Genomic DNA, 72,089 nt, shown 5'->3' on the forward strand with positions numbered 1-72,089 from the left:
CGGCATGCTCACCATTGTCACCGGCATGACACCATGATCTCCATCATTGTGTCTTCATGAAGTCGTCTCGCCAACTATTACTTCTATTACTATGGCTAACGGAACCAGTCTCACATACGAGTACATGTAAAGTCGGTCCGGGACGCTTCATTCCACAATGCCACCGAATCAAGATAAGACTAGTACAGTAAGCAAATTGACCAAATCATCGCCCACAACTACTTGTGTTCTACTCGTGCATAGAATCTATGCATAGACCTAGCTCATGATGCCACTTTTGGGGGACATAGTAATAATTAAAAAAAATCCTACGTGTCACCAAGATCAATCTAGGAGATGCGAGCAACGAGAGAGGGAGATCACCTTCATACCATTGAAGATCGCAAAGCGGAAGCGTTACTATGAACGCGGTCGATGGAGTCGTACTCACGGCGATCCGATCCAAGCACGCACCAAATGGTGCCTCCGCATTCAACACATCTACAACCCGGGGATGTCTCCTCCTTCTTGATACAACAAGGGTGAAGGAGAAATTGAGGGAGAGCTCCGGCAGCACGACGGCATGGTGGCGATGGAGCTTGTGGTTCTCGGCAGGGCTTCGCCAAGCACCGCGGAGGAGGAGACGTAGAGTTGCGCCAAGGAGAGGTTCAGGGTGTGTACGCAGCCCTCCCAAACCCCCACTATTTATAGGAGGGAGGGGGAGAGGAGCCGGCCACCCTAGGGAAACCCTAGGAGGGGCGGCGGCAACCCTAGGAGGAGGGGGCAGTGGCGCCCTAGGGGTGGCTTGCCTCCCAAGTCTGAGGGAGGCAGCCCCACGCGCTAGGGTTTTGCCCTAGACGCCTTGGGCCTCCTCTGTTGGCTCGCACCATCCCACCAGGGGCTCGTTCCCTTCCACTTTCAGCCCATGTGTCCCTCCGGGACAGGTGGGCCCTCCCGGTACCCTTTCGGTGGTCCCGGTACAATATCGATAAACCCCGAAACCTTTCCGTGACCGAAACTGGACTTCCCATATATAAATCTCTACCTCCGAACTATTCTGGAACTCCTTGTGATGTCCGAGATGTCATCCGGGACTCCAAATGACCTTCGGCAACCACATATACAATTCCCATTACAACTCTAGCATCACCGAACCTTAAGTGTGTAGACCCTTCGGGTTCGGGAATCATGCAGACATGACCGAGACACCTCTCCGACGAATAACCAACAACGGAATCTGGATACCCATGTTGGCTCCCATACATTCCATGATGATCTCATCGGATGAACCACGATGTCAAGGTTCTCTTAATCCCGTATACAATTCCCTTTGTCTACCGGTACAATACTTGCCCGACATTCGATCGTCGGTATCCCTATACCTTGTTCAATCTCGTTACTGGCAAGTCTCTTTACTCATTCCGTAACACATGATCCCGTGGCTAACTCCTTAGTCACATTGAGCTCATTATGATGATGTATTATCGAGTGGGCCCAGAGATACCTCTCCGTCACACGGAGTGACAAATCCTAGTATCGATTCGTACCAACCCAACATACACTTTCGGAGATACCTGTAGTGCACCTTTATAATCACCCAGTTGCGTTGTGACATTTGATACACCCAAAGCATTCCTATGGTATCCGGGAGTTGCACAATATCATGGTCTAAGGAAATGATACTTGACATTATAAAAGCTCTAGCAGACGAACTACACGATCTTGTGCTATGCTTAGGATTGGGTCTTGTCCATCACATCATTCTCCTAATGATGTGATCTCGTTATCAATGACATCCAATGTCCATGGTTAGGAAACCATGACCATCTATAGATCAACGAGCTAGTCAACTAGAGGCTCATAGGGACATGTTGTGGTCTATGTATTCACACATGTATTACGGTTTCCGATTAATACAATTATAGGATGAACAATAGTCAATTATCATGAATAAGGGAATATAATAATAACCATTTTATTATTGCCTCTAGGGCATATTTCCAACACCCCCGAGCATTTTAGGTCACCTCGAAGCCATATTTCAATTGTGGTGAAGCTTCGTGGTGTTGTTGGGAGCCTCCAACTAAGTTGTGGAGATTGCACCAACCTTGTTTGTACGGGTTCGGTGACCACCCTCAAGGGTCGTGGAGTCACGACATCTTGCATTGTGCGAGGGCGTGAGGAGATTACGGTGGCCTTAGTGGCATCTTGGGGTGCATTGTGCCTCCACACAGCTCCAAATGAAGATTAACATCCGCAAGGGTGTGAACTTCGCGATACATCATCATCTCCGCATGCCTCGGTTATCTCTTACCCAAGCCCTTTACTTATGCACTTTACTTTGTGATAGCCATATTGTTTCTTGTTATATATCTTGCTGTCACTTAGTTGTTTATCTTGCTTAGCATAAGTTGTTGGTGCACATAGGTGAGCCTAGTTGTTTTAGGTTTTGTGCTTGACAAATTAAACGTTAGTTTTATTTCACGTTTGTTCAAGCCTAAACCATAATTATTTTAAAGCGCCCATTCACCCCCTCTAGGCGACGTCCACGTCCTTTCACTATGGTTAGGTTTATCTTAATTCTTCTTTCGTACTTATGGATGCTTGCGAGAGGGGGTAATCATAAGTGGGTTCCTTGTTTAAGTAAGAACAACATGTTAGCATTGGTCCACCCACATATCAAATTATCAAAGTAATGAACGTGAATCAACTTAACATGATGAACATGACTAGTCAGTAATTCGCATGTGTCATCGGGAGCGCTTGCCTCATATAAGAGTACTTTTCAGCCTGTCCTTTGTTATAAAAAGGATTGGGGGCTACCTGCTGCATACTTGCTACTTTTGTTACTTGTCACTTGTTACGAATTATCTTGCCACAAAACTATCTATCACTGTTACTTACAACACTTGCGGAGAATACCTTGCTCGAAGATGCTTGTCATTTCCTTCTGCTCCTCATTGGGTTTGAAACTCTTACTTATTGAAAGGACTACGATTGATCCCCTATACTTGTGGGTCATCATCCTTAGGGAGGCATAAGTCATCTATAATTAGCTTTACCATTGTAATCACCAAGGATGCTTTTCTACTGAAGGTTCTTAGGGTTCGCTCTTTCGAGGGTGGCCAGGCAGCATATCACTCTACCGATAGTATTTTCTCTTGGCTTTGGGTATCAACCACCACATTTTTCTCCACCACTCCTCGATGGTCATGGTCGAGGCTCCAATTGTTGCCATCTTAGGGTAAGACCTTTGGAATGAAATCCAAACATGTCGGGCTAACAAGCAAAGGAGCAACAGATGGACTATTAACTTGGGATTTTGAACGCAGAATTTGCCTATGGGTATAGTAGGCCATCCCTTCGCAAGCAGGTTATGCGTCATCCAATTCTGATTCTTAAGGAGTATACACAAACAGAAGTGGACTCCATCTTCCACACCCGTTTCCACATTTTTGCAAGCTCTGGCTGCTTGATACGACCACTAAATTGTGCTTGGTATGTAGAATTGGTAGAGTAGCATCCCTTCAACAAAAGCTTCCAAGAAATACTATCAAGATCATTGGGAAGGTTCGCCTACATGAGATGCTCCCAAAGAATCATAAATTAGATGCAACTCGTCCTCTAAAGCGAGCGATGGAGGCCCCCCTATCCACAAGCCATTGTCCATATCAGCCTTGACACAAAAATGGATTTCTTCCTTGGTAGCATGAAAAGCAAGGGTGCTATCTTCGTCAGAGGGAGGCCATTGATACGTCCCAAACGTATCTATAATTTCTGTTTGTTCTATGCTCTTTTGGGTGACACTGTTATATGTTTTGTTACACTTCATACCTTTTTACACATATTTGGACTAACCTACTAACTCAGTGCACCCAGTGCCAGTTTCTGTCTACTCATGTCTTTTAATTGCAGGGACTTAACACCAATTTTCAGAGCCCCAAAAATCACGAGAAAATATATAAAAATCAGCGTGACGGAAGCTTCACGAAGCACAAAGATGGGCCAGAGGGGAGCGAGGCCCTGCACAGGCGGCCACCCTGCGCGGCCCCCTCCTGGCCGCGTCACCAGGCCGCCTGGGTGGAGGGTCCACCCCCTGGCGCCCTCCTTTGGCCTATATTGACCCCTCGGACGGAAAACCCTTGGGACAGATCCAGAATCGTGAATTTCTCCATCGTTCCGCGGTCGCAGCGCTTCCGAGATCGGGAGCGCCAGAAGACCTCTTCCCGGCACCTTGCCGGAGGGAGGATTGACCTCCGAGAACTTCTCCACCACCATGGACGCTTCCCGGGCGTGCCGTGAGTAGTCCTCCTTGGACCATGAGTCCATGACCAGTAGTTATGTGATGTCTTCTCTCCAATCTTGTGCTTCAATGCTTAGCCCTTGTGAGCTGCCCTACATGATCAAGGCATCTATAAAATTTACCTGCTGTTGCTATGCTGTGTTTGCTGGGATAAGATGGATTATGAGATTATGTTCAGATTGTGATGAGTTATATATTTGGTTCTCCATTTATATTATGTTCTTGAGTAATTCATGCATGTTCTCCGTTGCTTTTTATTGCTTTGGTCGAGTAGTAGATTGTAACTCCAAGAGGGAGCGTTATGCATGATTATGGGTTCATGCCCCCTGATGTCTAGCTTGAGTGACAGAAACATGAGACTAGGGGATGTGTTGTTGCCACCAGGGAGAAAACAATGGTGCTTGTGACCACGGTTGCAAGGATTGTTTACCTTACGCAAAGTTCGTTAACGCAGTTGTCCGTTGCTTTGTGTTTACACTTTGGGTGGGGCTCGCAACTAAATACCAGCGAGATGTTCTGGATAGATATATCAAGGTCGATGATTAGATAGTAGATGCTGATGGAGTAGGCGGTCTACTTGTCTTGGCGTATTGCCCATTACTTTTGAGCCTCTAACTTTCTAGTAGCATGATTAGCATTGCGGTGTGTTTATAATTCTATCAATTGCCTAGCTGTAATTTGTTTACCCAACATAGTTGTTTATCGTCTTTTGGGAGAGAGACATCACTAGTGAGCATCATGTGACTCTCGTCCATATTACCACCATTGTTTACACCTCCACCATTTACTGTTTTTATTTACTTTTCCGTTGCAATCACTGTCGCTATTCCCGCTTGTGTTTTGATCCTTTGCAAACAACAAGGCCGGAGAGATTGACAACCTCTTTGAACTCGTTGGGAGCAAAGTTATTTGTTGTGTGTGCAGGTCCACATCTTCTGCTAGCGTCAGAGAAACAGACACCTACTTGTTGATCCTTGGAGTCCTCCTGGTTCGATATGTTGGGGAACGTCGCATGGGAAACAAAAATTTTCCTACGCGCACGAAGACCTATCATGGTGATGTCCATCTACGAGAGGGGATGAGTGATCTACGTACCCTTGTAGATCGTACAGCAGAAGCGTTAGTGAACGCGGTTGATGTAGTGGAACGTCCTCACGTCCCTCGATCCGCCCCGCGAACAATCCCGCGATCAGTCCCACGATCTAGTACCGAACGGACGGCACCTCCGCGTTCAGCACACGTACAGCTCGACGATGATCTCGGCCTTCTTGATCCAGCAAGAGAGACGGAGAGGTAGAAGAGTTCTCCGGCAGCGTGACGGAGCTCCGGAGGTTGGTGATGACCTTGTCTCAGCAGGGCTCCGCCCGAGCTCCGCAGAAACGCGATCTAGAGGAAAAACCGTGGAGGTATGTGGTCGGGCTGCCGTGGAAAAGTCGTCTCAAATCAGCCCTAAAACCTCCGTATATATAGGTGGGAGGGAGGGGAGGAGGCAGCCTCAAAACCTAAAGGTTTGACCGAAATTGGAGGTGGAGGAGTCCTACTCCAATCCTACTTGGAGTAGGATTCCACCTTCCCACTTGGAAACTCTTTCCACCTTGTGTTTTTTCCTTCTCAAACCTTATGGGCCTTAGTGGGAACTTATTCCAGCCCACTAGGGGCTGGTTTATCTCTTCCCATAGCCCATGAGACCCCTTGGGGCGTGACACCCCTCCCGATGGTCCCCGGCACCCCTCCCGGCACTCCCGGTACACTACCGATGAGCCCGAAACTTTTCCGGTAATGCACGAAAACCTTCCGGTAACCAAATGAGGTCATCCTATATATCAATCTTCATTTCCGGACCATTCCGGAAACCCTCGTGACGTCCGTGATCCCATACGGGACTCTGAACAACATTCGGTAACCAACCATATAACTCAAATACGCATAAAACAACGTCGAGCCTTAAGTGTGCAGACCCTGCGGGTTCGAGAACTATGTAGACATGACCCGAGAGACTCCTCGGTCAATATCCAATAGCGGGACCTAGATGCCCATATTGGATCCTACATATTCTACGAAGATCTTATCGTTTGAACCTCAGTGCCAAGGATTCATATAATCTCGTATGTCATTCCCTTTGTCCTTCGGTATGTTACTTGCCCGAGATTCGATCGTTAGTATCCGCATACCTATTTCAATCTCGTTTGCCGGCAAGTCTCTTTACTCGTTCCGTAATACAAGATCCCGCAACTTACACTAAGTCACATTGCTTGCAAGGCTTGTGTGTGATGTTGTATTACCGAGTGGGCCCCGAGATACCTCTCCGTCACACGGAGTGACAAATCCCAGTCTCGATCCATACTAACTCAACTAACACCTTCGGAGATACCTGTAGAGCATCTTTGTAGTCACCCAGTTACGTTGCGACGTTTGATACACACAAAGCATTCCTCCGGTGTCAGTGAGTTATATGATCTCATGGTCATAGGAACAAATACTTGACACGCAGAAAACAGTAGCAACAAAATGACACGATCAACATGCTACGTCTATTAGTTTGGGTCTAGTCCATCACATGATTCTCCTAATGATGTGATCCCATTATCAAGTAACAACACTTGCCTATGGCCAGGAAACCTTGGCCATCTTTGATCAACGAGCTAGTCAACTAGAGGCTTACTAGGGACAGTGTTTTGTCTATGTATCCACACAAGTATTGTGTTTCCAATCAATACAATTATAGCATGGATAATAAACGATTATCATGAACTAAGAAATATAATAATAACTAATTTATTATTGCCTCTAGGTCATATTTCCAACAGTCTCCCACTTGCACTAGAGTCAATAATCTAGTTCACATCACCATGTGATTCCAACGAATCCAACACCCATATAGTTATGGGGTCTGATCACGTCTTGCTCGTGAGAGAGGTTTTAGTCAACGGTTCTGAAACTTTCAGATTCGTGCGTTCTTTACAAATCTTTATGTCATCTTATAGATGCTGCTACTACGTGCTATTCGGAAATGCTCCAAATATCTACTCTACTATACGAATCCGTTTCACTACTCATAGTTATCCGGATTAGTGTCAAAGCTTGCATTGACGTAACCCTTTACGACAAACTCTTTAACCACCTCCATAATCGAGAAAAATTCCTTAGTCCATTAGTTACTAAGGATAAATTTCGACCGCTGCTAGTGATTCAATCATGGATCACTCTCTGTACCTCTCAACATACTTTGAGTCAAGGCACACTTCAGGTGCGGTACACAACATGGCATACTTTAGATTCTACGGCTAAGGCATAGAAGACGACCTTCGTCTATTCTCTTTATTCTGCCGTGGTCGGGTTTTGAGTCTTACTCAAATTCACACCTCACAACGCAACCAAGAACTCCTTCTTTGCTGGTCTATTTTGAACTCTTTCAAAAACTTGTCAAGGCATGCATCTTGTTGAAACTTCTATTAAGCGCTTTCGATCTATCTCCATAGATCTTTGATGCTCAACGTTCAAGTAGAGTAATCCAGGTACTCCTTTGAAAACTTCTTTCAAACAACCTTGTATGCTTTACAGAAATTCTACATTACTTCTGATCCACAATATGTCAACCACATATACCTATCAGAAATTCTATAGTGCTCCCACTCACTTCTTTGGAAATACAAGTTTCTCATAAACCTTGTACAAACCCAAAATCTTTGATCATCTCATCAAAGTGTATATTCCAACTCCGAGATGCTTGCACCAGTCCATTGAAGGATCACTGGAGCTTGCATACTTGCTAGTATCTTTAGGATCGACAAAACCTTCTGGTTGTATCACATACAATGTTTGCTCAAGGAAACCGTCGAGAAAACAATGTTTGACATCCTACGTGCAATATTTCATAAATAATGCATCAACAACTAACATAATTCTAACAGACTTTTAGCATCGCTACAAGTGAGAAAGTCTCATCATAGTCAACTGTTTGATCTTATAGAAAACATCTTTGCGACAAGTCGAGCTTTTCTTAATAGTGACTTATCACCATCATCGTCTGTCTTCTTTTAAAGATCCATTTTTACTCAATAGTCCTATGACCATCAAGTAGTTCTACCAAAGTCTACACTTTGTTTTCACACATGGATCCTCTCTCGGATTTCATGGCTTCCAGCCATTTGTCAGAATCTGGGCCCACCATCGCTTTCTCCATAACTCGTAGGTTCACTGTTGCTCAACAACATGACCTCCAAGACAGGGTTACTGTACTACTCTACAGCAGTACGCGACCTTGTCGACCTATGAGGTTTGTAGTAACTTGATTCGAAGCTCAATGATCATCATCATCAGCTTCCACTTCAATTGGTGTAGGCGCCACATGAACAACTTCCTGCGCCCTGCTACACACTGGTTGAAGTGATGGTTCAATAACCTCATCAAGTTCTACTACCCTCCCACTCAATTCTTTCGAGAGAAACCTTTCCTCGAGAAAGGATCCGTTTCTAGAAACAAACACTTTGCTTTCGGATCTGAGATAGGAGATGTACCCAACTGTTTTGGATATCCTATGAAGATGCATTTATCCGCTTTGGGTTCGAGCTTATCAGACTGAAACTTTTTCACATAAGTGTCGAAACCCCAAACTTTCAAGAAACGACAGTTTAGATTTCTCTAAACCTCAGTCTATACTGTGTCATCTCAACAGAAATACGCGGTGCCCTATTTAAAGTGAGTGCGATTGTCTCTAATGCATAACCCATAAACGATAGTGGTAATTCGATAAGAGACATCATAGTATGCACCATACCAAATAGTGCGTGGCTATGACGTTCAGACACATCATCACACTATGATGTTCCAGGTGGCATGAACTGCAAAACAATTTCCACATTGTCTTAACTGTGTACCAAAACTCGTAACTCAGATATTCATTTCCATGATCATATCGTAGACAGTTTATCCTCTTGTTACGACGAACTTCACTCTGAAACAGAATTGAACTTTTCAACATTTTAGACTTGTGATTCATTAAGTAAATACTCCTGTATCTACTCAAATCGTCAGTGAAGTAAGAACATAATGATATCCACTGCGTGCCTCAGCACCCATTGGACTGCATACATCAAAATGTATCACTTCCAACAAGTTACTATCTTATTTCATCTCAATGAAAACAAGGCCTTGCTCATGTGGTATGATTCGCATGTCACTAGTGATTCGAAATCAGGTGAGTACAAAGATCCATCAGCATGGAGCCTCTTCATGCAATTTATACTAACATGACTCAAGCGGCAGTGCCACAAGTAAGTGGTACTATCATCATCAACTCGTATCTTTTGGCACCAATATCATGAACATGTGTAACACTATGATCGAGATTCAATAAACCATTGAAGGTGATTATTCAAGAAAATAGAGTAACCATTATTCTCTTTAAATGAATAATCGTATTGCAATAAACACGATCCAATCATGTTCATGCTTAACGCAAGCACCAAATAACAATTATTTAGGTTTAACACCAATCCCGATGGTAGAGGGAGCGTGCGACGTTTGATCATATCAATCTTGGAAACACTTCCAACACGTATCGTCACCTCGCCTTTAGCTAGTCTTCGTTTATGCCGTAGCTTTCATTTCGCGTCACTAATCACTTAGCAACCGAACCGGTATCCAATACCCTCGTGCTACTAGGAGTACTAGTAAAGTACACATCAACATCATGTATATCAAATACACTTCTTTCGACTTTTGCCAGCCTTCTTATCTACCAAGTATCTTGAGTTGCTCCGCCTCAGTGATTGTTCCCCTCATTACAGAAGCACTTAGTCTCGGGTTTGGGTTTAATCTTGGGTCTCTTCATTAGTGCAGCAATTGTTTTGTCGTTTCACGAAGTATCCCTTCTAGCCCTTGCCTTTCTTGAAACTTAGTGGTTTTACAAACCATCAACTATTGATGCTCCTTCTTGATTTCTACTTTCGCAATGTCAAACATCGCGAATCGCTCAAGGATCATTGTATGTATCCTTGATATGTTATAGTTCATCACGAAGCTCTCACAGCTTGGTGGCAGTGACTTTGGAGAACTATCACTATCTCATCTGGAAGATTAACTCCCACTTGATTCAAGCAATTGTCGTAGTCAGACAATCTGAGCACATGCTCAACGATTGAGCCTTTTCTCCTGTGCTTTGTGGACAAAGAATCTTGTCGGAGGTCTCGTACCTCTTAACAAGGGCACAAGCATGAAATAACAATTTCATCTCTTTAGAACATCACTTATGTTCCGTGACGTTTTACAACGTTTTCGGCGCCTTGCTTCTAAGCCATTAAGTATTTTTGTACTGAACTATCGTGTAGTCATCAAAAACGTGTATGTCGGATGTTCACAACATCCACAGACGACGCTCGAGGTGCAGCACAACGAGTGGTGCATTAAGGACATAAGCCTTCTGTGCAGCAACGAGGACAATCCTCGGTTTTACAGACTCAGTCTGCAAAGTTTGCTACTATCAACTTTCAACTAAATTTTCTCTAGGAACATATAAAACAGTAGAGCTATAGCGCAAGCTACATCGTAATTCGCAAAGACCATTAGACTATGTTCATGACAATTAGTTCAATTAATCATATTACTTAAGAACTCCCACTCAAAAAGTACATCTCTCTAGTCATTTGAGTGGTACATGATCCAAATCCACTATCTCAAGTCCGATCATCACGTGAGTCGAGAATAGTTTCAGTGGTAAGCATCTCTATGCTAATCATATCAACTATACGATTCATGCTCGACCTTTTGGTCTCATGTGATCCGATGCCATGTCTGCACATGCTAGGCTCGTCAAGCTTAACCCGAGTGTTCCGCGTGCGCAACTGTTTTGCACCCGTTGTATGTGAACGTTGAGTCTATCACACCCGATCATCACGTGGTGTCTCGAAACGACGAACTGTAGCAACGGTGCACAGTCGGGGAGAACACAATTTCGTCTTGAAATTTTAGTGAGAGATCACCTCATAATGCTACCCTCGTTCTAAGCAAAATAAGGTGCATAAAAGGATTAACATCACATGCAAGTTATAAGTGACATGATATGGCCATCATCACGTGCTTCTTGATCTCCATCACAAAAGCACCGGCACGATCTTCTTGTCACCGGCGTCACACCATGATCTCCATCATCATGATCTCCATCAACGTGTCGCCATCGGGGTTGTCGTGCTACTCATGCTATTACTACTAAATCTACGTCCTAGCAAAATAGTAAACGCATCTGCAAGCACAAACGTTAGTTATAAAGACAACCCTATGGCTCCTGCCGGTTGCCGTACCATCGACGTGCAAGTCGATATTATCTATTACAACATGATCATCTCATACATCCAATATATCACATCACATCGTTGGCCATATCACATCACAAGCATACCCTGCAAAAACAAGTTAGACGTCCTCTAATTTTGTTGTTGCATGTTTTACGTGGTGACCATGGGTATCTAGTAGGATCGCATCTTACTTACGCAAACACCACAACGGAGATATATGAGTTGCTATTTAACCTCATCCAAGGACCTCCTCGGTCAAATCCGATTTAACTAAAGTTGGAGAAACCGTCACTTGCCAGTCATCTTTGAGCAAAGGGGGTTACTCGTAACGATGAAACCAGTCTCTCGTAAGCGTACGAGTAATGTCGGTCCAAGCCGCTTCAATCCAACAATACCGCGAAATCAAGAAAAGACTAAGGAGGGCAGCAAAACGCACATCACCGCCCACAAAAACTTTTGTGTTCTACTCGAGAAGACATCTACGCATGAACCTAGCTCTGATACCACTGTTGGGGAACGTCGCATGGGAAACAAAAAATTTCCTACGCGCACGAAGACCTATCATGGTGATGTCCATCTACGAGAGGGGATGAGTGATCTACGTACCCTTGTAGATCGTACAGCAGAAGCGTTAGTGAACGCGGTTGATGTAGTGGAACGTCCTCACGTCCCTCGATCCGCCCCGCGAACAATCCCGCGATCAGTCCCACGATCTAGTACCGAACGGACGGCACCTCCGCGTTCAGCACACGTACAGCTCGACGATGATCTCGGCCTTCTTGATCCAGCAAGAGAGACGGAGAGGTAGAAGAGTTCTCCGGCAGCGTGACGGCGCTCCGGAGGTTGGTGATGACCTTGTCTCAGCAGGGCTCCGCCCGAGCTCCACAGAAACGCGATCTAGAGGAAAAACCGTGGAGGTATGTGGTCGGGCTGCCGTGGAAAAGTCGTCTCAAATCAGCCCTAAAACCTCCGTATATATAGGTGGGAGGGAGGGGAGGAGGCAGCCTCAAAACCTAAAGGTTTGGCCGAAATTGGAGGTGGAGGAGTCCTACTCCAATCCTACTTGGAGTAGGATTCCACCTTCCCACTTGGAAACTCTTTCCACCTTGTGTTTTTTCCTTCTCAAACCTTATGGGCCTTAGTGGGAACTTATTCCAGCCCACTAGGGGCTGGTTTATCTCTTCCCATAGCCCATGAGACCCCTTGGGGCGTGACACCCCTCCCGATGGTCCCCGGCACCCCTCCCGGCACTCCCGGTACACTACCGATGAGCCCGAAACTTTTCCGGTAATGCACGAAAACCTTCCGGTAACCAAATGAGGTCATCCTATATGTCAATCTTCGTTTCCGGACCATTCCGGAAACCCTCGTGACGTCCGTGATCCCATACGGGACTCCGAACAACATTCGGTAACCAACCATATAACTCAAATACGCATAAAACAACGTCGAGCCTTAAGTGTGCAGACCCTGCGGGTTCGAGAACTATGTAGACATGACCCGAGAGACTCCTCGGTCAATATCCAATAGCGGGACCTAGATGCCCATATTGGATCCTACATATTCTACGAAGATCTTATCGTTTGAACCTCAGTGCCAAGGATTCATATAATCTCGTATGTCATTCCCTTTGTCCTTCGGTATGTTACTTGCCCGAGATTCGATCGTTAGTATCCGCATACCTATTTCAATCTCGTTTACCGGCAAGTCTCTTTACTCGTTCCGTAATACAAGATCCCGCAACTTACACTAAGTCACATTGCTTGCAAGGCTTGTGTGTGATGTTGTATTACCGAGTGGGCCCCGAGATACCTCTCCGTCACACGAAGTGACAAATCCCAGTCTCGATCCATACTAACTCAACTAACACCTTCGGAGATACCTGTAGAGCATCTTTATAGTCACCCAATTACGTTGCGACGTTTGATACACACAAAGCATTCCTCCGGTGTCAGTGAGTTATATGATCTCATGGTCATAGGAACAAATACTTGACACGCAGAAAACAGTAGCAACAAAATGACACGATCAACATGCTACGTCTATTAGTTTGGGTCTAGTCCATCACATGATTCTCCTAATGATGTGATCCCATTATCAAGTAACAACACTTGCCTATGGCCAGGAAACCTTGGCCATCTTTGATCAACGAGCTAGTCAACTAGAGGCTTACTAGGGACAGTGTTTTGTCTATGTATCCACACACGTATTGTGTTTCCAATCAATACAATTATATCATGGATAATAAACGATTATAATGAACTAAGAAATATAATAATAACTAATTTATTATTGCCTCTAGGGCACATTTCCAACACGATAAACCTTACAATCCCCCTGTAAGGGAAATCCACTGCTGACTACATCTCCACCTTCCACTTGGGGTAACTAACGAGGGGCGAGAAGTATGTCCACCAACTCGTCATCAACCATCCACCCAATTAACTTGCGATAACCTAACATTGTTAATTACCACCATCGATCGTGATACTTATGTAGGCAGCAAACAAGGCTGTGTCTATGTGATCACAAGGAACCGGGGAACCCTTTCAAGGTATGGTTGAGTCGTCCCATTCAAACTAGAGCCACCTTAGCCTCAAGGCTATTCCAAAAGCACGATAGGCCTTTTTATTCCAAGTCCTCCCATAGTTTTCGGTGAATACATAAGCCTCTAGTTGACCACACATTTGCCACCGTGAACTTCTTCACCTTCAAACCCATGGAATCCTCTCATGAATTTATCAACCTTTTTGCCCGCCCATGCGTTGAGGACCGGACTAATTTGAAAGTAAGTTGACGATAAGGTTAGCACCATATCGACGAGCACTACTCTTCCAATTTTGTTCATAAGCTTTTCCTTCCACAACTTAATTTTGCTGACGATCTTTGGCATGAACTAAACCTCTTTTAATTTTTTGAAGCTCATAAGTAGCCCAAAGTATCACAAGGAAGAGTTTCAAATGTCTCTTGGAAGCTTGATAAAAACATAAAACCATGTGATGCGTGGTTCATTCAATATGTTAAGCGCCCACCTGCCCTTCAACACCCCTCCCCTCTCGAGGGTGTCGTTTGATGGCAGTTAGAAGCCCAAGCTCGAAGCCTCTTGCCTTGCTTGGTCAGACGAAGATGAAAGTCGATGTTCTGTGTCATGTTGGTTGGGCGGGAGAGATTAGTGATAGCAAGCTATGCTCATTCTATCCGTCCAGCTCTTGTTTTGTTCTCAGGGTGACATGCAATCATCTCTTCATTATATTCCCTTGTATTTACCCGTCTTCGCTGGTTTCTCTCTTAATAAATGTTTGTAAGTAAAAAATATATACTTGTGAACAGTGGCGGACCTAGCCCACTGGTCAGGACGGACCAAAAGTAATATTGTACATATACATTTATTTATTATTATTATTTTCTTAGCACTTCTTCTATGATATAAAAGCTATTTTAAAATCTCAGGACGGGCCTGCCCACTCTCTACCACCGTCACTTTTTTTTGAAAGAAAGGGGTTACCCCCATGCCACATTTCATTAAAATGAAGCAGACGAGCAACCAAGTTACAGATCAACGATCACCAACAACTAAACCGAAAAGCACCCAACCCAGGCACAACACTCAGGAAATGTCTCGAAGGAGGGGCTGAAACGACCGCCAAACGATAAGAAAAAAGAAAGAGAACCCAAGCAGTCTGGGCAAACACAACAACAATCTTAATTCTTATTATTACAGTGACTAAGGATGATAATCAGATGCTCAGATCTACGGTATCCGTGTGAGTTCCCCCCGGTGCTTGTCCAGCAGAAGGATGAATCGCCTCAGTGTGTCCACTTGTGCAGTGTCACAAAGAACCATCCATTGCTGTAAAATCCCTTTTATCTTGACAAGGCCGTAGCCCAGGTCTCTCCATGTGTGTCCCTGAAAACAGAATTCATTCCTCAATCTCCATATGCTCCATAAGGAGGCAACAGTTACCAAATTAAGCACAATTTTTTTGTTTAATCTCCACAGGGAGGAAACATTATCAAAACATTGAAATCTACGAATATGAAAAAACTCAGATATTACTAACCAAATACTGCCAGCATTAACACAGTTAAAGAACATGTGTTGAATAGATTCAACTTCATTACAAAACAAGCACGATAGATCATCCACTATTTTCCTTTTAGCCACATTATCCATAGTTAAAATTTTGTTGTACATACACAACTACAAGAAAACATGAATATTTTGAGGACACAAAGTTTTTCATAGAGTATCTCCAAAAGGAGAAATAACACCATGCAATTGTAAAAGGATTTCACTGAATATTAACCGTTAGGTTCTACTCCCTCCGTTCCAAAATATAAGACTTTTTAGGGGTTTCACTAGAAGACTACATACGGAGCAAAATGAGTGAATCTATAATCTAAAATATGTCTATATATATCCGTACGTAGTTTATAGTACAATCTCTAAAAGGTCTTATATTTAGGAACGGAGGGAGTAGAAGCCAAACATGCAAATCCTGGGATTCGCCCACCTCCGTCACTTCTTGTGAAGCAAGTCATTTATCCCTATTTTCCCCGCAAAAAGAAATCCCTATTTTATTTCCGATGGGAAAACAACTAAATGCAAGAGAGCAAATTCAAAGTCGTGGTTCGTGGACGAGGAGGGCTTTCTTTTGCCCCAAGAAAATATCACCCTGCTCCCTAGCATACAATCCGACGTCTTAATTAACAATCCGTTATTACGACTACCCCCCTCTCGCCTCGTGAACAATTTTACCTCGTGGCGCTACGAGGGAACGCGCAACTTTCGTTATTTACAATTCAAACCTTCTCCCTCTCTCTTCCGCCTCTCCCCCAGACCCTAGCAGCCGCGGCGGCCGGGGCCAGCAGCCAGCAGCGCCGCTCCTCCACCACCCCGGCGCGTCTCCCCCTCCGCGCATCTCCGCCTCCACCACGCTCCGGACCACCTCCTTCTGTCCCTGCCCCCCTACCCCCGGCGAGCCGCCGCCGCCGCCGCCGCCGCCGCCGCCGCCGCCGCCGCTCCAAGAAGGCCGCGGGGGATCCTACGACTCCGTCGCGGTGACCCGCTGACTGCTTCAGGGATGGCGACCTCGACGCTCCTCCGTGCTCTGAGGCGGCCCTCGTCGGTGTCCGCGCTGCGATTGGTGAGTTCGATTCTCCCAGGGGCATTGGGTTGACAGTTAGCGAGGGAAACGTAGATTGGAGTTATAGCGAATGTCTTTGGGACAATCTGTTCGGGTTTGGTCCGTTCTAATTGCTTGTCCGTGGTGGAGGCATGGGAGGGAGAGTACTAGGGCGGGGCAAAAATTGTAGCTTTATTGTGCTGGATAAATATTGGAGAGTATTTGGATGAGACCAAGGTTGTGGTTTTAGTGTACATGCGTTGCCTAAGGTTCTTTCTAACTGATTGTGATCTTTCAGTTAATATTGTGCACATCAGAAGATAGTGTTGAACTGTGTGCATTCTTTTTATGTAATCGCTGAATGGAGAATGCTGGGATGATCAACAAGAATGTCGCTTTTCGACGAAGCACATTTATTCCCAACCTCCACCCTACAATTCTTGGTATTGTTAGTTCAGAACCGACAGGAGTATAGCCTAATGGCTGCAACATTTGATCATTCGACTGTCTGTCTATAGGATCATCAAGAGAGAAAGTTACCACTATGGAATAAAGTTGTCAGGGAGACAAAATACTTATGATTATTTTATTTATGGTTTTAATAAAAAGCGAAAAGAAAAACAGAGGAACCTTTTTTGCTTGTTGTCTATGTCGCATTCATATGTGCTTAGTTAAATTCCTGTGTGTGAAATTGCATTTGGTTAGGACTTCATACCAGAGCATTTTCTATGGTGCTGTAGCAAAGGAATAAGTAATTAATCTGATGTAGAAGTCAGAAAAGAGTTACGTGTCCTTGTTCTCCTTCAATATGAAATGTAGTCAGGCCCCCTTTGTCTGGGCTACGGATTCCTGAGAATCACTTCACCTGTGGATTCCTGAAAATCAGCTGTAGCTGTGGATTCGGCAAAACCAGAAGCTGGTTGTTTGTTTACTCTACTATTGTACATATGTACGAACCGTAAATGTTGTTAAATGTCTATAACGCCTCTCCATGTTGAGTCCGCAAATGAACGAACTAACTGATAGATCTTCTTATGCTACTGGCCAAATCATGAATCTCTTCAGACGCATCCGCCGGTTGAGATTGGGGCAGTGTGGCTGGACCTCGATCCCTGCGCATGTGGAGGTTGGTGGCAGCCCAGCCGGACCTTCCGTGCAGCACAGCGAGTGCTCAGAGAGGGCGGCGCAGTCGAAGGTCGGGAGCAGCGGGTTACGAGCTAGAGTTAGGGAAGGACGGACAGTGATGGCCAGAGGCCAAGGGGGGGCGGAGGCGCTCAGATCCGGCCGCTTGGGCGGAGCTTGGGGGCGGCAGGCAACAGAGGTTGGGGATGGGCGGCCGGAGTTCGGGCAGGGGCGGAGGTGACAGGATCCGCCTGCCCAGATGCCAACAGGGGCGGCGCTGGTGTAGTTGACAGAAGTCTGGGCGAGCGCCGCGCCGTGCACCTCCCTCTGTTCGCTCGGGTGGAGAATTAACGAGAGTAGGAGAGCTGCTCGTGAGGATATATCTGTTGGGAGGGTGGCATTTGATTTGAGATAACGGGGACAAACCTGGGTAGACTGGAAATTGGATAAGTGGAAGCTCGGGAATCACCGAAACTGCAGCTTCCAGCTAGTGCTGCGTTGCAGTGCAATTTTCAGAATCCTTAGAATCGATTCCTATAAGAATCTAAGGCGGGTAGCTGGCTGTTTGTTTCCGATTCTGATTTTGAGAGGAGTAGAATACCATAATCTGTAGCGGAAGCTCAAACAAAGGCCACCTCAATATAGGATGCTTCTGGATTCTATTTCCTGCATACTCCCTTTTCCTACCATATTCATTGCTGTATATTATTGCATGCAATTAACTGACTGCCATCTATTCTTTAATGTGGTATATAGGCAACGAATGCCAATGGATATATGCATTTGAATAATCGGAATCTAAGTGTTTTCAACGAGTTCTCAAAGCAGCTGAAGGGTGAGGCTAAGAGGTATGCTTTACTCTCTATGGTCTTCATCGCCACCAAAATTTGAAGGAAAATTTAATTATTTTAGCAGCGTGCATAACACTTACTGTACTTGTGGCTAACATGGTATGTACTTACTACTTGCGTTTTTGGTTATGTACAACCGTGATGACCCATTATACTTTTCAGCACCGTGTTCTTTTCTTTGCATTTTGCTTAATTACTTCAATGTTTCAACTGCAGCAATCCTGAATTCCAGAAATCCATGAAGGAATTCAGTGAGAAACTTGGTGTGGTAAAGGAAGATCTCAAAGTAAGGTATAAGTTGATAAAAAGACTGCACTTCTTTCATTTTGAGACGTATATATATAGCAGTTCATTGAGATTTACCCCTGTATGTAATAAGTTCCAGATGTTTTAGCGGCTTTGAACATATTGTAAAATACCCTATGCAGAACTAAGAAAACAACCGAGACAATTTCCAAGAGTGTTGAAGATGTTATGGCTGAAGCTGAGGCAACATCTAAAAAGGTAAGTCAGCCACAACTGTCTTCAAAGATGATAATTTGCTCTAGCCACATGTTTTCATTTGAAGAACTGGACTATCACCAAAGAACTAGCCATGGACAGGGGTGCGTGGAAGTTAGCTATCATGTGCCAGAACCATAACTAGTTTCGAGATCTTATGGGTTTCAACTCTAGCCTACCCCAACTTATTTGGGATTGAAAGGCTTTCAACATCCATATTGTTGTTGTTGTTCAGAATTTTGTTTTGTTTCCTTGCAGGTTACTGCAAATGTTAAAGAAAAAATGTCTGCTGCTACAGAAGAGGTAGTGTTAAATGAATATTAGTAATACAATATGGATGGTGCTTTTCACCAGAGATGGTTTTTTGATTTAGTGGAAATCATTACAGGTGAAGGAAAGCTTTGGACTAGGAAAGGAAGAAACTTCAAGCTTCAGAGATGGTTCACATGGAACTTCAAATCACGGGAAAACTGAGGCGTCCTCACATTCAGATGACAAGTCCCAAAATGCCACAAGTGCCTATATATTGTTTGATAAATTAAGGTCAACATTTTCATCAGCTTCACCCGTTGTGTCTGGTGCATTTGCCAAATTGAAGGACACAAAAGTCTCAACTTTAGCTAAGCAGGGATATGAAATTGTCAAAGATGAGCTAAGCTCTAGCTCTAGCAGAAAAAAGAAAAACCATATTAGGCAAGCTTCTTCTGCAGCTGTAGAGAAGAGTACAAGAACTGATATAGTTATTGTACCAACAAAGAAATCAGTGGTGGGTGAAAGATGGGAAGCAATCAAGAATAAGGTATCATAACTGAGGACTTCACCTCCTGTTTTTTCCACACTGGTCTACCATCTGAAACATTTTCTGTGTAAAGATGCGAGGTCATCCAGTCTATAAGAGGGTGAACGAGTACACCAAACCTGTCGTAACAAAGGTGAACGAGTACACCAAACCTGTCGTAACCAAGGGACAAGAGGTACCATCAGAAGACTGCACAGTTCTTTTTTGTTAAAAACTGTGGGTCATGTGTATTGACTTTTATTTTCTGTACTTACAAATCCAGGTAGCTGAGGATGTCCGAGAACGATGGGAGACAAGTGACCATCCAGTAGTTCAGAAAATTCAAGAGTATGATTGCACTCCATTATGAACTTTTATTTGTCCAACCTCGACTGTATGCTATTTATTTCTGCACTTAGCCCATTGCTTTTTTTAAACCCCGTGCTTCCACTTGTAACACAAATAGGCTTGAAACCTGATGTGATTATCTATTCCTGTTATTGCAATGCACTTGGTATCTTTTCTCTTCATTTGTACTTCCTCTGCAAAGAAATATAAGAGCGTTTAGATCACTACTTTAGTGATCTAAACGCTCTTATATTTCTTTACGGAGGGAGTAATATTTAACGCATCTATTTATTCTCTTATTAATTTGTCTTTGCTACTTCCATGCAGTATTAATGAAACTATTTTTGAAGAGACCGCTACTGCAGCGTCTTTCAGGGAAATTCGGCGACGTGACCCGTAAGACATGCAACTCTACTTTGAGAAGTTTCAGAATGTTGCTGAACTGTATTCCACCTTTTTGTCCACAGGTCCTTTTCGTTATCCGATTTTATTGGTGACGTTCAAGAAATGATCAAGCCTGTTCTTACCGCATATTCAAAGGTAACCTTCATCTAGCTAAGGGAAAATAATCTCTCATCATTTTCTTGAGAAAAGAATCAGGTGCCCTTTCATTCATATAGCTTGGATAGAAAGTCTCAAACATTTACAAGAACAAGTTACCTCATGGCAATAATCTCTCAAATGTTTGAACAAATGAATGATTTATGCCCCCATTTGAGGATGGTTCTGACCATAGCTGCCCAGTTTTCTCTTGGATGAGCATGGCAACCCCCTTGGCGCTCTTTGCCTCGCTCTGGGAAATCTTTTGATTTATATCTTTCCACACAGCCCACATCACATAATGAGTTGATGAGAATGCCGCGGAAGCCTCTTTTTTGCTGCTTGCGATCTTGTTTAGATTTTGATTCCACTAACAATTGATGGAGCATGTTAGCTGTTTGTTTATTTGTTATTATTATTATTATTATTATGTGTATAAGCATGGAAGGAAGTGGTGCCAAACTATTCATCACATGCCGTCTAATTTACATACGAAAATAATACGCGAATTGGTAAATGTAGCGATTTTATTATCTCAAAGTTAAGCGAGACTTACTATATCCATCTAAATTATGTCTCCTATTTCTATGAAGGGATTATTCTACTATTGATCAATAATCATAGTGGAATCAAGGGTACAGAGTCAAAAAGGGATTCTTCCCTAAGGCCATGCATCAATCAGTTCCAAGGGATTTACTCCTAACAAATTCTTATAGGAATTCGGTGTTATAATTTCAGGGTGATCTGAAGACTTTAAAGAAGTACTGCACCAAGGAAATACTTGAACGCTGCGAAGGAGAGAGGAAAGGATATGCATCACAAGGCATATTTTTTGATCACAAAGTAAGTCAACGGTTTATCTTTATTTTTCTTCGATTCCCTGTAAATGCTGTCAGCCCCTCTGTAGATTTTGGTTCACTTGTACAAACTATGTTCTTCACAACAGTATAGTTTGATGCTCCTAAGCTGGAATATATTAAGAAAAAACTGCATAATAGCTCCCACCTTTGTAAAATAAAAATAATAATTGTTTTATCTGAATTTCTACTGCTTTTGCAGATTCTTCACATATCTGATGCTGATGTAAGGGAAACAAAGATGTTGGGATCAACACCCATCATTCTCGTGATGGTTAGTGCCTAGTGGCATGTTGATTCTCTGTTTTTTTTTTCATTCTTGTTATCTGTTCTGCTTACAGTGTATCCTTGTTTCCAAACTCCATTTCAGTTCCGAACACAGGAGATTCATTGTATTCGTGATAAAGAAGGAAAAGTAACAGAAGGAGGACAGGTACTAGGGCCATATGTAGCTGTGCACTTTGTTTGTATGTACTCCCTCCATCCCATAATATAAGAGCGTTTTTGACACTACACTAGTGTAAAAAACGCTCTTATATTATGGGACGGAGGGAGTATTTCTTATGTGTGTTAGGCTCATAGAAGGTAGCACCGCTGTTAACTCAGAAGCCGCCGTCCTTTAGCATTCTTATTGTACTAACTACATGCTTGGTTGAATTTACTTGTGCATGGATTTCTTTCTCAGTTAGTGGTTAGCAACCTTTTATTGCATTTAAGTATATGATAGAGGCAACATCTCCCGGAATGCTTGAGTGTGTATAATCAAGTAGTATTATTGTCAAGCTTACGGAGTAAATCATGTCACTATGAGTTGTCTAGGTGAAATAGCTTCATGTTAGCTCCAAAACTTGAACTTTGACCTAATTAGAATTTCTTAGATATTTCTTTCAATTCTCAAGCTGATGTTATTGTCACTAGCAGTTTGTTGAACATCTCTCATAATGCCTGGGTATGTGCAACTAACTATTATTAACAAGGCTAGAGAGCAAATCATGTCACTAGAGTTGTCTAGGTGAAATAGTTTCATGATATCTCCATAACTTTAACTTGGACCTAATTAGAATTTATTAGATATTTCTTTCAATTCTAAAGCTGATGTTATTGTCACTAGCAGTTTGTTGAACATCTCCCGTAATGCCTGGGTATGTGCAACTAACTATTATTAACAAGGCTAGAGAGCAAATCATGTCACTAGAGTTGTCTAGGTGAAATAGTTTCATGATATCTCCATAACTTTAACTTGGACCTGACTAGTACTCTTTCATAGACGTTTCTTTCAATTTTCAAGCTAGTGCTAGAGCTTTCTAGGCACAAGCAGTTTGTTGAGTATGTCGAAGGCTAAGTTTTCATTTATTCTAATATGTGGATGCTCGAATGTCTATATTAGCACAAGTCAGACATGGTCAGGCTGCACTCAAACAATTCAAAGTGTTCAAGGCATATAAAGTGTTCTTATTAGTTAGTTTCTCTTAATATGTGGCGACAGCCTAGTCCATTTCTGTTAATAGATGAAGTAATAACCCATTTTTTTCTTGATTTATGCCAGGATTCCATTCGAACCGTCTACTATCAATGGGCCATGCAACTGATGGACAGCGACGAGTTGCCAGAAGAAGAATCATACTATGCGGTTTGGCGGTTGCGTGAGATGCATCAGCTTGGTGTCAAGGCTCTTATATAGAGTAACTCTTCGCTCTTTCTTGATTCGGATTAGTCACTGCCACTGTTGCATTGCCGTTGGGAATGGAAGGATCTTACCGTTCCAGCTCTCACCGCTCGACGAACCATGCAGGCGATTTTCCATAAGTTGTTTCTTTAGTTTACATACACTGATTACAGCCAGTCTCCCCGTTTCCTGCCCCATTCTGTTCGGTGGTGGGTAATCTAATGTGTATGATATTTGGTAAAATCAGCTCCCTGTTTTAGCAAGTTGGCTGAGAACGGTTGTAGCGCTGATAGTTCTTGTTCTGAGTTGGAGAAGTTAGAGGCACCAAACGAAAATGCCGATTACTCTTTTCACTGGCAAACAACGTTGCTGGTGAGTAGTAATAATTTTTGAAGGAGAGAACGGCATTTGAGTATTCTGTCGATAAATTTGCGATTAAGCTGTCGTTTGCTTGGTGAGTGCCATTTTTTGCTGGCTGGTGGTGGAAGGTTTGCAGTTCCAAAGGATTTCCGATGCAATGTTGTTTGCCCTATGACTGTTGTTTATTTCCCCAACTTAGCCAATCGCTGAAATTAATATGTAGGACATTTCATTTCCAAGTATTGAAGTTGAGAGACATTTCATTTCGTTGCTTGCACTGTTGCTTTGGTGATAAGATATCACTGCAGATGAGTGCGTGACAGCCTCAAGCCTCTACTACGACCCCTTTTAGGTTGATGATGGCAGTAGTGTTCAAATAGGCTGTCGCTTCCCTGACCACCTGTCTGTTCTCTCTCTCTCCTTTGCCCATCTCAACTTTCTGTCATCGTGCAAATGTTTGGTATTGGTGTCTTGTGTTGGGCTGCCCTTGGATATTATTGTCGTGTCGCAGCCAGATCTTTTCGCCAACTTGATAAACTAACAGAAAACTATCCAAAGTTTTAGGTATATTCACTCACCAGTTGCTGCGACGTGGTATTTTGCCAGTTGCTGCGTCTCCTCGTGGCCTCACCGCAGCGATCTGATCCGATCCTTGGTAGAAAGGTGCATGCGACGCAACCGCAGAGCGAGCGGTGTGATGTACCGTGTCCGTGTGGGTTTAGGTTTTTGGTGCATTTGCGCCATGGTTGGTGCCGAGTCAATTCGTCCCGAAGCCTATCTACACTTGCCCTTCCCTACTGCCCATCTTCTGACGCTCTGCTTGTTGGAATTTTATCTATGGCCCTGTTTGGAACCCAGGGTTAGAGTTAGATTGGGTTAGAGTTGAGCTATCTAACCCTCAAAAATCCAAACAGGTAGGGTTAGATTGGGTTAGATGCATCTAACCCATCCAAAAACTCTAACCCACCCAAGAGTTGTTTTTTTGGGTTAGAGTTAGGTGGGGACAAAAAAAAATCACTTCTTACCGCATCCATCCGCATCGGATCCTCCCAGTCCCTCCCGTCGCCCTCCCTACCGTCCCAGCCGCCGGCCGCCGCGCCCTGCCGCGGCCCGCCCCGCCCCGCCCCGCCCCGCCGCGCCCTGCCGCCGGCCGCCCCGCCCCGCCGCGCCCTGCCGCCGGCCGCCCCGCCCCGCCCCGCCGCGCCCTGCCACCGGCCGCCCCGCCCCGCCCTTCCTGCCGCCGCACCGCCCCGCCCCGCCCTTCCTGCCGTCGGCCCGCCCCGCCCCGCCCCGCCGCTGACCTGCCCCGCCCCGCCCCGCCGCGCCCTGCCGCCGGCCCGCCCCGCCCAGCCCCGCCCCGCCGCTGACCTGCCCCGCCCCGCCCCGCCGCGCCCTGCCGCCGGCCCGCCCCGCCCAGCCCCGCCCCGCCGCGCCCTGCCGCCGGCCGCCCCGCCCCGCCCTTCCTGCCGCTGGCCCGCCCCGCCCCACCCCGCCGCCGACCTGCCCCGCCCCGCCCCGCCCCGCCGCGCCCTGCCGGCTGCAGCACCCGCAGGTATGTATGTGTGCGTGTGTGTGTCTTTTTTGACGTTTTTGTGCTGAATTTTTTTTCCTCTGATAGTGTTCGTGTGACCCAGTTGCAATGGACGGAGAAGACTTCATGGAGTGTAATATTTTTTCAAAGTTCGATTGACGACTTGTATGTTTAAGTGAGACATCAAATTTGTATGAATAAATTATTTTTTATCATCTTTTTTATACTTCATTTGTGAGCGAGAGCAGGCCACACAACGATCGGCCACACCAAATCCGGCAGTGAATATGGACAAAAGTAACCAAATGATTGAGAAAGGACATTTATTGTCAATCTAACCCTCTCATCCAAACACCTTTTGGGTTAGAGTTAGTTTAGGGTTAGTTGAGGGTTAGAATCTAACTCTAACCTCTAACCCGGTTAGAGTATCCAAACAGGGCCTACGTCGACACGGCCGTGAAGCCCCTTGCGTTTGGTTGTGTTTTCTATCTAGTTTGTGTCTCCCTCTTTGACCCGCAGACTGACCAAAGATGGCACGTAGTAGTGCGCGCGTACTGGCAGCACTGTTTTTCCAGCGCAGTGAGCGATGGCGATACTACGTAGTAGTACAATGGCTCTTGCTTCTCCCGTCATGTCAACGATGCTGCATTGCAATAATCGACGTACCATGCACCACGCCCGACATTGTTGTTGTCAAATCCCAATAATTGGTTGTCAACTACCAACCGATCCTTGGTGGTATACCGCTCGGCGGTTCCATGTCGACAGCGCCCTAGCAGCTAGCCACACTCAGTTCACCATTAGAAGCTAGCGGCAGCCACAAATGTGTCTGAATTCTGGAGGACTGAACCCACGGATAAGAAGATCTACTATCTCTCACGCATTTTGAACCCAAGGAAAACAATCAGAAACCTGGGGCGCCCTAGTGGAGCAAAGAGCAGAGGGAGAGGAGAGCAGCAGCGTCAGTGCCGTGCGGCGCCGCAGCCTCGTCGTCATGGACGGTGCGGTGTCCATGGCACGGAGCACGCAACCGCCCACCGCTGGAACCAACCAACCAAGAGGACATGGGATGGGGGCGCGCGTCTCGTCACCATTCACCAACCAGTCGGCTACATGCTGCGCGTAGCGCTAGGCCCGACAGCGACGCGCCTCCCCGTTTCGTTTCTGCTCCACGTCTCGGTGGCGTGCCCCGCGCCCAGACCCGCCCGTCGCTGCACGAGGAATTCTCTAGGTTTTACAACGCCTGAACAAAGCGCAGCTGGTGAGAGAGCAGGTATATACGCTCTTCTTGGAAGCTTTGCAAGAAGAAGAAAATATCTCGGCGCCAAGTACACTGCCATCATCACCATCATCATACATTCAATCCAAATAGTGCAGCGCCATTATTTGCTTTTTGGTTCTGTGAGTAGTATTTTTCATTCTATCTTTTCAAACCAAACCCTTTTTTTCCTTCTTCTTTAGCTGTTGTGTAGCTTTGGTCCTGGCTATGCGCTTTTCCAAAGGCCTACTACCACAGAACAGAGAGCAAGGAGAGCGAATGCATTGCATGCATTGATGCACACATGGCTCGGCTGTCAGGACAGGCAGGCCATAGACAGCCATCCTAGGCCACTGTGGCTCCCAACTTCCAAGAACCCTCTCACTCACCGCTCAGGCAAGTCCAGCGCGCCACCCTATCTGTCCGCCCGCGTCCGTTTAAAATAAAACGAATACACGACGTGTGGGCGTAGACGAACGATTGTCCGTTTTTAATCTATTTTCGGTTCAAACTTGATTCGGTTTTAAGATGAAACAGACAACGCGTTGACGAGCGAGACGCGCGCTTGTCCTCCCTTGACCTGCCCGTTGGTGGCATAAAGCAGCACGGCCTTTCCGCCCTCACGCCCCATTCCATTTCATCCCCCCCTCCACCCTCCCACGCCCCGCCCTCCCCTCCGCCACCTTCCTGCCATGGCCAATCCCCCGCCGAATTCTGGCAACCCGACCGTAGTTCCGGCCACCAAGGCAAAGAAGAAGAAGGCGTCCAAAGGTACGAAGAAGCCGCGGTAGGAACTCACGCCAGAGGAGATCGTAAAGCTGGACGCGGAATCGGCCAAGAGGCGGAACCGACGTGCAGAGGCGAAAAGGAAGGACGCCGCGGCCGCGTACGCCATCGAGCGCGCTGCATTGGAGAACGCGCGGCAGAAGGCAGATGCTCAAGAGAAGGAGGACATCGTCAGCAAAGCGCACACCCTCCTCAGGATGGGGTTGTGTCGTGCGACGAGCTTCGCGGCTGCGCCCATCGGACCGACGAGCACAGGCTGTCGGTCGTCCGGCCTCCGCAGTGCCCCTCCCCAACGTTGTCGACCACACCATTGTCGTCCGGTTTTCCTCCGCCAAGGCGCCAAGCCCAGACCCGTTTGTCGGGGTCGCCTGAACTAGCTAGGGCGTCAGATCGGCCGTGGCCGTTCTACTTTTTGGAGGCTGGCATGGTGAGCCGGCCGCTCGCTGTGTTGCCGGCTACCGACTGTGTTGCCGACGAAAAACCTATTCTTTTTTGAAGGCCGGCTGTGTTGCTCGCGAGGACGTGTAGGCTGGCTGTGTTGCCGGCATGATCTAGGGCCGCTTGCATGAATTATGGGTCGTGGTTATTCGAATGCTTGTGTTTGAAAATAAGACGGACATGATGCGGCCAAGGATGCGTCCGCGCGTTGGACGCACGGTCACCACATTTCAAAAATAATGCGAACACGATCCATCTTTGTCCCAAATAGACAGAATCCGAGCAAAACGGACGTGCGGATCGGGTCGCGCGCTGCGCTAGAGTTGGCCTCACCACCCTTCGACATTGATTTTCCTACGCCGTCCTATGCCTTTCCACGCACCGTTGATTTCATCTCTTCTTCCTTGTCCTGCTCATATCGTATCAACATCAACGCAACCACTGCTGCATGGTCCTTTTCCAAGGCTCTTCTCTTCTCCCCCGTCGTCTGCTGTCTGTCACTGCACAAGGGGCAGCACACGCAGCTGCACTGGCTGCGTATAAATGACGGCCTTGCTTCCACCCATATCTCACACCTCTGGTCAGTGACACTGAGAGAGAGAGAGAGACCCATCCATCTTTGGTCAGGGGTCTTCTTGGTACTTGAAAGCTTCTTCTCTTCATCAGCTTGTTGCTCTCGTTGCTGAGAGAGAGCTTGTGATGGGAGTGGGGGGGACCTTGGAGTACCTGTCCGGGCTGCTGGGGGGCGGTGGAGACCATGGCCACGGCCACGGCCACGGCAGCAGAAGGAGGAGGAAGCAGACGCAGACGGTGGAGCTCAAGGTCAGCATGGACTGCGAGGGCTGCGAGCGCAAGGTCAAGAACGCGCTCTCCTCCATGAAAGGTTCCACCTCTGTCTCTCTCTCTCTCTCTTCTCACCTTCTTAGTAGAACAGAACAGACGAGGCATGCGTACGCATCATAGTGTATCTTGCTCACTTGCTGCAGCACATTTTAATCCATCCAGTAGTGCTCACATTACGAAGTATGCATCCTCCTTGGAAGTACAATAACAGAGTTCGTTTCATGTCCTCCTTTAACAGTTTAACACCATTTGCGGAGATTAACTGTTTAAACCACATGTATTTAGAGTATGCTTTCATCTCTGATTTTATATACGTCTTGATGCAAAAGAAGTCTCAGTAAAACATGTGTGATGTGATTAGGATTTTCCTGGAAATAGTTGTTGCCACCTCACAGGAATGCTGTTTGCCCAAGAATGGAGGTTTCAGTTTGCGAAAACCTTCAAGCAGGCCAATCTAGCACCGTGACCTCACTGAATATACAGTACAAAACACGCGTGTGCAGGATACAAAATAACTTTGCAAGCACCACATCGTGCATGCAAAATGCAGCACCGGTTGGGCTCCACCAACTGCGCATCTTCACTACATGAAACATTAGCTGCAGCTTCACTTGAACCAGGACATCATTTCTTGTGTGCACATTTAGACCACCAAAAGGGAAAACTGATTATATAAGATGAACAACACAGGCACGTCAACAGCGCGTTTGTGGATTAGCACTTGAAATTTGATCGTCAGCTGTCTTTTCAGCTCCTTGAAAGGTTCTACTTGTATCTCTGCTCCTCTGCTCAGCTAGTTAGAATAAGAACAGATAATTACGGCATGCACCTGTATTCAGCATGCACATCCACCCGGCCTCGCATGCAGCCACTTTATTAATCATTCATTAACACCTTAAAAAGAAATACAGTATATATGAAGCTCACACATATCAGTGGTGTTTATACAGATGGACTCACACTAATTTTGCATCTCTACTTTCTGAGACATTATAACATCATTTGGACTAATTTTCCAACTTCACACTAGTGGATTGGCGCTTGAGTTGAACTAATCTGTGAGCTTTGAAATTCCAGGGGTCAGATCAGTGAACATCAACAGGAAGCAGCAGAAGGTGACGGTAACCGGGTACGCGGAGCCCAGCAAGGTGCTGAGGAAGGCGCAGTCCACGGGCAAGAAGGCCGAGATATGGCCCTACGTGCCCTACAGCCAGGTCAGCCAGCCCTACGTCGCCGGCACCTACGACAAGCGGGCCCCGGCCGGATACGTCAGGAGCCAGGAGCCCGGCTACGGCAGCGTGTCCGGCCAGGCCGGCAGGCAGGACGACCAGCTCACCGACATGTTCAACGACGACAACGCCAACTCCTGCGCCGTCATGTGATATGTGCAGTGCAGGTGTTCTGCGGCTGGTGATCCCTGCAAGCAAGTGTTGGACTGCATGGCGACAATGTTTGCGAGTTCATCTCAAGTAGCAGTAGTATTGAAGTATGGATGTTACTAGTAGTTTGGAGTGCTGGTTAGGATTGATGTTGACAATCCAACCCTCGGACGCATATGGCCTTTACTAACTCATTGCGCGCGCAACCGAAATCCTTGCCGTCGCTGCTGCATGTGGATCAACGCGAACCTAGCCCACATGGCCCACCCAAATATCTGCGTTTCCAATTTCCCGAGCCGCTATACGAAGCTGATACAATCAAATCGTATCTGACGAGCTACCTATGCGGACTAGCCTACCTCGTACCCGCCTAATGGAACGAATCCCATATCCCGTGACCCATCCGCCCGACCGGGGATTGGATTCAAAACTTGAAATCAATCGAGGAGACGCACCCGCATCGCCGGAGACCACCACGCTCCCACATCCCGTCTTCAACCTTGCGCAGATCCACAGATTTCTTCATGATTTGACCAATGAATCTTGGTATGGAATCATTCACGGAACTTCTGTTCAGGTTTGTCCTCTCATAACCTGCTCTTTTCTGTGTCCATGGCAGCTTCTGTTCCCAACCAGCACAGCTCGGGGCTGTTCCAGATTTGGGATTGGCAGAGGAGGACGAGTGCACTCCTTCGGATTCACAGTCCTCGAGCCAAGATGGAGAATAATTTGGAACAGCCGATTCAAGATCTATGTCTGTGAGGAACAGATTTTCTCAACGCCAGATTTTCCCGATATCGACCACACAAACAGTCACAGCGAGCCATTGTCTGAATCGCAACGCACTCCCTCTTCGTGGCCTCAAAGGTAATTTCTCAATATTTTCTCATCGTCGTCGAAGCCGCATCGATTCAGTGAAGAAGGCGTTTTGTTTTCTACCGAGCATGGTGGCTTGTTCATGACTTGTCAGATGGGATTTAGTCTTTGACTTGTGCGTTGTTTAATAGACCTATACATTAATGTTCCCATTTAGGCCGGTTTCCTATGTATAAACATTCAGTTTGATATCTGTGTCACGGGCATGGACGTGCTCAGTAGTCAGTTTTGGACAAATCTTAAGTTATTTGTATTCATAACCTCATTACTAGCAGCAGCAGATTCCTGTTATTTGACTAGTAGTCGGATTAATGGCAGCATATACTTGCTGAAAGGGTAATCGTATCGAACTAAGTGGATATTAGATGGATAATAATACTGTATATCAGATAAAGAACTTTAACACAACACACGTGGGTCTTGGATGCGCCGATGTGAAGGACCCTAGAAGGCGCCTCACTAATCGGTCACAAAAGCAAGACTTTGTTCAGCCACGTGCGGGTCTCTAGTGCATTGACGTGGAGGACTTCATCATAACACCCGTGGGTCTCTGATACGACGATGTGAAGAACTATGGGATGTGCCTCAAATAATCGGATAACACATGGGTTTTTGTGTGTCACACACAGACTATTGCGATTACATCTTCAACGGTACATACCACTTTATTCATTTAGGCATTGTAGTACATACCACGTACATAGACGTCGAACAAAGATCTTTAATGTACCATACTTTCGACCATAAGTAAAACGACTAAAAGGACCTTACCGCATAGCACGTGGGTCTCTGTTGCTCCGATGTGAAGGACTTTATAAAGTGTCTCACTAATCGATCACACTCGCAGAACTTTGTTTAGTCACACGCGAGTCTCTGGTGCTCCGACGTGAAGGACTTTAGAAGGTGCGTCACTAATCGGTCACACACACGTGAAGCTTTGTTGTGCCACACGCGGGTCTCTGATGCTCCGATGTGAAGAACTTTATTAAGCATGTAGTCCTTGGCACGTAGATGCACCGATGAGGGGTCTCTGATTCTCCGATGCGAATGACTTTAGAAGGTTCCCCGGCGGTTGGCAAGACACGTAGGACTTTGTTTAGACACACCCGGGTCTCTAGTGCCCCAATATGATCGATTTGAGCAAGCAAGTGATGATCGATGAGTGACGAACCTTTTAAAGTCCTTCACATCGAAGCAATAGAGATCTGACGAACCTTTTAAAGTCCTTCACATCGAAGCAATAGAGATTCACGAGTGTTGTGACAAAGTCTTTTCGTCTCGGAACACAAACCAACCATGTGTGTCTATCCAAACTCTAGGTCTTATATTTATGAACGGAGGAAGTACTTGATATGACTTTGTAGAGGCTTTATATAGTTTTTGCCTCTACAAAGTCATGTCAATTATTCCCTCCTATGGCTTTGTATCGAACTAAGTGGATATTAGATGGATAATCAAAGACCCTAGCTATGGCGAGGTGGGAGATGCGAGTAACCATGCCGTGGATGGAATAGAAGAGTCATGAAGAAATGGATGGAGGGGAGGAAAGTGGTGGAGGCGGGGATAGCCAGGCTGTGGATACAGAGGAGTAGTACTATGTGGTCCGCCTGTCGGAACTGTAGCATGATTTTCGCAGAACTTTACAACCAAATTTGACTAAAAAACTTACACGACTTTACAACCAAATTTGACTGAAAAACTTACACGACGTTAATATATAATCTCCAGCCAATTGAATCATTTATAAACCTGGTTCAAAACCGCAGAAACTAACCATTTTATGTTAGACTAAACATCAACAACAGCAGCCAGCCAGCTGAATCAATGCCGTCCAGAGATAAAGCACGAACACTGTCCTTGCATCAGGGGATGTACCAAAAAATAGGTTGTGTGAGGGGCATCTATAGGCCATGGTCCCAGCTCTGTTGAAATACTACTACATATACATCCAACAACAACATCACGTGACCAAAAAATACTATGCATGGCTGACGACTTGGTGGGCCTATGATGTGACAACATGCTGGATGTGTGGTTCTGATTGAGGTTGTGCGCACAATGAGTTGCGACAAATCCACACTCCTGTCACGGGTATCGGGGTATGAGTTGAGAAAGTCACAAATAATTTGGGGTAACTTGGTCTCCCGCACAAAGACATCCCAATGGTCGTGTCGGAACCTTCAAATCTATCAATTTTCAATCATAACAGCACAACGAACATAAACCACCGCAGGACGACTACAAATACTAAAGAAAGCGGCGCGACGCCGTCATGAGTCATCACCCCTCCTTATTGGAGCCGGGTAAAAGTCGTTGTAGTAAACAATCGGGAGTCGTTGTGCTTAAGGCCCTATAGGACCAATGCACCAAAATCGCAACCACCGTCAATGAAGAGACCCGTAGATCGGAAGAATCCAATCTAAAAATGGAGCGCTCCTGATGGAGGGGCCGGGATCCATCACACCACCATAGCCATAAGGACACATGATACAAGTTGATTGGCGGCGCCGCCGACACAAGATAGGAACCCTAGTCTCATTTTTTCTTGGAGAAGGACGAAGGGGTAGGCTAGCAATTGATATGCAACATTCTGTTTGGGCCTCCCAGTTTTAGTCCTCATTAAAATGAAACCACCGTTTTACGGGGTTTATAGTGCACATATTTAACCAAAATAACTTTCTAGCAGGGTTTTTTAAAGAAAAATAATCTATTTTACTACCCAAAAGAAAATTGTTGGTTCACATAACCTTCTAATCATTTTTTGCTCACTTAACCCCCTAATCTATTCAATACCATACAAAAATAGTCTTGCACTACTGAAATAAGAGAATTTGCCATTGTCAGTTCTTTGCCGTGTGCCAACAGACGATAAAGAAGTTTGTTGCCGTCAGCTTCCAAAAAACAAAAGACAAAGAAGGGACTCATGGCAAAGAATATTTTTGCTGTCAATTCTTTCTTTGCCGTCTGCCAGCTGACTACAAAGAGCAACATGACAAACAACAAAGAGGGAGGTGGGCCCCACCAAAGAACTACGTTGGCTAACCCTAACGGTCCCCCTCTTTGCCGTCTACTAGCAGACGACAAAGAGGGTTGCCTTGTTGGGTAACGTAGCATAAATTCAAAATTTTCCTACGCATATTCAGATCTTTCTATGGAGAGACCAGCAACGAGAGAGGGGTAAGAGCATCTTCATACCTTTGAAGATCGCTAAGCGGAAGCGTTGCTAGAACGCGGTTGATGGAGTCGTACTCGCAGCGATTCTGATCTAGTGCCGAACTACGGCACCTCCGCGTTCAACACACGTGCAGCCCGGTGATGTCTCCCGCACCTTGATCCAGCAAGGAGGAGGCAGAGGCTGGGGAAGAACTCCAGCAGCACGACGGCGTGGTGTCGATGGAGAGACGAGGTCTCCCGGCAGGGCTTCGCCAAGCACCGGTAGAGAGGAGGAGAAAGAAGAGCAGGGCTGCGCCGAGGGAGAGGGAAAAATCTATCTTCCCAATGGCCAAAAGTGCCCACTATATATAGGGGGAGGGGAGAGGGGGTGCCACCCCTAGGGTTCCCACCCTAGGGGGTGCGGCAGCCCCCCCAGATGGGAGGTGCAGCGGCCAAAAGGGGGAGGAGGGGTGGCGCACCAACTGGTGGGCCTTAGGCCCACCTGGCTTAGGGTTTGCCCCCCCTTTTCTCTCCCTTGCGCAATGGGCTGAGTGGGGAGGCGCACCAGCCCACCTAGGGGCTGGTTCCCACCCCCACTTGGCCCACCTTACCTCCCGGGGTCGTTGCCCCCCTTCAGTGGTCCCCCGGGGCCACCTCCGGTGGTCCCGGTACATTACCGGTGACGCCCGAAACACTTCCGATGTCCAAAACCATCCGTCCTATATATCAATCTTTACCTCCGGACCATTCCGGAGCTCCTCGTGACGTCCGGGATCTCATCCGGGACTCCGAACAACTTTTGGTAACCTCGTATAATAATTCCCTATAACCCTAGCGTCATCGAACCTTAAGTGTGTAGACCCTACGGGTTCGGGAAACAGGCAGACATGACCGAGACACCTCTCTGGCCAATAACCATCAGCGGGGTCTGGATACCCATGGTGGCTCCCACATGCTCCACGATGATCTCATCGGATGAACCACGATGTCAAGGATTTAATCAATCCCGTATACGATTCCCTTTGTCTGTCGGTATAGAACTTGCCCGAGATTCGATCGTCGGTATACCTATACCTTGTTCAATCTCGTTACCGGTAAGTCTCTTTACTCGTTACGTAGCACGTCATCGTGTGAATAACTCCTTAGTCACATTGAGCTCATGATGATGTTCTACCGAGTGGGCCCAGAGATACCTCTCCGTCACACGGAGTGACAAATCCCGATCTCGATTCGTACCAACCCAACAAACACTTTCGGAGGTACCCGTAGTGCACCTTCATAGTCACCCAGTTACGTTGTGACGTTTGATACACCCAAAGCACTCCTACGGTATCCGGGAGTTGCACAATCTCACGGTCGAAGGAAAAGATACTTGACATTAGAAAAGCATTAGCATACGAACAATACGATCTAGTGCTAGGCTTAGGATTGGGTCTTGTCCATCACATCATTCTCCCAATGATGTGGTCCCGTTATCAATGACATCTAATGCCCATGATCAGGAAACCATGATCATCTATTGACTAACGAGCTAGCCAACTAGAGGCTTGCTAGGGACACATTGTGATCTATTTATTCACACATGTATTACTGTTTCCTGTTAATACAATTATAGCATGAACAATAGACGATTATCATGAACAAGGAAATATGATAATAACCATATTATTATTGTCTCTAGGGCATATTTCCAACAGTCTCCCACTTGCACTAGAGTCAATAATCTAGTTACATTGTGATGTATCGAACACCCATAGCATTATGGTGTTGATCATGTTTTGCTCGTGGAAGAGGTTTAGTCAACGGGTCTGCAATATTCAGATCCGTGTGTACTTTACAAATATCTATCACTCCACTCTGGACATGGTCCTGGATGGAGTTGTAGCGGCGTTTGATGTGCTTCGTCTTTCGGTGAAACCTGGGCTCCTTGGCTATGGCAATGGCTCCAGTGTTATCACAGAAGAGTGTCATAGGACCCGACGCGCTTGGAACCACTCCAAGGTCGGTGATGAGCTCCTTCATCCAAATTCCTTCATGAGCCGCTTCTGAAGTAGCTATGTACTCCGCTTCACATGTAGATGCTGCCACGACTTCTTGCTTGCTGCTGCACCAGCTCACTGCCCCACCATTCAACACATATACGTATCCGGTCTGTGACTTAGAGTCATCCGGATCTGTGTCGAAGCTAGCGTCGACGTAACCCTTTACGACGAGCTCTTCGTCACCTCCATAAACGAGAAACATTTCCTTAGTCCTTTTAAGGTACTTAAGGATATTCTTGACCGCTGTCCAGTGTTCCATACCTGGATCACTTTGGTACCTCCCAACCAAACTTATGACAAGGTTAATATCAGGTCTGGTACACAGCATGGCATACATTAGAGAGCCCACGGCTGAAGCGTAGGGGACAGAACTCATCTTCTCTCTATCTGCTGCCGTGGTCGGTGACTGAGTCTTACTCAATCTCATACCTTGCAAAACTGGCAAGAACCCTTTCTTTGAGTTTTCCATATTGAACTTCTTCAATATCTTGTCAAGGTATGTACTTTGCGAAAGACCTATGAGGCGTCTCGATCTAGCTCTATAGATCTTGATGCCTAATATGTATGCAGCTTCTCCAAGGTCCTTCATTGAAAAACTCTTGTTCAAATAGGCCTTTATGCTCTCCAACATCTCTATATTATTCCCCATCAATAATATGTCATCCACATACAGTATGAGGAAAGCTACAGAGCTCCCACTCACTTTCTTGTACAGACAGGCTTCTCCGTAAACCTGTATGAACCCAAACGCTTTAATCACCTCATTAAAGCGAATGTTCCAACTCCGAGATGCTTGCACCAGCCCATAGATGGAGCGCTGGAGCTTGCACACTTTGTTAGCACCCTTAGGGTCGACAAAACCTTCTGGTTGCATCATATACAACTCTTCCTTAAGGTTCCCGTTAAGGAACGCTGTTTTGACGTCCATTTGCCAAATTTCATAATCATAAAAGGCGGCAATCGCTAACATGATTCGGACTGATTTCAGCTTCGCTACGGGAGAGAAAGTCTCTTCGTAGTCAACTCCTTGAATTTGTCGAAAACCCTTTGCGACAAGTCGAGCTTTGTAAACGGTTACATTACCGTTTGCATCAGTCTTCTTCTTGAAGATCCATTTATTTTCTATGGCTCGCCGGTCATCGGGCAAGTCCACCAAAGTCCATACTTTGTTCTCATACATGGATCCTATCTCGGATTTCATAGCCTCAAGCCATTTGTTGGAATCCGGGCCCGCCATCGCTTCTTCATAGTTCGAAGGTTCACCGTTGTCTAACAACATGATTTCCATCACAGGGTTGCCGTACCACTCTGGTGCGGAGCGTGCCCTTGTGGACCTTCGCGGTTCAGTAGTAACTTGATCCGAAGCTTCATGATCATCATCATTAACTTCCTCTTCAGTCGGTGTAGGCGCCACAGGAACAACTTCCCGCGCTGCGCTACTATCCTGTTCGAGAGGGGGTGTAATTACCTCATCAAGTTCTACCTTCCTCCCACTTACGTCTTTCGAGAGAAACTCTTTCTCTAGAAAGGATCCGTTCTTGGCAACAAAGGTTTTACCTTCGGATCTAAGATAGAAGGTATACCCAATAGTTTCCTTAGGGTATCCTATGAATACGCATTTCTCCACTTTGGGTTCGAGCTTTTCTGGTTGAAGTTTCTTCACATAAGCATCGCAGCCCCAAACTTTAAGAAACGACAACTTAGGTTTCTTGCCAAACCATAGTTCATACGGTGTCGTCTCAACGGATTTAGACGGTGCCCTATTTAAAGTGAATGCTGCAGTTTCTAATGCGTATCCCCAAAATGATAGCGGTAAGTCGGTAAGAGACATCATAGATCGTACCATATCTAATAAAGTGCGATTACGACGTTCAGACACTCCGTTGCGTTGCGGTGTGCCAGACGGCGTCAGTTGTGAAACGATTCCACACTTCCTTAGGTGTGTGCCAAACTCATGACTCAAATATTCTCCTCCATGATCAGATCGTAGACATTTAATTTTTCTGTCACGTTGATTCTCAACCTCACTCTGAAATTCTTTGAACTTTTCAAACGTCTCAGATTTGTGCTTCATCAAGTAGATATACCCATACCTACTCAAATCATCGGTGAGAGTGAGAACATAACGATAACCACCGCGAGGTTCAACGTTCATTAGACCACACACATCAGTATGTATTATTTCCAATAAGTCGGTTGCTCTCTCCATTATTCCTGAGAATGGAGTCTTAGTCATCTTGCCCATGAGGCACGGTTCGCATGTGTCAAATGATTCAAAGTCAAGAGACTCTAATAGTCCATCAATATGGAGCTTCTTCATGCGCTTAACGCTGATATGACCAAGGCGGCAGTGCCACAAGTATGTGGGACTGTCATAATCAACTTTACATCTTTTGGTACTCACACTATGAATATGTGTAACATCACGATCGAGATTCATCAAGAATAAACCATTCACCAGCGGAGCATGACCATAAAACATATCACTCATATAAATAGAACAACCATTATTCTCTGACTTAAATGATTAGCCGTCTCACATTAAGCAAGACCCTGATACAATGTTCATGCTTAAAGCTGGTACTAAATAACAATTATTAAGGTTTAAAACTAATCCCGATGGTAGACGTAGAGGTAGCGTGCCGACGGCGATCACATCGACCTTTGAACCATTCCCGACGCGCATCGTCACCTCGTCCTTGGCCAGTCTCCGCTTATTCCGCAGTTCCTGCTTTGAGTTGCAAATGTGAGCAACAGCACCGGTATGAAATACCCAGGAGCTACTACAAGCGCTGGTAAGGTACACATCAATAACATGTATATCACATATACCTTTAACGTTGCCGGCCTTCTTGCCGCTAAGTATTTGGGGCAGTTCCGCTTCCAGTGACCTTTTCCCTTGCAATAGAAGGACTCAGTCTCAGGCTTGGGTCCATTCTTTTTCTTCTTCCCAACATCTGGCTTACCGGGCGCGACAACAGCTTTGCCGTCTTTCTTGAAGTTCTTCTTACCCTTGCCTTTCTTGAAACTAGTGGTCTTGTTGACCATCAAAACTTGATGCTCTTTCTTGATTTCTACTTCTGCAGACTTGAGCATCGAGTACAACTCGGGAATGGTCTTCTCCATCCCTTGCATGTTGTAATTAAGCACAAAGCCTTTGTAGCTTGGTGGGAGAGACCGGAGGATTCTGTCAATTACAGCATCATCCGGAAGTTCGACTCCAAGTGAAGTCAGACGACCGTGTAACCCAGACATTTTGAGTACGTGCTCACTGACAGAACTGTTCTCCTCCATCTTACAGCTAAAGAACTTGTCGGAGACTTCATATCTCTCGACACGGGCATGAGCTTGAAAAACTAGCTTCAGCTCCTGGAACATCTCATATGTCCCGTGTTGCTCAAAACGCCTTTGGAGCCCCGTTTCTAAACTGTATAACATGCCACACCTAACCAGAGAGTAGTCATCACTCCGCGTTTGCCAGACGTTCAGAATGTCCTGGGCTGCTGCGGGAGCGGGAGGGTCACCTAGCGGCGCATCAAGGACATAAGCCTTTTTAGCTGCATCAAGGATGAGCTTCAAGTTGCGAACCCAGTCCGCATAGTTGCTACCATCATCTTTCAGCTTGTTTTTCTCTAGGAATGCGTTGAAATTGAGGTTGACGTTGGACATCTACAAAATTTATAAAGACAACTTTTAGACTAAGTTCATGAAAATTAAGTTCATTTAATCAAATTAAGTATGAACTCCCACTTAAATCGACATCCCTCTAGTCATCTAAGTGTTACATGATCCATGTTGACTAACCCGTGTCCGATCATCACGTGAGACGGACTAGTCACCATGGTGAGCAACTCCATGCTGATCGTATTCAACCATACGACTCATGTTCGACCTTTCAGTCTCTTGTATTCGAGGTCATGTCTGTGCATGCTAAGCTCGTCGAGTCAACCTAGGTGTTTCGCGTGTGTAAATCTGGCTTACACCCGTTGTATGCGAACGTTAGAATCTATCACACCCGATCATCACGTGGTGCTTCGAGACAACGAACCTTCGCAACGGTGCACACTTAGGGGAATACGTTCTTGAAATTTTAAGAGGGATCATCTTATTATGTTACCGTCGTTCTAAATAATAAGATGTAAAACATGATAAACATCACAATGCAATCATATAGTGACATGATATGGCCATTATCATCTTTGCTCTTTCGATCTCCATCTTCAGGCATTGCATGATCATCATCGTCACCGCGTGACACCATGATCTCCGTCATCGTGTTTCCGTGAAGTCGTCACACCAACTACTACTATCACTACTACTATAGCTAACCGTTAGCAATGAAGTAAAAGTAGTAAGCACATGGTGTTGCATCTCATACAATAAATTAAGACAACTCCTATGGCTCCTGCCGGTTGTCATACTCATCGACATGCAAGTCGTGAAACCTATTACAATAACATGATCATCTCATACATCATACATGCAACATCACAACTTTGGCCATATCACATCACATGTCAAACCCTGCAAAAACAAGTTAGACGTCCTCTAATTGTTGTTGCAAGTTGGCTGATTTGGGTTTCTAGCAAGAACGCCTTCTTACCTACGTGACAGCCACAACGATGATATGCCAAAGCTATTTACTCTTCATAAGGACCCTTTTCATCAAATCCAATCCGACTAGAGTAGGAGAGACAGACACCCGCTAGCCACCTTTATGCACGGTGTGCATGTCTGTCGGTGGAACCAGTCTCACGTAAGCGTACGTGTAAAGTCGGTCCGGGCCGCTTCATCCCACAATACCGCCGGAAAAGAATAAGACTAGTAGCGGCAAGCAAATTGACAAATCATCGCCCACAACTTTTGTGTTCTACTCGTGCATAGAATCTACGCATAGAAAACCTGGCTCTGATACCACTGTTGGGTAACGTAGCATAAATTCAAAATTTTCCTACGCATATTCAGATCTTCCTATGGAGAGACCAGCAACGAGAGAGGGGTAAGAGCATCTTCATACCTTTGAAGATCGCTAAGCGGAAGCGTTGCTAGAACGCGGTTGATGGATTCGTACTCGCAGCGATTCCGATCTAGTGCCGAACTACGGCACCTCCGCGTTCAACACACGTGCAGCCCGGTGACGTCTCCTGCACCTTGATCCAGCAAGGAGGAGGGAGAGGTTGGGGAAGAACTCCAGCAGCATGACGGCGTGGTGTCGATGGAGAGACGAGGTCTCTCGGCAGGGCTTCGCCAAGCACCGGCAGAGAGGAGGAGAAAGAAGAGCAGGGCTGCGCCGAGGGAGAGGGAAAAATCTATCTTCCCAATGGCCAAAAGTGCCCACTATATATAGGGGGAGGGGAGAGGGGGTGCCACCCCTAGGGTTCCCACCCTAGGGGGTGCGGCAGCCCCCCAGATGGGAGGTGCGGCGGCCAGAAGGGGGAGGAGGGGTGGCGCACCAAGTGGCGGGGCTTAGGCCCACCTGGCTTAGGGTTTGCCCCCCCTTTTCTCTCCCTTGCGCAAGGGCTGAGTGGGGAGGCGCACCAGCCCACCTAGGAGCTGGTTCCCACCCCCACTTGGCCCACCTTACCTCGCGGGGTCGTTGCCCCCTTCGGTGGTCCCCCGGGGTCACCTCCGGCGGTCCCGGTGGTCCCAGTACATTACCGGTGACGCCCGAAACACTTCCGGTGTCCAAAACCATTCGTCCTATATATCAATCTTTACCTCCGGACCATTCCGGAGCTCCTCGTGAAGTCCGGGATCTCATCCGGGACTCCGAACAACTTTCGGTAACCTCGTATAATAATTCCCTATAACCCTAGCGTCATCGAACCTTAAGTGTGTAGACCCTACGGGTTCGGGAGACAGGCAGACATGACCGAGACACCTCTCTGGCCAATTACCATCAGCGGGGTCTGGATACCCATGGTGGCTCCCACTTTCTCCATGATGATCTCATCGGATGAACCACGATGTCAAGGATTCAATCAATCCCGTATACGATTCCCTTTGTCTGTCGGTATAGAACTTGCCCGAGATTCGATCGTCGGTATACCTATACCTTGTTCAATCTCGTTACCGGTAAGGCTCTTTACTCGTTCCGTAGCACGTCATCGTGTGACTAACTCCTTAGTCACATTGAGCTCATGATGATGTTCTACCGAGTGGGCCCAGAGATACCTCTCCGTTACACGGAGTGACAAATCCCGATCTCGATTCGTACCAACCCAACAGACACTTTCGGAGGTACCCGTAGTGCACCTTTATAGTGACCCAGTTACATTGTGACGTTTGATACACCCAAAGCACTCCTACGGTATCCGGGAGTTGCACAATCTCACGGTCGAAGGAAAAGATACTTGACATTAGAAAAGCATTATCATACGAACAATACGATCTAGTGCTAGGCTTAGGATTGGGTCTTGTCCATCACATCATTCTCCCAATGATGTGATCCCGTTATCAATGACATCTAATGCCCATGATCAGGAAACCACGATCATCTATTGACTAATGAGCTAGCCAACTAGAGGCTTGCTAGGGACACATTGTGATCTATTTATTCACACATGTATTACTGTTTCCTGTTAATACAATTATAGCATGAACAATAGACGATTATCATGAAGAAGGAAATATGATAATAACCATATTATTATTGCCTCTAGGGCATATTTCCAACATGCCTTAACTGCCAACCCCATCTATCACTCTCTCTCTCTCTCTCTCTCTCTCAGACCACCCGACCAGCCCTCTCTCCCCCCCCCTCTCTCTCTCTCTCTCTCTCTCTCTCTCTCTCTCTCTCTCTCTCTCTCTCTTTCTCTCTCGTTCTCTCGCCGCCACCGCCCCGCGCCGCCGCCCCGACGCTCCCCGCACCGCGTCGCCACCGTCCTTGTTGGAAATATGCCCTAGATGCAATAAAAAATTGGTTATTATTATATTTCCTTGTTCATGATAATCGTTTATCATCCATGCTAGAATTGTATTGATCGGAAACTCAAATACATGTGTGGATACATAGACAACACACTGTCCCTAGTGAGCCTCTAGTTTACTAGCTCGTTGATCAAAGATGGTCAAGGTTTCCTGGCCATAGACAAGTGTTGTCACTTGATAACGGGATCACATCATTAGGAGAATGACGTGATGGACAAGACCCAAACTATAAACGTAGCATATGATCGTGTCAGTTTGTTGCTACTGTTTTCTGCATGTCAATGTATCTGTTCCTATGACCATGAGATCATGCAACTCCCGGATACCGGAGGAATACCTTGTGTGTATCAAACGTCGCAACATTACTGGGTGACTATAAAGGTGCTCTACAGGTATCTCCGAAGGTTTCTGTTGGGTTGGCATGGATCAAGACTGGGATTTGTCACTCCGTGTAACAGAGAGGTAGCTCAGGGCCCACTCGATAATACAACATCACAATAAGCCTTGCAAGCAATGTGACTAAGGAGTTAGTAACAGGATCTTGTATTACAGAACTAGTAAAGAGACTTGCCAGTAACGAGATTGAACTAGGTATAGAGATACCGACGATCGAATCTCAGGCAAGTAACATACCGAAGGACAAATGGAACAACATAGGATATTAACTAAATCCTTGACATAGAGGTTCAACCGATAGAAATCTTTGTAGAATATGTAGGAGCTAATATGGGCATCCAGTCCACGCTATTGGTTATTGACCGGGGAGTGTCTCAGGTCATGTCTACATAGTTCTTGAACCCGCAGGGTCTGCACACTTAAGGTTTGGTGACATTTCAATATAGTTGAGTTATAGGTGTTGGTGACCGGAGGTTGTTCGGAGTCCGAGATGAGATCCTGGACATCACGGGGAGCTCCACAATGGTACGGAGGTAAATATTGATATATAGGAAGTCCTGTTTTGGTCACCGGAAAAGTTTCGGGTTCATCGGTAGTGTACCGTGAGTGCCGGGAGGGTACCGGGGACCACCGGGAGGGGTGTGACGACCCAAGAGCCTTGTGGGCTGTGAGAAGAGGTGGACCAGCCCCTGGTGGGCTGGCTGAAGCCTCTCTCAAAGGCCCATGCGGCTAGGAGAAGAGATAAAAGGTAAAAGACCTTTAAAAGGAAGGGAAGGAGGAGCCCTCCCAAAGTAGTCCACCTTCCCACAAGGGAAGATGGACTCTTCCTTGGTTCGGCCGAACCCTTCTCCTTGGAGTAGGGCCAAGGCTGCCTCCTCTCCTCTTCTCCTATATATACTAGAGGTTTTGAGGGTTTTAAGACACAACAATCAGTCACGTGGTGCCCTCTCTCTAGATCCGTTTCTCCTCTAGTCTAGTTTTCAGCGGTGCTTAGGCGATGCCCTGCTGGACTAGGTCCACCACCATCACCGTCACGCCATTGCGCTGCCGAGAACTCATCTACCTCTCCGCCGCTCTTGCTGGATCAAGAAGGCGGAGATCATCGCCGAGCTGTACGTGTGTTGAACGCGGAGGTGCCGTCCGTTCGGCGCTAGATTGGGACGGATCGTGGGACGGCGACGATTTGGATCGCGAAGACGTTCCACTACATCAACTGCGTTTCTTAGTGCTTCCTGCTTAGAGATCTACAAGGGCATGTGGATACGATCTCCCCTCTCGTAGATGATCATCACCATGATAGGACTTTCGTATGCGTATGAATTTTTCTGTTTCCCATGCAACGTTCCCCAACAGTGGCATCATGAGCTAGGTTCATGCGTAGATGATTTCTCGAGTAGAACACAAAAGAGTTTGTGGGCGTTGATGTTCAATTTGCTGACCTCCTTAGTATTTCTTGATTCGGCGGTATTGTTGGATTGAAGCGGCTCGGACCAACTTTACTCGTACGCTTACGAGAGACCGGCTTCATCGACTGACATGCAACTTGTTGCATAAAGATGACTGGCTGGTGTATGTTTCTTCAACTTTAGTTGAATCCGATTTGACCGAAGCGGTCCTTGGAGAAGGTTAAATAGCAACTTGCATATCACCGTTGTGGTTTTGTGTAAGTAAGATGTGATCATACTAGATACCCATAGCAACCATGTAAAACATGCAACAACAAATTAGAGAATGTCTAACTTGTTTTTGCAGCGTATGCATGTGATGTGATATGGCCAAAGACATGATATGATATATTGGATGTATGAGATGATCATGTTGTAATAGTTAAATATCGACTTGCACGTCGATGCTACGTCAACCGGCAGGAGCCATAGGGTTGTCTTTAATTATTTTGCGCTTGGTGATGCTTTGCTTTATCGCTAGTAGTAGCTTTAGTAGCAACAACATAGTTAGCGCGACAACCTCGATGGCAGCACAATGCTGGAGATCATGATGATGAAGATCATGGTGTGGTGCCGGTGACGATGGAGATCATGCTGGTGCTTTGATGATGGAGATCAAGAAGCACAAGTTCATGGCCATATCATGTCACTTATGATTTGCACGTGATGTTAATCCTTTTATGCACCTTGTTTGCTTAGGACGACGGTAGCATTATAAGGTGATCCCTCACTAAAATTTCAAGATGGAATTGTGTTCTCCCCGACTGTGCACCGTTGCGACAGTTCGTCGTTTCGAGACACCACGTGATAATCGAGTGTGGTAGACTCAACGTTCACATACAACGGGTGCAAAACAGTTGCACACGCGGAGCACTCGGGTTAAACTTGACGGGCCTAGCATGTACAGACATGGCCTTGGAACACAAGAGACCAAAAGGTCGAGCATGAATCATATAGTTGATATGATCAACATGGAGATGTTCACCATTGAAGCTAAACTCAACTCACGTGATGATTGGACTTGAGTTAGTTAATTTGGATCATGCGACACTTGAATGACTAGAGGGATGTCAATTTGAGTTGGAATTCTTAAGTAATATGATTAATTGAACTCATTATCATGAACATAGTCAAAAGGTCTTTGCAAATTATGTTGTAGCTTGCGCTGTAGCTCTACTGTTTTAATAGGGTCTTAGAGAAAATTTAATTGAAAGATGATAGTAGCAATTATGCGGACTAGGTCCGTAAACAGAGGTTTGTCCTTATTGCTGCACAGAAGGCTTATGTTCTTAATGCACCGCTCAGTGTGCTAAACCCCGAGCATAGTCTCTAGATGTTGCGAACATCTTACATACACGTTTTTGATGACTACATGATAGTTCAGTGCATAATGCTTAAACGACTTAGAATTGAGGCGTTGAAGACGTTTCGAACGTCGTGGGACATACGAGATGTTCCAAGGGATGAAATTGGTATTTCAGGCTCGTGCCCTTGTTGAGAGGTATGAGACCCCCGACAATATTCTTTGTCTACAAAGTAAGGCAGAAAAGCTCAATCGTTGAGCATGTGCTCAGATTGTCCGAGTGCTACAATTGCTTGAATCGAGTGGGAGTTAATCTTCCAGATGAGATAGTGATGGTTCTCCAAAGTCACTGCCACCAAGCTACTAGAGCTTCGTGATGAACTATGACATATCAGGGATAGATATGATGATCCTTGAGCTATTCGCGATGTTTGACACCGCAAAAGTAGAAATAAAAAAGGAGCATCAATTGTTCATGGTTAGTAAAACCACTAGTTTCAAGAAGGGCAAGGGCAAGAAGGGATACTTCATGAAATGGAAAACCAGTAGATGCTCTAGTGAAGAGACCCAAGGTTGAGCCCAAACCCGAGTCTAAGTGCTTTTGTAATGAGGGGAATGGTCACTAAAGAGGAACTACCCTAGATACTTGGTAGATGAGAAGGCTGGCAAAGTCGACAAAAGTATATTGGATATACATGATATTGATGTGTACTTTACTAGTACTCCTAGTAGCACCAGGGTATTGGATACCGGTTCGGTTGCTAAGTGTTAATAACTCGAAATAAAAGCTACGGAATAAACGGAGACTAGCTAAAGGCGAGGTGACGATATGTGCTGGAAGTGTTTCCAAGGTTGATGTGATCAAAACATCGCACACTCCCTCTACCATCGGGATTAGTGTTAAAACTAAATAATTGTTATTTGGTGTTTGCGTTGAGCATAGACATGATTAGATTGTGTTTATCGCAATACGGTTATTCACTTAAAGAGAATAATGGTTACTCTGTTTATTTGAATAACACCTTCAATGGTCTTGTACCTAAAATGAATGGTTTACTGAATCTCGATCATAGTGATACACATGTTCATAATATTTGATGCCAAAATATACAAAGTAGTAATGATAGTACCACTTACTTGTGGCACTGCCGCTTGGGTCATATTGGTGTAAAACGCATGAAGAAGGTCCATACCGATGGATCTTTAGACTCACTCATTTTTGAATCGTTTGAGACATGCGAACCATGCCTATTGGTGTAAACGCATGAAGAAACTCCATGCAGATGGATCGTTTGGACTCACTTCATTTTGAATCACTTGAGACATGCAAATCATGGGCAAGATGACTGAAGGACTCATTTTCCAGTGAGATGGAACAAGAAAGTAACTTATTGTAAGTAAGACATTTTTGATGTATGCAGTCCAATGAGTGCTGAGGCACGCAGTGGATATCATTATGTTCTTACTTCACAGATGATTTGAGTGGATACTAGTATATTTAATTGATGAAACGCAAGTCTGAATTATTGAAAGGTTCAAGTAATTTCAGAGTGAAGTTGAAGATCATCGTGACAAGAGGATAAAATTTCTACGATATGATCATAGAGATGAATATCCGAGTTGCGAGTTTGGTACACATTTAAGGCAATCTAAAAATTGTTTCACAACTCATGCCACCTGGAACACCATACCGTGATGATGTGTCCGAACGTCATAGCCACACCCTATTGGATATGGTGCATGCTATGATGTCTCTTATCGAATTACCACTATTGTTTTTGGTTATGCAATAGAGACAACCGCATTCACTTTAAATAGGGTACCACGTAACTATGGTTTGGAGAAACCTAAGCTATCGTTTCTTAAAAGTTTGGGGCTGCTTATGTGAAAAAGTTTCAGCGTGATAAGCTTGAACCCAAAGCGGATAAATGCATCTTCATAGGACACCCAAAACAGTTGGGTATACCTCCTATCTCAAATCCAGAATCAAAGTGTTTGTTTCTAGAAACGGGTCCTTTCTCAAGAAAAGGTTTTCCCGAAAGAATTGAGTGGGAGGATGGAACTTGATGAGGTTATTTGAACCGTCACTTCAGCCAGTGTGTAGCAGGGCACAAGAAGTTGTTCCTGTGGCTCCTACACCAATTGAAGTGGAAGCTGATGATAGTGATCATAAAGCTTCATGATCAAGTTACTACAAACCTCGTAGGTCGACAAGGTCACATACTGCTCCAGAGTGGTAAGATAACCCTGCATTGGAGGTCATGTTGTTGAACAACAATGAACCTACGAGCTATGGAGAAGCGATGGTGGGCCGAGATTCCGACAAATGGCTGGAGGCCATGAAATCCGAGAGAGGATCCATGTATGAAAACAAAGTATGGACTTTGGAAGAAAGACTTGATGGTCATAAGACTATTAAGTACAGATGGATCTTTGAAAGGAAGACAGACGATGATGGTGAATATTCACCATTAAGAAAGCTCGACTTGTCGCAAAAGATGTTTCCGACAAGTTCAAAGAGTTGACTATGATGAGACTTCCTCACTCGTAGCGATGCTAAAAGTCTCTTGGAATTATGTTAGCAGTTGTTGCATTATTAATGAAATATTGCAGATAGGATGTCAAAACATTGTTTCCTCGACGGTTTCCTTGAGGAAAGGTTGTATGTGATACAACCAGAAGGTTTTGTCGATCCTAAGGATGCTAACAAGTATGCAAGCTCCAACGATCCTTCTATGGACTGGTGCAAGCATCTTGGAGTTGGAATATACGCTTTGATGAGATGATCAAAGCTTTTGGGTTTATACAAGGTTTATGAGAAACTTGTATTTCCAAGGAAGTGAGTGGGAGCACTATAGAATTTCTGATAAGTATATGTGGTTGACATATTATTGCTCAGAAATAATGTATAACTTCTGGAAACCATAAAGGGTTGTTTGAAAGGAGTTTTTCAAAGGAAAACGTGGATTAAGCTACTTGAAAATTGAACATCAAGATCTATGGAGATAGATCAAAGTGCTTAATAGAACTTTCAACAAAATGCATGCCTTGACAAGTTTTTTGAAGGATTTCAAAATAGACCGGCAAAGAAGGAGTTCTTGGCTGTGTTGTAAGGTGTGAATTTGAGTAATACTCAAAGCCCGACCACGGAAGAAGAAGGTCGTCCCGTATGCTTTAGCCGTAGGCTCTAAAGTATGCCATGCTGTGTACCGCACCTGATGTGTGCCTTGCCATGAGTCTTTCAAGGGGTACAAAGAGTGATCAAGGATTGAATCACTGAACAGCGGTCAAAGTTATCCTTAGTAACTAGTGGCTTAAGGAAATTTTCTCGATTATGGAGGTGATTAAAGAGTTCGTCGTAAAGGGTTACTTCAATGCAAGCTTTGACACTAATCCGGATAACTCTGAGTAGTAAGACGGATTCATACAGTGGAGCAGTCATTTGGAATAGTTCCGAATGATGTGTGGTAGCACCATCTATAGGATGACATAGATATTTGTAAAGCACACACAGATCTGAAAGGTTCAGACCTGTTGACTAAAAACTTCTCTCACAAGCAAGACATGATCGAACCCCAGAACAGTATGGGTGTTAGATTCATTACAATCACATAGGGACGTGAACTAGATTATTGACTCTAGTTCAAGTGGGAGACTGTTGGAAATATGCCCTAGAGGCAATAATAAATTGGTTATTATTATATTTCCTTGTTCATGATAATCCTTTATTATCTATGATAGAATTGTATTGATTGGAAACTCAAATACATGTGTGGATACATAGAAAACACACTGTCCCTAGTGAGCCTCTAGTTGACTAGCTCGTTGATCAAAGATGGTCAAGGTTTCCTGGCCATAGACAAGTGTTGTCACTTGATAATGGGATCACATCATTAGGAGAATGATGTGATGGACAAGACCCAAACTATAAACGTAGCATATGATCGTGTCACTTTGTTGCTATTGTTTTCTGCATGTCAATGTATTTGTTCCTATGACCATGAGATCATGCAACTCCCGGACACTGGAGGAATACCTTGTGTGTATCAAACATCGCAACATTGCTGGGTGACTATAAAGGTGCTGTACAAGTATCTCCAAAGGTTTCTGTTGGGTTGGCATGGATCAAGACTGGGATTTGTCACTCCATGTAACAGAGAGGTAGCTCGGGGCCCACTTAGTAATACAACATCACAATAAGCCTTGCAAGCAACATGACTAAGGAGTTAGTAACATGATATTGTTTTATGGAACTAGTAAAGAGACTTCCCGGTAATGAGATTGAACTATGTATAGAGATACCGACAATCGGATCTCGGGCAAGTAACATACCGAAGGACAAATGGAACAACATATGGGATTAACTAATTCCTTGACATAGAGGTTCAATCGATAGAGAGTTTCGTAGAATATGTAGGAGCCAATGTGGGCGTCCAGGCCCCGCTATTGGGTATTGACCGGGGAGTGTCTCAAGTCATGTCTACATAGTTCTCGAACCCGCAGGGTCTGCACACTTAAGATTTGATGACGTTTCGGTATAGTTGAGTTATAGGTGTTAGTGACCGAAGGTTGTTCGGAGTCCCGAGTGAGATCCTGTACGTTACGGGGAGCTCCGGAATGGTCCATAGGTAAAGATTGATATTTAGGAAGTCCTGTTTTGGTCACCGGAAAAGTTTTGGGCTCATCTTTAGTGTACCGGGAGTGCGGGAGGGTACCGGGGACCACCAGGAGGGGTGTGACGACACAAGAGCCTTGTGGGCTGTGAGAAGAGGTGGACCAGCCCCTGGTGGGCTGGCCAAAGCCTCTCTCAAAGTCCCATGCGGCTAGGAGAAGAGATAAAAGGAAAAAGACCTTTAAAAGGAAGGGAAGGAGGAGTCCTCCCAAAGTAGTCCACCTTCCCACAAGGGAAGATGGACTCTTCCTTGGTTCGGCCGACCCCTTCTCCTTGGAGTAGGGGACAAGGCTGCCTCCTATCCTCTCCTCCTTTATATACTAGAGGTTTTGAGGGTTTTGAGACACAACAATCAGCCACGTGCTGCCCTCTCTCTAGATCCGTTTCTCCTCTAGTCTAGTTTTGAGCGGTGCTTAGGTGAAGCCATGCTGGACTAGCTCCACCACCATCGCTGTCACGCCATCGCGCTTCCGGAGAACTTATCTACCTTTCCGCCCCCTCTTGTTGGATCAAGAAGGCGGAGATCATCGTCGAGCTGTACGTGTGCTGAACGCGGAGGTGCCGTCCGTTCGACGTTAGATCGGGACGGATCGTGGGACGGCTGCGATTTGTATCACGAAGACGTTCCACTACATCAACCGCGTATCTTCCCGCTTCCCGCTTAGCGATCTACAATGGTATGTGGATCCGATCTCCCCTCTCGTAGATGATCATCACCATGATAGGTCTTTCGTGTGCGTAGGAATTTTTTTGTTTCGCATGCAACGTTCCCCAACAACCCTCTGCCCAGCCGCCTTGTGTCGCCGCCCTCTGCCCCCCTTCCCACCCCTCTCTCTCCCCCTCTCCTGTGTCGCCCACCTCCCCATGGTGCCCACCTCCTCCCTCCCACTACGACGGCGCCCCACCGCCAGAGCCAACCCCTCCCCCGTGCCGAGCCCCCCCATGGCACCCAACCTCCTCCCTCCCACCGCGGCGAGCCCCTCTCCACTGCGCTAGCCCTCCTCCATCAGCCATCCTCTAGTGAGTCATTGTTCATGTTTTATTTTCATTTGATTACATCTGTTAGTTTAGGTTAATTACCGTTAGTTTAGGTTACTGTTAGTGTTAATTAGGTTAGTGTTAGTTAGGTTACTGTTAGTTTAGGTTACTTAGGTTAGTGCAAAAATAAAATAAAATGAATAGTAGTAATAATAATAATAATAAGAAGAAGAAGAATAGGAGGAGGAGGAGAAGAAGAAAATAATAATAAGAAGAGGAGGAGAAGGAGGAGGAGGAGGAGGAGGAGAAGAAGAAGAAGAAGAAGAAGAAAATAAGAGGATAAGAATAGGAAAAAGGAAAAGAAGGAGGAAGAAGAAGAAAAAGAAGAGGAGAAGAAGGAAAGAAGAAGAAGAAGAAGAGGAAGAAGAAGAAGAGGAAAGAAGAAGAAGAAGAAGAAGAAGAAGAAGAGAAGAGGAGAATAGGAGAAGAAGAAGAGGAGAAGAATAGAAAAAAGGAAAAGAAGGAAGAATAAGAAGAGGAGGATAAAATAATAATAATAATAATAATAATAAGAAAAAGAGGAGAAGAGGAGAAGAAGAGGAAAAATAGACGAAGAGGGGAAAGAAGAAGAAAAAGAGGAGAAGAGGAGAAGAAGAAGAGGAAAAATAGAAAAAGAGGAGAAAGAAGAAGACAAAGTGGAGAAGAAGAAGAGGAGAAGAAAGGAAAAGAAGAAGAAGAAGAAGAAGAGAAAATAGAAGTGGAAAACTAGTTATATATATAGAGATTTTTCTATCGGGATTGAATATTCGGGTTGATCGGGTTGATTTTATTGTGGAGTTGTTTCGTTGCCGCGAGGGTGTGGTGTTTGACGACCTCCCCATGCGTTCGACGAGCTCCACCCCTGTGTTCGTCGGTGAGCACAAACGACATCTCCTCCTACTCCTTTATTTGCTCCGTTCCGGTGTTCGTGCCAATTAAACTTGCTAGCTATAGTTAGACTAAATCATCAGTATGCGTGACTAGTATGCGTCTCCCGTTCGAAAGGGTTACAATTAGAAATATGCATGCATTTGCATATATTTGTAACTATGATTCTTTCGAATTGTCCAACGTTACCCATCGACAACCCGAGTATGTGTATATTCGGTTCGTTTTCCCATATGCTCTGCTCCGAATGCGATGCATAATTTCGTCAATGCCTCCTTGTTGTTCTCTGGGTACACATCCTCTCCATTTATCGGCGAGACGTGTATCAGGAGAACAACGGGGAGGTGCTGCCAAAATTTTGCGTCGGATTTGGAGCAGAGCATGGAAAAACGAACCCAATCTACACATACTTGGGTGGGATTAGGAACTATCTTTACCTATTAGCGTGTAGGTTGCATGGACGTAATAAAACCGACAAACTTGATTAACTGATGAATATACATGATGAATTATATATATATATATATATATCTATATATTTCTTGTGTGTTTAGTAGCTAGTCAAGATGAGTGATCGTGCGTGGATGTACACCAGTCACACTAGTCAGAAAGACATGACCAAAGAATGGTTAACAAAAACCATGGAGTTTGTGAAAGCCACATTGGCAAATGGCCAAAGAAAAACCTGGTGCCCCTGTCCTGGGTGCGACAACTTTAAAAATATGACAGAGGATGAAGTGGGTAAACACGTGCCGAAGAGGGATATTATGTCTGATTATACGGTATGGACATTTCACGGTGAGTCTACCCAACGTACCAGAGCTGAGGTGGTTCATCGTCGCATCGACGAGCATGGTATCGGGATCGATTACATGGTGCAAGACTTGGAAGATGCTCGAGATTTGGACGATGAGATGGAGGAGTCTTCAAAGGCCTTCTATGAAATGTTGGAGTCTTCAAAACATTATCTCCACGAGCACACTTGAGTATGCGGATGGAGGAATCTTTAATGGCTTGAGTATGCGGACTTGAAGTATTGTCCCATTTGCAAGTCTTCCAGGTATGTTATGGTATATAACGGTATGGGTGAGAAGAGGCAGACCAAAATCCCAGTTAATGTTCTTTGGTATATGCCAATCATACCAAGACTTCAACATCTTTTCATGGTCGAAGAGAGGGCCAGACAGATGACATGGCACAAATTGGGCAAAAGAACCGAACTAGATGCAAATGGGAATAAGATGTTGGTATACACATCGGATGCGGAAGTGTGGAAGCACTTCGATGTATTACATCCGGATAAAGCGGTAGATCCAAGGCATCCCCGAGTATGCGTCGGCACGGATGGGTTCAATCCCTTTGGTATGACGGCAACCCAATACAGTAGTTGGCTTGTATTTGTCATTCCACTCAGTCTCCCCCCCGAACAGATTCTACAAAGAAAGAACATATTCCTCACGTTGATAATTCTAGGGCCCAACTATCCGGGGAAGAATATGAATGTATACATGTAGCCACTTAAGGATGAATTGCAAGAATCTTGGGATAATGGATTCAAGACATACGATGCTACTAGAAAAGAAAACTTCAAAATGCATGTGTGGTACATGTACTTGATGCATGACTTGCCGGCGTATGTGCTATTCGCTGGCTGGTGTGTGCATGGAAGGTTCCCGTGCCCCACATGCAAGGAGGCTTTTCAATTTCATTAGCTGCAGGCGGGTCGGAAGTATTCTTGCTTTGACTTGCATAGACAGTTCCTAGATCCTCGCCATCAGTTCAGAAAAGAAACTTTATCAAAGGTAAAGTTGTCAAAAACTCGGCACCACCTGCGTTGACAGGCTAGTAGATCCTGGACCAGTTAAACGCTCTCGAGCCTGATCCAGAGTTTCCAGGGTATTCGAAGGGGTATAATTCGGAACACGCCTGGACTCACATGACATGCTTGTGGGATCTGCCTTACTTCAAAGACCTCCTTCTTCCACACAACATCGACATGATGCACACTGAAAAAAATATCGGAGATTCCATTTTCGGTACAATGTTCGGCATAGAGGAAAAGTCAAAGGATAATCCTAAGGCTAGAGTCGATGAGAAGAATCTATGTGATAGTCCGTTACAAAACATGCGATAATCGAAAGGAAAGGAGAACTTGTCGAAGCCAAAGGTCCGGTTCAATCTAAAAAGGGGATCTATGAGGGAAATTATCTTGTGGGTCAAAATGCAATTGATGTTCCGTGATAGGTATGCAGCGAATCTAAAGATGGGAGCGAGTCTTGGAAAATTGAAAATATTTGGTTTCAAGAGTCATGATTGGCACATATGGCTTGAGCGAGTAATGTCAGTGATGTTGCGTGGCTTTATTCCTAAGGATGAATGGCTAGTACTGGCAGAGCTGAGCTATTGCTTCCATGTTCTTTGTGCGAAAGAACTATCGCCTGGCGTGGAAGATGACATTGAGGGGTTGGCATCGGAGTTGCTCTGCAATTTAGAGAAGATCTTTTCATCGAGAGTCTTTAATCCAATGCAACATTTGATTTTACATCTCCCGACCGACGAAAGATTGGGTGGGCCCATGCAAAATCGTTGGTGCTTTGCAACTGAGAGGATGCAGAAGACACTTTGAGCAAAATGTAAAAATAAACGTACAATTGAAGCATCGATGGCCGAGGCATTCATTACTGAGGAGGTGGCAAACTTCATGACATCACACTACGAAGCGAGAAATTGTCATTTGCATAATCCGAAGCCTCATTATAGTGATGGCGACCCTAAAATAGGTGGATCCAACCTCAGCCTATTCGAAGGGAAGCTCACACCAGCCGGTGCTTTGAAACCAATAATGTTAGATGTCAAAGAATAGCAAACCATTTCATTGTATATCTTCAACAACGTAAGAGAAGTGCGGCTCTACATCGAGTAAGTTATCGGTACATTTTTCCGCAACTTCTAATTCCTTTGAAGTGCTCTTATTCCCGGATATTTGCTATAGTCGATACGTCACCAAATTCTCGGATGGAGCAGTGATCTAAAAGGGAGCTTCTGGCAAAGCATGGAGGCGGCTATCCCGGTTTCATATATTGGTTTAGACAAATGGTAATTATCAATAATGGACCACTTCATTTCTTGGTATAATTTGCGGCCATTGCAACAATCCTTTCATATTAAAATTGTAGGCTAATTCAGAGTCTATGGATGCCAAATTGAGACAAGTCGCTAATGGTTTTGACTATAAGGTCTGTTCATTTGAGAAATACAACATCAACGGGTATCTCTTTCGTACCATTGGCAAAGAGCTATCTATGCCCGACCGAAAATCTACAAATTGTGGTGTCTCTGCTATCGACGAAGGAGGTACCGAGTATTATGGAAGAGTTGAAGCAATTTATGAACTTTAATTCTATGGTGAAAACCCACCGAACATCGTTGTCTTCAAATGTTATTGGTTCCAGCCGAAGGAGACTAGAAGGACTCATGAACATATAGGGTAGTCAAAATCAAACAAAACACCCATTTAGATGTTCTTGATGTCTATATTGCGGCTCAACATGCGAACCAAGTTTTCTATCTACCATGGGCCTACCAAACCGGTGAGAATTTGAATGGTTGGGATGTTGATTATGAAGTGCTGCCACATGCTAGACCACCTCCCCCCAATGAGGAGGATTATGGACCTCACACTAACCCAGACTCATATGACAGAGAATTCTTCCAAGGAACACATCTTTCCAAGAAAGATTTCAAGAACTGCTCTACTTCATCCGAGAACATGGAAGTAGACAGCGACAGTGAATTCGACTTCACCACTAAGCCGGAACCAGCAGAGCCGGAACTAGAAGAGGTTACTACTATGGATGACCTCTCAATGCTTGACCTATTACAGAAAGGCCTTCCACATGTTGATGCCGCTGAACCCGATGAGCACGTCATTCATGACAACACGCGTGATAGTGATGCTAATGATGATGCATTTATTGATCCCGGAGCATATATAGACGATCCACACTATTATTAGTTTGTATGCACCCCAACTTAAATTATATATGTACATATTATTATTCATGTCAGGTATTCAATTTTTTTATGTTGTACTAATTTCGTTTACTCTTTGTCATGGCAAGTGTTGAAAGATGGTGGGGGCGGGTCCTGATCGCTCCGCGGGTACTTCTTCTTCGACGATCTGCGGGAGGGGCAGTTCCATTCCACCCCAATCTCTCTGCAGAGCATTGGTAGGCAGTCTACGGACACCAACATGCACTTCTTCATCGGGGTCATTGCCCACCGGGAGAGGAGGTCGGGTAGGGAAGAAGGCGAAGGGTACAGGACGTCGCCGCGGGAGAGGTAGGCTGACTGCTACTCCGTCCTCACCACCAGCCCCAGCTCATTCACCCGAGGACAAGACTACTAGGGTGGACCCGTTTGAGGTGGAGGCTACGCATTCCGGGCCACAAGTCTCGGGTCAACGGGCCTTCATCCCATGAGACTCCAGTCACACATGCTTTGGCCAACGAGACTCCTGTACCAGGGGCTACCTCTGAGGAGACTCTGGTCCCAGAGTCTTCAGCCAACGAGACTCGGAATCCAGGGGCTATGTCCTAGGAGACGTCCGGATGGGGTACCTGTCCGGATCGGACCGAGGGACCGGGTGGCCATGCTAATGGTGGCATGGATGAGTCTACTGATAGTGAGGGTGAGGTGGTTGAGTGGGTCACCATGTACCAGCGTGGTGGTACACGTCTCCCGCTCGTGCCGGCAACCCACGAGCAGAGGCGAGTGATTAGGCCTAACGGGGAGAAGTAAGTGCATTTACTCCTTTTGTACATTTTTCCTTCATGTTTATTCAAATATCTAATGCGTTAACCTTGTCACACCGCAGGGGTTGGGATCACCCCCTTGGAGTCCACAAGCCGAACACCGTCCTTGGTGTGCTTTGCTGACAAAATTTTCCGGGGTTTGTCACGTTGCTCGGTGAGGGTGGGGTTCCTCAACTAGGATTTAGCTGGGAGCACTACAAGGCTGCCGAGGCCCCACTGGAGGAGATGATCGATGGTCTCTTGTGCCACACGAGGGCCGAGATGGTGATCAACAAATTTTGGGTAATTTCTCCTTCTACACAATCTAAAATTAACAATATAGCTATTTATTGTATTAATCAGTGTTGTCTCGTTTGATTGGAGACCTTTTATAGGTGTGAGGAGGGATACAAGGAGGCGGCGACCAATGTTATTGATACCGAGTGTAAGCGCCTATTACAGAACTTACGCCACGAGGCTCATGTGCAGGCTGTTCGAGACTACTACACATCGCGTAGTATTAATAAGGAAAAGTCGTCATGGCGCAAAAAGTTTCTGAGGAAGGAGCAATACATGAAGGTAATTACCTATTCTTAAGGCCTTATACTTAGTTTCCTTGATTTAATTTGTAGGCGTAGCACTCAAATTTCTCTTTACTAACTTATAGGTGCCCCTGAGTGGTGTGCGGATAATATGGATTGTTGGGAGGCATTGGTGGATGAGTGGTGCACAGGCCATTGGCGAGCCGCCCACAACAATGCGAAGGACCGAGGTGCCCAAATGGTTGGTGTGCCACACCATCAAGGCAACACCAACTTATTGCAATTCGGGCGAAACTGGGTATGTGGTTTGATTCATGATTCATGCAATTCATTCTTCATGCTAGCTTGAGACCTTTAGTAATACTTGGTCGATCTCTTTTAGGCGCATCACAATAACACAAATGTGCGATAGGTGTACGACCTCAATGCCATGGCCCATACTGCCTCCTATAAGAAGGCCAAGGCATTCTCTGATTCTGACCTCGATCATATAGAGAAGTTCACCAACATCTCCCACTACAAGCTCGTGAGTTACAGGGAGGTGGGGAAACGCAAGGAAAGGGGAGGACTTTAACCCGAGCCAGCAACCTCTTGATCCACAACTGGTGATGATATCTGGTGGTGGAAGGCCCCATGGCTCGATAGCCATTGGAGATGGGCTGATACGTTGTCCTCTCACTCTCCCGGAGATCAAAGCACGCCAAACGAGCTCCTATCCTCAGATAAGGCCTCGTCCACGGCCAGTCGATCTCGCCATCGAGGTTAGTTATACGGACTCAGAAAACTTTCCTCCATTACATTGTGTGTGTGTGGCCATCGATGATTACAATGCTAATGAGGAGTGGTGTTGCAGGATGCTCTTTAGAGAGAGAGATAGAGAGAGAGAGAGAGATTGGCAACCGAGGCTACTCTTTAGGAGCTTCTGCAGGAGAGGGATCGGGCGGCAGCGGAGACGGCTCGGGCCAGGGAGGAGAATATGGCTCGGTTGTTGGAGGAGGAGAGGGCACAAAATGAGGCGGCCAACCGGGGCATGTATTAGCCACTTATGGTATGTTTCTTTTTCATATTAGCCAAATCATGCATGTAATGTCCGTTTCATTACTAACTAATATGACCGACTCATCAAAACCAAATGTGCATTCTATGTGCGAGAAGACCGGTCAGACCCCTCCTCCGATGCCAGTCATTTATGTGGTTGGAACGGTGAGTTCCATTTGAATGGTCATTAGTTACTAGTATTAACATTTTAGTGTCATCATGCCAACGAGACATTGCAAATGATCTTTGGTGCAGAATAACTCCCGAGCCGCATCGCACGACCCTTCTCCAGGGCAACCTTCTCCAGGTGAAACCGCCCTGATAAACCCCGGTGCTTCACATCCGCCGTGACGACGACGGTAAGTTTTCTCTAGTGTTGTGCTTAACAAATGCATAGTTAGCTTCGTACATGCCAGTTATCCCTATTATGCCACGTACTTAGCTTATTTCCCTAAGAAAGACATACTTTGCTAATTATCCTCCAAAATAACATAATTAGCTTATTTAGTTCATTATGACATAATTATCTTAGTTAGGTCAAAAATGCAATAATAACCTTGGTTAGCTCATAAATGTTATATACTTAGTTTATTTTCCTCCAAAATGACATAATAAGCTCAAAAATACCATAAAAAGAAAAAGAAAGAATAGAAGAGGAAACAGGAGAAAAAGAAAGAATATAAGAAGAAGAATGAGCTTCTTCTTTCTTTCTTCTTATTATTTTCCTTATCTTTCTTCTTCTTCTTCTACTTCTTCTTCTTCTACTACTACTACTACTTCTTCTTCTTCTTCTTCTTCTTCTTCTTCTCTTCTTCTTCTTCTTCTTCTTCTTCTTCTTCTTCTTCTTCTTCTTCTTCTTCTTCTTCTTCTTCTTCTTCTTCTTCTTCTTCTTCTTCTTCTTCTTCTTCTTCTTGTTCTTCTTCTTGTTCTTCTTCTTGTTCTTCTTCTTCTTCTTAGCTAATTATCCTCCAAAATTACATAATTAGCTTATGTAGTTCATTTATGACATAATTAGCTTAGTTAGGTCAGAAATGGCATAAGAACCTTGGTTAGCTCATACATATTATATACTTAGCTTGTTTTCCTCTAAAATGACATAATTAGCTTAGTTAGGTCAAAAATAGCACAATAACCTTGGTTACCTCATAAATGTCATATACTTAGCTTATTTTCCTACAAAATGACATAATTAGCTTAGTTAGGTAAAAAATGGCATAATAACCTTGGTTAGCTCAAAAATGACATATACTTATCTTATTTTCCTCTAGAATGACATAATAAGCTCAACAATGTCATTTACTGTTCTTCTTCTTCTAGTATTCTTTTTCTTCTTCTTCTAACTTTCTTATTTTCCATTTTGCAGATTTGATTTACTACATGGAAGCTGGCATTGATGGAGTGCTTTAGTTTTGTTTTGATTTGTGTTGATGAACAATGTGGAACTATATGTATGTATATATGGATGAATAGTGTTAAACTTTGTATGGTGAAGGTTCTTTTAATATGTATTGGTTCTTTCGATGTGGCCTAGCTCACTATATACCATATGTGTTGTGAACTACATATATTACATATGTGCCGTGAAAATGTAGGGAAATAATAGAAAATAAATAAATCAGGGGTAATATAAGCACTTTGTTGTCTGCCAGACCTCGGCAAAGGCCTTTGCCATCTTCCCACTGATGGCAAAGGGGCCGTGTGGTAGCTACCTGTGCAACCTGGAAGCACGAGCGCTGACCCATTTGGTCACTTTGCCGTCTGCCTGGCGCCAGGTAGATGACGAAGAGACAAGCATGCAGACGTCAAAGCAACACGCGGGCAGACGTCAAAGGGACACGTAGGCAGACGACAAAGGATCATGGAGGCACACAACAAAGTGCATGGCAGGCAGCTGGCTGGCGGAGGTAAGGTGACGACAACTGGCGAATAGCAAAGGCTGCCGCTAGCCACCTAACGGGGCTGACAGCTATCCGATGTCGTCTAGCCCATTTGCCGTCTGCTGGTCTTGATAGGCTGACAGCAAATGCCGTCCGCTTCCTCCCGGCACACGACAAAGAAGGTCGTTACTGTGACTTCCAGTATCGAAAATTTTGCCGTCTGCGAGCGGACGACAAAGACCTTTGTCGTTCGTGGACTGGTCCTTTGCCGTCTTCTATGGCAGACGACAAAGAAGCTGATTCCCGTAGTGTTGGGTGGGTTTGCTGATGTAGACGTGGTTAAAGTAGTCAAAACCGTTCCATGAATCAAGTTTAGGGAGGAACAAATTCTGCCTGTATTTGAATGGAATTTGTTATGTTCTTATCATCGCGCTATCGCCACAAAAGTGGACGAGGTAGTTTCTTCCCAAACCGCCACCTCCCGCTAGTACCAAAGTCGTTGCTAGATACATATCTAGCACGACTGCCCGCTCTAGTGTGCCACCGTGATGCCATCGAGCCGGATCTCATGGCCATTGTCGCTGAGTGGGAAGAGCTCCTAGCCACCCTGTCCAAAAATTACCGCCTCCCAAGCCTCCTACGGTGCCCCGTACACCTCCCCTGAGGCTTATGCATCCTTCTCGAACATCAGGGTGTATCTTGGTGCAACCCATTGTAATATTCCGCATCTAAATAGCTATCCCTCAACAATCTATTTCTCTTAACATGCAAATGCTAACTCAGCATGCAACATGCATGGGAAAAAGGTCCACCTAAACATCTAACCATGCATAGGGAAAAGTCCATCTCAACATGCAAATATGCATGAGAATTTCCATTCTATTATGTTATTTAACATTTTAAATAAATATTTAGCAACTATTCAAACACAATAAACCATATGTATTATTATATTTGGTTATATTATTATTTGTATATTTATGTTCCATAAAACTAACTCTCACTAAATTCTATTACAAGACATTCCCTCAACAATGTGCAGGTATGATCTAGTATATTCAACACCGATAAAAATAATAATCACACTCGGTAACATTAATCCTTAAAGTAAAATAACATAGTTTGGTCTCCTCCTTCAGTGCTTTTGCGTATATTAACTACTTAACAATATCTTTTTATAATATGCTTTGAACTGTAGTTATACTTATGATTTGATGCAAAAGAAGTCTTAACTGTAGTCTCAATGATGTTTTTGAACATGCCTCATGCATGGAGAAGATGCATAAGATGGACACCATTACTTTTACATCATCACTTTCTAAACATTACAACACCACTAAAACTAGAACTTCTGTTCTTATCGATACATTTTAATCAAAAGGCGAAAGCTAACTAAGATTTGTATAAAAGCTAATTAAGGTATGTATAAATTAGTAACATCGTTTTCATGTTATTGGATTAACACTTGAGTTATGATCTTTGTAACTTTAGGGGTGTAAATAGTGGACATAAACATGAAGCGAGAAAAGTATTCATGTTCCACAAAACCAACTCTCACTAAATTATACTACAAAAAATTCTCCCAATAATGTGTAGGTATGATCTACTATATTCAATATTGATAGAAAAAAAATACTCACACCCAGTAACATTTATCCTTAAAGTACATCAGCATAGTTTGGTATCCTCGTTAATTCCTTTTGTGTATATTAACTGTTTAACAAAGTCTCTTTATAATATGCTTTGAAGTGTAGTTCTACTTATGCTTTGATGCAAAATAAGTCTTAACTATAATATCAATGATGTTTTTGAAGATGCATCATGCATGGATAATATGCATAATATGGACTCCATTATTTTTGCATGATCACGCTCGGAACATTACAACACCACTTGAACTAGACCTTGTGTTCTTATGATACTTTTGAACCAAAAGGCAAAACTTAATTAAGATATGTATGACATCTAATTAAGGTATTTGAAAATCAACAACATCATTTTCAAGTTATTGGATTAACGCTTGAGTTATGTGCTTTGTAATTTTAGGGGTGCAATCAGTTAACACAAACATGAAGCAAGAGAAGGCGACACTGTCAAGCTACATGGAGGCCAACAAGGTGCTAAATAAGCGGTCCATGGGCAAGAAGGACGAGATATGGCCATATGTTCATAATGCAAAAAACATGCAAAATCCAGACATATGAGGGCCTAGCTTCCTTGCAAAATGACATAACTGCATTTTGACCCCCTCTCTATGCAGTCTCACTTGGTTAGCTATGTTCAAGTCTTGTCAACTATGTGACTCTCATATAACATGAGGTGTTATGTGACTACCACACGCTCGTGACACACTAGTGACTGGGTCATTCAAACAAACAAGGTGAAAGGATCGATATGGCTGATTACAGGGGGGTTTGAATAGGCAACTTTTTAGTTCTTTTAAGAAAATTATGTTTAGCAACAAATAGGTTGTCAAGAAATGCAACTAGCTGAAAAACCTACATGATGCTAACAACAACAACAACAACAATACAAGCAATCAAGCAAAGGATACAAAACAATATTAGCTTGCACAAAGAAAAGGTAAGAAATAACCACAAGTAGAGTAAGTGAAGACGAGGATGTGTTACCACAAGTTTTTAGTTTACGACGATCTCACGACGAAAAACCAAACGTCGAAAACGGAGCGTCACAAATGAACAGCACCGACGTTTTTATCAAAATCGTCGTAACCTTTACGACGATTCCTGGATCGTCATTGGCAATCCAACCCAGTCCTACGTGGCAATATTATGATGAAATAAAAACGTCATGGTTGAAATCAGCCCAACCCATTTCAATTGATCACATGGGCTCGTTTTATTTTTTTGGTCTTTTCTTATTGGGCTTCTTTTTGGGCCTTGGCCTATTTACAACCACTTTTGTATTTTTTTCGAATTGTTTTTATCATTCTAATTTGGGCCTTGGCCTTTTCATGCCCAAATACATTTGATCCTGTTTCAGTTTTGGCCTTTTTTCATTTTTGAATTCAGCAACTTTTTGTTCCAGAACTTGGTTTCATTTCTATTTGTTGGGCCTTTTCAACCCAATTATTTGTCCAATATTAAATCCAACACCATTTCATATTTAAATCAAGAAAACTTCTAGTAGAATTAAATCAAGCATCATATAACATCACATAATACATCTCCGAGGTTTACATAACACAATAACTCATCTCTTGAATACATTTCTTTACACAGGAATATAGCAAGAACGAACATAATTGCACAATAGAACAATGGCACATCTGCTACTATCCCAACAATACAATGGACACCTCCATATGGAGGCTGCCTTGGGCCAAGAATCATGACATTGAAGTGGTGAGGCACTGATCCCAGGACAACAACAGCGACAACACCAACGATCACCTGCATGACATTTCAGATCATTATTACAGATTTTTTATTTATTTAAGACACTATCAACAAAGATAGCTTCTGGCTTCACATATAATTAAATAGCCTACTCTTACTATCATGTATGTCGAATATGAAAGAGGTAGAAACAATAGTTATGTACATTCATTGCAAACAGACCTGTCCTAGATAGTTTGACAAGGTAGTCAAGCCCAATAGAACAATAATTAACATATAACTATATGCCTGCTGCAAATAAGTAGTTTGATAGAACATGTGCAGAAATCAGCATAAGTAGCTTGCAACAAACATTTCCTGCACAGTTTTTTACAACGGGAAACCGGCCTCTTTTCAGACCACCACGGTTAACAACTAATCATAGCATGAAGTAGGAACATATCTCACCAATAGTACTATGACACAATGACACTTACAATGATGAGGAGATGTGTTGTTTGAGCAGCACGTATCCGTAGAGCACGGCGCAGTCGTGCTCTTTCACCTTGGTCTGGTACTGCACCCTGCACAAGCCAATCGTTCCAATCCCATGGGTTCCTTTCTTGTCAACAACAACACATTTCAGGGATCGACAACATTTACTTACCTCTGTCCATCGACCCACATCTCGGTAACCAGCGTTTCGCCGGGGTAGACATGCAGCAGGAACCGGGCAAATATGTTCTGCACAGCCGCTGGATCCCCGTTGCAGAACAACTTGATGACCGCCTAGGCCGCGAACCCCAGGGTGCAGAGGCCGTGCAGTATCGGACGGGTGAACCTGCAGAGGGGTTCTCATCACATTCAGAAGATAACCAGAGCTCAAACATAGACAAATTATACATCTGTTCATGTGGAATAGCAGTTCTCCCTAGAGATGACATATGGCTATGTGTAGAGGTCTTTATCTCCATCTATACATCTATGTACTTCATATATCTATTGATCTTACATTTTATACTGAAATATACCTCGCACTGGGCAATTATTTCTGTTTGATTTTGAAGAAAAAGTATTCCTATTACTTACTTATTTGTTGAATTTTGGTCCTGCAAAAGGTTCGGAAGCTGGGAAGTATCCTGAACGTCCCAGAGTCATTCTTAAAGAGACACCCATTTCCTGGGCCTGGTCTTGCTGTACGTGTTATAGGCGATGTTACAACAGGCAATGCTTTGGAGGTTCTTCGTCAGGTTTGATCTATTTGAACCATTGGGATTCTAAATCATATTTGATATATGGTGTTAAATAAGAGCTGCTCTCTTTGTGTCTTCAGGTGGATGAGATATTTATTCAAGCCATTAAAGATGCATGCCTCTATGATGAAATTTGGCAAGCTTTTGCTGTGTTTTTGCCTGTCCAAACAATTGGGGTCCAGGGTGACCACATAACTCATTCCCCTGTGGTTTCTTTAAGGGCAATTACCAGTGAGGATGGCATGACTACAAATTGGTATGATGCATTGAACCTACAGCTCTATCATATCCCTGTCTAACAGCAGATTATACCGAATCGCCTATGCTCTGCAAGCCATAGTTGCGTGTAGAAACAAAAAAAAGCACGACAAATCCTCTGAATCAGTAATTTAGTAGTTCAATCTTATCATCCCTACCCTACCTGATGGACTCCGTTACAGTGCGCTACGCGGACCAATCCTACTCCTGGACGAAGCAAAGGCCGGCACCGCGTGTGCTACTTGCTGGTGCTCACCGGTGTGGATCAAGCAAGCAGGCAGGGTTAGGAAACATGGTGGGGGAGAGGGGAGGGGATGGTCTGGCGGATCGTACCATGACGTCCATGTGGAGCGAGTCAGCGCCGAGGCAGACCATGTGCTCCGCCTCCGAGGCGAGGTTGGCGAAGTTCGATGAGAGCATGGACGACGCTATCTTCGCGGCCGCCGCCGCCATGCTTGGTTTGGTTGCTTCCGATTGGAGGACCGAACCGGCAGTCGCTGGGCTGGGCGGTAGTTGAGGTCCAAAGTGGAGCTCGCGGGGAGCGCGCCTGCACACACGAGAGGGAGCGGGGACAACGGTTGCTGGATGGGGAGTAGGGATAGCGGAGGAATGGTGTAGACCGGCGGCAAGCGGTGGGAGGTGTGTGTGGTGGATCTGGATCGGGGAGCGGTGGTGGGAGGGTGCACAGGGAGGTCGGTGTCAGATCTGGATCGAGGAGCGGTGGTGTGAGGCGGCTGCAAGGCTAGGGTTTGAGCGCGAGAGAGAGGGAGGTGTTTTCTGCAAGAGAGAGAGAGAGGGCTAGGATTGACGGAAGGACGGATGTATGGATGGACGGACGAACGGATGCTTGCCATGTCATTGATCCATGTCACAACTCATATCACCAATCAGAGTTCATCTAGTAAAATTTTGTTTTTTGTTTTTCTTTTATAGTTTTTACCCTCTTATTCAGGGTAACATTTAACCTCTTATAGTTTGTTGAACTGAACCAATGTTTTGCACATGTGTGTATCTAGGGATGACCAACAATGTTGATTTGGGGGTGGCATTTTCTTTCCGTAAAAAAACCATTTTCTATTTTTCGAGTGATCAAAATGAGTTTTTTTATTAATGACATGCCATATATTTGTTGTAAAATTGAACCAAACCAATTTTCTAAAATACTAGGCCACATTTAATGTACAATTCACTAAATGGTTGGGTGTCAAAAGCTTTTATCCACCCCTCGGGAAAAAGACAAATTTTCGTCGATTCAGCTGGAAGCGGGTCAAATTTGAACTGGAGCTTCATTATAGATTTATTTTTATTTTTTCCAAAAATCATTTATAGGAACAAAAGTATCTATTTAATCAGAGAAACACCAAAAGATTTCCAAGATTCAACCACTAGGTAAGAACGGTCATACTGGTCGTTTTGACCGCATTTTGAAATGGCCATGAAAAATTAAAAAAAATCAAAAAAATGGAAAACCTTTGCATTGTGTCTTTATATGTGACAAAGATACCAGGAAAAATAATAACCCTGTAATACAACAATTATTTTAAAAAAGTGTTATCAGAAATGGGCTATCATGTGTGAAGATTTATGGTTTTCAAGCCAAACAATCAATCTTATGGCCACATTCATTGCATAGTTTGCTGAAACAATGTAATATTGTGCATATGGGTGCATATTGTAATGACAAACAATGCTGATTAAGGAAGTTTTCATTTTCCTTCTATGTAAAAATCATTTTCCATTTTTCAAGTGCCTAAAATGAGTTTTTTTTGTGAAGGACCTACCATATATTTGTTTCAAAATTGTATCAAATTATTTTTCTAGAATACTGGAACTATATTTAATTTTCAATTGACAAAATGGTTGGGTGTTAAAAGCTTTTATCCACCTCCAGTGAAAAAGACAAATTGACGCCGAATTAGTAGGGGTCAAATTTGAACTAGAGGTGCCTCATAGTTTTCTCATGATTTTTTACAAAAATCATTTTTAGATAAATAAGTATCTATTTAATCATAGATTCAATTTTTTTTGGCAAGATTCAACCCCTAGCTATGAACGGTCATGTCCCTCGTTTCGAAAACATTTTGAAATGGCCATGAAAAATTCAAAAAAAAATGGAAAACCTTCGCATTGTGTCATAATATGTGACCAAGTTACGAGGAAAAATAATAAAGTTTTATACGGTGATTATTTTAAAAAAGTGTTCTTTGAAATGGGCTATCATGTGTGAAGATTCATGGCTTTCAAGCCAAATGATCAATCTTATGGCCACATTCATGACATAGTTTGTTCAAATGATATAATATTATGCACAAGAGTGCATATTAGAATGGCAAACAATGTTGATTAAGGAAGTTTTCATTTTTCTTGTATGTAAAAATTATTTTCCATTTTTCAAGTGCCCAAAATGATTTTTTTGTGAAGGACCTACTATATATTTGTTTCAAAATTGGACCATATCATTTTTATAAAATACCAGGCCATATTTAAGGAACAATTGACAAAATGGTTGGGTGTTAACTGCTTTTATCCACCTCTCATGAAAATGACAAATTTATGTCGATTCAGCTGGAAGCGGGTCAAATTTGAAATGCAGCTGCATTATAATTTGCTATTTATTTTTCCCCAAAATAATTTATAGGTACATAAGTATCTATTTAATAAGAATTACATGGTGTGGTGACTTGACGCCGAGGTTTGGATGGTGGTCGAGGGCCCCAACTACAGAGCGCGTGAACTTGGATGCCAGCCGCATGGTCACCGGCTGACCGTTGCGTTGCCACGCATTTTGGGTGGAATAGGCATGTCAGGTGGGTTGGACACTCCCTCGATAGGTGTCAGGAAGAAGAATACAATAAAAGAAACTCACGAGGAGACCGAACTAAGCTCAAACATGAATTAGTAGCCAAGTGTTTGATTAGCGGTGCGGGTAATGAACACAGACAATGGGCCTAAATTTTGGCTGAGGGTGATCATGTACTAAGGAGACTCTCGTGGCAAATTTTTAGCTCAAATGAATGAACATAGGTGGCACTTGCTTTGCAAAGTACCACAATGTGCAGAAATATGGATGTCGAAGCTAAGATCAAATGAATGAATGGATTGAGCTCAAATTTGGTGTATGATGTTAATTTGGGTATATGAAGGCATTGCAAATTTTTTATACCATTTGGACATGCTAAAGTGACACTTCCTTCACAATGTGCCAATCTGGACAGAAAATGGTAATTTAAACTGGGTTCACATAGATGATTGGATTGAGCTGAAATTTGGAGGAGGATGATAACTTGGGCACATTAAGGCATTGTAGAAATTTCATAAATTTTGGATAAACAAAAATTGTACTTCCTTCACAATGCTCTCTACTGAACAGAATATTGGGAAAAATATTGAGGGGAACAGGCTGAATTAAATGAGGTAAAATTTGGTGGAGTGAGGTTATATGGTCAGTTTCGTCCCGTGGTAAATTTTCATCAACTATAAAGCAATATAAAATGTAGTTGCTTCACAAAATAAAAATATTACCAGAAACAAAGATTGGATGATGAGCTCACATGGATTGTCAGATGGGGCTAAAATTTTGTGGAGACCTAGGTTTTGGGCACATAGAAGATGTGGCAAAAATTCAACTCATCAGGATATTCCTATCTAATACTTCCTTCACAAAGCTGTTAGCTGAACACAAACTTTGGAAATTTGCTGAGAAAGATTTACTAGGCAAATCGTTACGAAAGTTTTCATGAGGCAATGATTTGGATAGGAAAGAGTGCTCAAAAAATATGAGGGTAATCAAAGAAATAGAAATAACACTTCCTTCACAAAGTGCTATTCTGAACAGAATAGGAAAATGAACATTGCTGAATTATTTTCGAACTATGGAAGGAAGGGTTTTCATATATTTGAGGAATATATGATCCAAAGTATTTATGAGAATTTTTCAAGAATTTTTGGAATGACAGAATAGTAGGTTGCTTCACAAACTAGGATGAGGTGGGATAAAATGGACCCACGAGTGACATGTCAACATAGTTAGAACATGTTACGACATTTTTGTAATCGTCGTAAAAGTTATGACGATCTCATCTTATGCGGTTACGACGTTTTTGACTCACATCGTCGTAATTTATATGTAGATTTGATCCCCTCAAATGGTTTACGACGATCTCAGATGGAATCGTCATAGATTTATGACGAATTCATCAACGACGTCTTAAAAAACGTCATGTATGAGCATATTTCTTGTAGTGATAGATGCACACAAGCAGTACTACCGCTCGAGGGAGCGGTGGTAACAGTCGGCGCGTGCAAGTGCGCCAACCATAGGCGTGGTCGTTTCTCTAGAGCAATACTACCGGCCCTACGAGCAGTACTACTGATGCATATAACACAACAAAGAGGTGCCACGGTATTAGATATGGGTAGGACGGAAGTACTGCATGGAGAGGTACAACAGTGATCTACATCCACTCTACTACCGTGAATGCGAACACGAGTTTATTCAGGCCATAAATGCACCGTGATGGTCCCAAGGGTAGTAGGAACTGCAGTACTGCACTAATGGTACTACCGCCCTAGTGAAGCACAACTTTCCCCTAGGTGATTTTGGTAATTAACACCAACATATAGTTCATTGAACTAATAAGCTTATCAAGTATATTATAGGAAAGTTCAATGAATGGATTGGCTACAAATTACGAGAAGGATCCCCTAAGATGGAAAAAACACCTATTGGCAAAATTTCCAAGACTCTACATTTTGTCTTATGTCAGAAATCACAATTGAGTCCATAGGAAAGCCCATACTGTTAAAAGGGGATGCAGTACTAATGATGATCTGGTCGCTCAAGTGCTTAGAGATATGCCACCATTAGCCTCAACCAAATTCTCACAAAAGATTCTATACAAAACCCTAAACTACCTAAATTAGTGGAACCAAGTTTTCACTTCGGTCTCACCGATTTAGCCCTAGAGAGAACCTATGCCAAACCCTAGCACCTCGGTAGAACCGAGACTGCATTCGGTGGAATTGAAAAGCAGGGACCAACCTTTTGTTGTCGAGATTTTGAGTTCTATAATTTCGATACTTCATTTTCGAAACCTCCGAAGTACGGGATCTTCCTAGGTTAAGCCGAATCGGTCTCACCGAAAAACCAAAAGTTAGGACATTTTGCACTAATGGGTAGCACCGAGTTTTAACTTCAGTGTCATCGAGTTGGGCAATAATGTTGTAACGGTTGGATTTTTGGAGATGGCTATGCATACCCCTCCACCAACCTCTCATTTGAAAGAGAGCACTTAGAATGAACCAACACTTCCACCATCCATTTTTGAGAGAGAACCACCTACTCATGTGTTGAGATCAAGATATTCTATTCCTACCATATTATTCTTGATTTCTAGCCTCGCCAAGTTGTTTTCCACCCAATCATCATCTTCTACCAAGCCAAGTTCTATGAGAGAGTGACTGAGTGTTGAGGAGACTATCTTTTGAAGCACAAGAGCAAGGAGTTTATCATCTATACACCATTCATTACCTTTTGGAGAGTGGTGTCTCCTAGATTGGTTAGGTGTCGTTTGTGAGCCTCCAAATCTTGTGGAGGTGAAGCAATAAGTTTGTAAGGGCAAGGAGATCACCTACTTCATGAAGATCTACCCCGAGTGAGCCTAGTCCTTCGTGGACGTAATCCATGGTGGAATAGACACGGTTGCTTCTTCGTGGTCCCTTCATGGATGGATCCCTATGTACATTAACGCAATTGTTACACTCTGTGGGTTGATGTCTCCATCTACGAAGACGTACGATAGCACCATCTATCACAACCACGCCAAAAATCTCCGTGTCTTCATTGTGCTTGATCTTCCTAACCCTCCTTTACTTACACTTGCAATGCCATTACTTTCCATTGCAAAACTCATAGACTTGCATGTGTAGGGTGTGCTAGACTTGGTAAAATCGATAAAACTTGCCTACCGATAAAATTGGGAAAAGGTTAAGTTTTAATTGGGTCGAGTACTCTAATCACCGCCATCTAGACATACTTTCGATCCTACAAGTGGTATCAGAGCTTTGGTATCTCTTGCATTGGTTTCATAGACTAGGTGAGTATGGCGTCTAGTGAGGGAAATTATCACCGTAGACGTCCATATTTTGACTCTACAAACTTTGTTAGTTGGAAGTATAAAATGAAAATGCATTTTCTTGGAAGGTGAATTCTTTGGATATGGAAAAGAACTGGATCGTGATGCGACCGGAGAAGATTTGAAGATGTTGCAATACAACGCTAAATCATGTGACATTCTATTCAATTCCCTAT

At 44.4% G+C, this 72,089-nt stretch overlaps 2 protein-coding genes across 2 annotated transcripts; both read left to right on the forward strand.

Annotated features, from left to right (window-relative positions):
- The first annotated feature begins 16,359 nt into the window (after nt 1-16,359).
- On the forward strand, nt 16,360-23,791 carry LOC123425224 (mitochondrial import inner membrane translocase subunit TIM44-2). Its single transcript, XM_045108897.1, has 14 exons — nt 16,360-16,721; nt 18,579-18,670; nt 18,890-18,964; nt 19,102-19,177; nt 19,433-19,477; nt 19,563-19,973; nt 20,047-20,148; nt 20,236-20,300; nt 20,628-20,696; nt 20,768-20,840; nt 21,579-21,683; nt 21,900-21,971; nt 22,068-22,130; nt 23,244-23,791. The coding sequence occupies exons 1-14, from the start codon at nt 16,659-16,661 to the stop codon at nt 23,376-23,378; spliced, it is 1,446 nt and encodes a 481-aa protein (XP_044964832.1). The 5' UTR covers nt 16,360-16,658; the 3' UTR covers nt 23,379-23,791.
- Nucleotides 23,792-28,228: 4,437 nt separating this feature from the next.
- On the forward strand, nt 28,229-30,154 carry LOC123429673 (heavy metal-associated isoprenylated plant protein 23-like). The gene is made up of 2 exons (XM_045113684.1): nt 28,229-28,619; nt 29,657-30,154. The coding sequence occupies exons 1-2, from the start codon at nt 28,436-28,438 to the stop codon at nt 29,959-29,961; spliced, it is 489 nt and encodes a 162-aa protein (XP_044969619.1). The 5' UTR covers nt 28,229-28,435; the 3' UTR covers nt 29,962-30,154.
- Nucleotides 30,155-72,089: the final 41,935 nt, after the last annotated feature.

The sequence above is a fragment of the Hordeum vulgare genome, chromosome 2H (genome assembly GCF_904849725.1).
Source record: "Hordeum vulgare subsp. vulgare chromosome 2H, MorexV3_pseudomolecules_assembly, whole genome shotgun sequence".
In the NCBI taxonomy this organism is placed as follows: domain Eukaryota; kingdom Viridiplantae; phylum Streptophyta; class Magnoliopsida; order Poales; family Poaceae; genus Hordeum; species Hordeum vulgare.

Bases quoted from the DNA above. Each gene is read 5' to 3' on its own strand.
- LOC123429673 (XM_045113684.1), top strand. From the start codon at position 28,436: ATGGGAGTGGGGGGGACCTTGGAGTACCTGTCCGGGCTGCTGGGGGGC. The intron at 28,620-29,656 runs GTTCCACCTCTG...TTGAAATTCCAG, and splicing joins CGCGCTCTCCTCCATGAAAG to GGGTCAGATCAGTGAACATC.
- LOC123425224 (XM_045108897.1), top strand. From the start codon at position 16,659: ATGGCGACCTCGACGCTCCTCCGTGCTCTGAGGCGGCCCTCGTCGGTG. The intron at 20,149-20,235 runs GTACCATCAGAA...TTACAAATCCAG, and splicing joins TCGTAACCAAGGGACAAGAG to GTAGCTGAGGATGTCCGAGA. The intron at 21,972-22,067 runs GTTAGTGCCTAG...ACTCCATTTCAG, and splicing joins CACCCATCATTCTCGTGATG to TTCCGAACACAGGAGATTCA.